The following is a 71679-nucleotide window of genomic DNA, read 5'->3' as shown; positions in this document are numbered from 1 at the left end:
TATAACTAAGAGAATGACATGCGTAATGAAAAATGGACGCCTGCAGAATGATCTAAGTGCGGAAGTTATCATCGCACATGCGGAATTTATCATCGCATCACAGAAAGGCAAATAAGTAGCAGACGACCATCGAGTTTAAGTGTTACAACTCAAAGAACCAAATGTATCAAAAGCGAGAGTTGTGAACACTAGGCAAAATATAAAGCAACCGCCCATATGAACCCGCTTGAAGACTATCAAACTCATAGGCTTCTCCCCCTTTTGTCAGTAAGACCCAAAAAGGTTTGAAGACATAGAGCATCTACTCACTTTCATCAGGAGAAGGTGAAGCAGCAGGGTTGTCATTGTTGTTTGGCGGTGCAGACGAACTTGGTGCAGTGTCGATGCGTGCAGAAGTAGGGGGCGGTGAAGTAGCATCGGCTTCATCATCGATCACTCTGGCATTCACAGTTGCCGTGGAGGAAGAATAGTCAGAGTCTTCAAGGGATGGAGTTCGACGTAGGACAGCATTCCGTGGAGGAGTGGAGTCAAACTTGAATCTTTCCGTGAAGCCATCGTCTTGAAGATGTGCTTCAGCACTGAGCAGTGTCAAACTCTTCCATGATCGACGACAGGTCTCGTGAGTGAAAAAAGCATTCTTGGTGGCAAGATTTTGAATGCGATTGACGTCCACCAAGAGGCTTTGCATCTGTCGCTTGAGCCAATAGTGATGCTTATATTGTTTCTGATGCAGTGCCACAAGAAGTTCTCGGTCATTGAGGACACGAGAGCGCTTCCGAGGCCTTTGGGCTATTGTGCTCTCAGTAGTTTCAGTTTGCGCACGGTGAGACATACGAGTGTTGCCAGCCATTGGATAGACACGAGATACTGCTTGGATGCCTTCCGTGGGTTGAGAGAAGCTATGGTGATCTGCATTCTGAAGACAAAGTGGTGTTTTGGCAGGCTCAGGATATATGGCTTCAACTGACATATCAACCTCGGGTAGAAAGATCAGATGATTGCGAGCAGAGGGCTGATAGTTGACAGCAGAGTGTAGCTTGATGAGGCACATGACCCATGGAGCATAGAATTTCAGGCCAAAAAGGTCAGAACCAGATGCAGCCAATTGCTGGATGAAGAATTCTTGTGTATTGAAGCTGATGCCATTGAGGATGTAAAAGACCAATGTCTTCATGGCTCCTTCCAGTTTTGCAGATGACGAATGCCCTTTGATAGGCCATAGAGTTCGCCTGATGATCTGATATATTGTGCGAGGCAGATACTCAAGGTCATCAACAAAGAACTCCGTTGGGTATTCAGCGTCATGTGGCAAAGGCTTCATCATGCTCAACATCTCACTCATGTTGGGCTCTGGCTTATGGAAGATGCTCTCCAGTGCATTGCGGTGGAGTTGACAATTAGGTTCGAATAGCTCTCCGGGAGTGGGTAGGCCTGTAAGCTCAATGACGTCAAGAGCTTTGGCTTCATGATGAACATTTCTGGTCATCCACTCGAGAACCCATGTCTTCGTATCTCTGTAGTAGCCGCGAATGTGGAGGGTATCATAGAATTGAAGCAAAAGTTCCTCATTCCAATGTTCTTTATCTCTCACAAAGCTGAGCAGACCTGCATCACGAAAGCAGTCAAGTGCTTCTTCTAAGCATGGCAGCCCTGCAATGGCTTCAGTGTCGAGGCGCATATGAGGGAAAATGCGCCCTTGATCATACAGAACGCAGGAGTAATAGCTTCGTTGTTGATAGCTCCAGAAACGATCTGATGAGATTATTGGCCTTGAGTAGGGGTTCTTTGCTCTGTCAAAGAAAGTGTTGTGGGCCTTGAAGCCATTTGCATTGAAGGACCCTGGAGAGGTGGCAGTACCTGGGAACCTTGGCAGTCTTGGCTTTGGTTTCTGGACCAGAGGCCTATGCCCAACATGATATTCAAAGTGAGGACCAGAGGCATGAGGCTGAGGGACCAGAACGGGCCATCTGACAGTGACTAACTGACCATAGTTGTAGGCTTGCTCAATTGTGTAGGGCCTTGGTGGCCGAACAGGAGCAGTGGCAACAACAATGGCTTCAGGTTGCACAACAGGGGCTTCAGGAGCAGTTGTATCATTGGCTTCGGGCACATTGGTTGGTGCAGGCTCCACATTGGCTTCAGCCATAACTACGTCATTGGCTTCATTTGTGTTGGTGGTGGCAGCCTCAAGATTTTCAACCTCCACTTGATGAGCTGGAGGGTCGGGCACTGTCACGTTCACTTCAGGAACAGCTTCTTCTGCAATGGGTGGTGTAGGAACACGTTCTTGTACTGGGTTGTCATCGGCTGATGCAGCCGGATTGTCTTCAGCAGCTTTGGCTTCAGACTCGGGGACATTCACAGTTGGAGTGGCTTCTGGAAACACTTGACGTGCAACAGATTGGAGGTGCACTTCTCCTTCTGGAACGCTCGGAAGAGGGACTTGTGGCCTTGGTCCTTTGCGAAGCCTGCGGAATGCTGGCGACGCCTTTGAAGATGGAGTTGGCTGGAGCTCAAGGTCTTCCTCTTATTCTTGGACAGGTGGTGTGACTTGTTGTTGTTGGGGAGTACGCGGGGAGTCTTGTTATTGTGGGTGATCAGCCCATGATGCATCCTGAGCAATTGGCGTCAGAGGACGACCAATGCTGATAAGTTCGCTGTTCGTGGGAACATGCGATGATACCAGGTTGTGTTCGATCTGAGGAAGAACGTCATCATATTCAACATTGTCATGGTGACCAATGTCTTCAGTAGTGATGGGATCAACTGCTGGAATGTCTTCAGCTTCAGGAGCCTCTGTGGAAGCAGGCTCATGAACGATCATTCGTCGTTCTTGGTGTTCAGATGCAGGTCGAACCACTGAGATAGGTTCAACAACTAAGGGCTCTGTGGAAGCAGCCCGATTCTTCTTGGTTTTGCGTTTCTTCTTGGAGGGAGCAGTATCAGAGGCTTCAGGATTTTTCCTTTTTCTGGCTTCAGCCTCGGCAGCCCTCGTCTTCTTCTGTTCATAAGCGGTTGATCTGACCTTTGGCTTCGAGCCAGTCATGCTGCATGGGAAGACTATGCGAGGTTGTTCTTGCCTTGACGGAGCAGCTTGATCAGTTGGTGGCTTCTTCTTCTTTGCAGCCATTCTGGGGTCAATGCCAGGACGGCCAAGAGCCTTGCGCTTCTCAGCCTCATTGTAGGCTAGTATACACTTGTCAGCCAAGCTCTTCATGCGCTCACAAGAGCCTTTAGCTTCATCACGCTTCTTGTGAAAGGCTTCTTTGAGCTCGTGCAGCATGGTCTTGAAGTTCTTGACATCTTGCACGCTGAGCTTTGCCACATGCTTCTTGAACTGAGCCTTCTCATAGTCGATCTTGTGCTTCAGTTCAACGAGACGCTGAGCAAGAGCTAGCTCAGAAGCAATGGCGCCATTGAAGGAGACGCTAAGGCCAATGGGAAGTTGCAGATCTTCAAAGGTGAGATTGGGGTTGTCAAACCACTCATCAATGAAGTGATGGATGATTGCCACATCAAAGAGAGGCAAATCATTGAAGATCTCTGGTTCTTCCTTGCTCTTGATCAGTTGCTCGAGAGCATCATCTGCAAGATCTTCATCGCTGGATAGATCAATGTGCTCTTCTCGCAGAATGGCAGCAGGAGTTAACGTCTGATCAGAATGTCTGAAGATTTTCTTTTTCTTCTCCGTCTTCTTGGAGATGCGTGATTGATCTTCAGACTGCACACTGTCTTCAGGAGGTGCAGTGGCCAGTGGCTTCGCACGTGAAGCTTTTGGAGGGGCAGCTGATCTTGAAGACTTAGCCTTCTTTAGCTTCTGCGGCTTTGGAGTAGGAGCTGGGGCTTCATCAGTGTCAGTGTCATCGTCAGAATGATCCACTTGGGCACCTTGAACCGCGATGTGAGTGATGAGGCCATCAAGGTTGTAGAAGGGACCGATGACATTGGGCTCTGCATCACGGGAACCGTCAGCACGGGGAGCAGAGGGACCAGGGTTGAAGTCTAATCCCAATGACTTCTTGTTTTCCTTGGCCGATGCCTTTGCGTGCTGAAAGTTTCGCTTGAAGAGATTATCGTCACGACACCAGAGCAATGACGTTGGGTCGGCATTTTCAGGCTGAGGTCCACGGACCATACAAGGATAGAAACCTTGTGCAATAGCTTCAGCTCTGTTCTTGGGTGGAAGGCCTCGAAAGAGAATATCACCCCAAGGACTTTTGATAGCATTCTTCTCAACATATTCCTGGGTGACGAACTTGTATTTGAACCATTGTTCAGCCCAATATCGTCGAATCCATTGGATTCGTGTCTTGCGCTGATTGTATGTCTCTTCAGGATCTGTCTTGTAAAGCTCTGCGAGGTCATCAGGTAAATCTTTTGATGTTCCCTCACGACGCTGTCTGCCACCCTTCCTTACTGATTTCTCTGCAGCCATGAACTTCAAACTGAATGGCTTCAATACATTCAAAGGCTTCAAAAGTTTTCACTTGCTGGACAAACAGGAACTGGCGTCGGGAGAGGTAATGTGATGCTGTAAGAATTCTGCAAACGAATGCAGACTATGAGAACCAAGGGATTCTCCCACCGACATGTACCTGTGACAGCATTAGAGATGCGAGGGAAGGGGAAGAGGTCATATGCATTCTCAGAAGATTTTGAAGATAAATCAGTTTGAAGACATTGACCTCATGATGCGAAGACATTCACTTATACGTTGGTTCCAGATTTGTACGAATCCGTGAATAGGTACAAGTGAGGAATCTAACTAGATATGAAGCTTAAGTGAATATACTAGGCAGTATGAGATGCAGACAGAATAGATCTAACAGTGTATAGGCAGAAACCAACTTTGGTAAACAGGATGAATCTTTGAGGATCAAAAAGATGGTAAAAATAGAGTTATATTTACCACAGGAAGAACTGCTAGATGGGATGAGTAGGAGACCGAGCAGTTCAATCCACCGTGCCCTAACTTGGCGATGGAGGACAGCTACGCCGGCGGCGGAGAGGACGAGGTTCGCGGCCGGCGTGAGGACGGCGTCGGAGAAGTTGCGGCAGCTAAGCGCTTCGTCGCCGGCGTCGTCACGAGCTAGCGGTGGCGCTAGGGTTTTGACGAGGTGGAGAGGTGGAAGAAGGTTTTCTTTACCACAGGGGACACGTATTTATAAGGAGGTGTGTGGCTCAGCATAATTACTCAGGTGCCCCTGGCGGTTCACATCTGAGGGGTACGTGGCAAGCATGCAACATACTCGGAGCTGTCCCACGTTCCCACGCCCTCCAGGTTTGTCGGATGGTCGTTCCGGCTTCTCTGGATTTCAAACAATAATAATGAATCATTTAAAACTGACTCAAGGTTTGTCTCTGTGTCTTCTGCTGACAAGGACGCAGAGAAGACATTCGACAGTTTCAATAGAATGCATACGATTTGGACAGATAGAGTTTGAGATAGAAAGCATAGAGAGATTAGGGTCCGATCACATTCACTTAGTTCAAAAGATTCAACTAGGAAGACATAGCTATAAGTGAATGCTGTAGAGGACAGAACACTAGCATATATATATATATCAGAAAGCAATCAAATCTTTGAAGACAAACCAAATGTGAAGACATAGCTAAAATAACGCAATGAGTGAAACACTTCAAACAGAGAAATTTGGTGGTGGCGTTTCCCACCGTATAGGAAGTATTAGACCCAGACACGGCGCACAATTATCGTGGCACTCCGAAGTCAAATTCCATTTAATGTATTCACACTCAGAATGTAAGTCCTCATTGATTGAAGATATACCTTACTTCGTGTGTTGCACATCTAAGTCATCATCATGCATAAGTGTTAGGATGTGTGCCTGATCACAGGACATTTGAGGATTCCAAGATATTTAGCTCACACCGTAACTTGCAAAACCTTTCTCATCCAAGAGCTTTGTGAAGATATCTGCCAGTTTCCCTTCAGTGTTGACGTGAATGATGTCAATATCTTTTTTCATGACATGATCTCTGAGAAAGTGATGACGAATTTCAATGTGCTTTGTCTTCGAGTGTTGGACTGGATTGTTGGCAATCTTGACGGCGCTTTCGTTGTCGCAGAAGAGAGGTACTTGTTTCAGATTGATGCCATAGTCCTTGAGAGTTTGCTTCATCCATAGAAGCTGAGCGCAGCAAGATCCAGCAGCAATGTATTCAGATTCAGCAGTTGAGAGTAATACACAGTTCTGCTTCTTTGAAGACCAACAGACAAGTGATCGTGCCAGAAAGTGACATGTGCCTGATGTAGACTTGCGATCCACCTTGTCACCAACATAATCAGCATCCGAGAATCCAACCAAATCAAATTCGGAGCCCTTTGGATACCATAATCCGAGTGTTGGGGTGTGAGCCAAATATCGAAGAATTCGCTTCACTGCTAAGTGATGCGATTCCTTTGGTGCCGCTTGGAATCGAGCACACATGCAAACACTAAGCATAATATCTGGCCTAGATGCACATAGGTAAAGTAAGGAACTAATCATGGAGCGGTATACCTTTTGATCAAATTCTTTACCATTGTCGTCGGGACCCAGATGGTGTTTGGCTGGCATTGGCGTCATGTAACCTTTGCAATCTTGCATTCCAAACTTCTTCAGACAATCTTTGAGGTATTTTTCTTGCGATATGAAGATGCCATTCCTTTGCTGACGAATTTGAAGACCAAGGAAGAACTTCAGCTCACCCATCATGGACATCTGATACTGCTCTTGCATCATGTATCCAAACTCATCACTGTACTTCTGGTTGGTGCAGCCGAAGATAATGTCATCCACATATATTTGGCACACAAACAGTTCACCATCATATGTCTTCGTGAAGAGCGTTGGATCGAGGGATCCAGGTTTGAAGCCTTTGCTCTTCAGGAAGTCTTTGATCGTATCATACCAGGCGCGAGGAGCTTGTTTGAGGCCATATAGTGCTTTGTTTAGCTTGTACACCATATCAGGATGTTTTGGGTCTTCAAAGCCAGGTGGTTGAGCGACGTATACTTCTTCTTCAATCTTGCCGTTAAGAAATGCACTCTTCACATCCATTTGATATAGCAAGATGTTGTGGTGGTTAGCGTAGGCTAGCAGTATGCGAGTAGCTTCAAGCCTAGCCACAGGAGCAAATGTTTCATCAAAGTCAATTCCTTCAACTTGAGTATACCCTTGAGCCACAAGTCGTGCTTTGTTTCTGACGACTTGACCATGCTCATCTTGCTTGTTTCAATATATCCATTTTGTACCAATAATGTTATGCTTGCGAGGGTCAGGACGCTTGACAAGTTCCCAAACATTGTTCAGCTTGAACTGTTGAAGTTCTTCTTGCATAGCTTGTATCCATTCAGGTTCCATAAAGGCTTCAGCTACTTTCTTGGGTTCTGATATTGACACAAAAGAGAAGTGTCCACAGAAATTTGCTATCTGTGTTGCTCTTGAGCGAGTAAGTGGACCAGGTGCATTGACGCTATCGATTATCTTCTCAATTTGTACTTCATTTGCGACTCGAGGATGAATTGGACGAAGACTTTGCTCTTGCTGCTCATTGTCATCATGGGGAGGATTATCTTCAGACTGAGCATTGTCTTCATGATGGTTAGGTGCAGAAATGATAAGTTCCTCTTCAGGCTGTGCTTCAGAAGGCATGATTTCTCTAGTTCCCATCAGCTTGATAGATTCGCTGGGCGGAGCTTCATCTAGTGTACTTGGCAGGATCTCTCTTTGTGAACCATTGGTCTCATCAAATCGCACGTCCACAGTTTCGACGATTTTGTAGAGATAGAGATTGAAGACTCTGTAAGAGTGTGAGTCCTTTCCGTAACCGAGCATGAAGCCTTCATGAGGTTTAGGTGCAAATTTTGACTTGTGATGGGGATCCTTGATCCAGCACCTAGCTCCAAATACTCTGAAGTAGCTGACATTTGGCTTCTTGCCAGTAAGGAGCTCATAGGATGTTTTATTCAGAAGCTTATGGATGTAAACACGGTTGATGACGTGACATGCTGTATCAATAGCTTCAGGCCAGAACTTTCTTGGTGTCTTGTACTCGTCGAGCATTGTACGAGACATCTCAATGAGGGTTCTGTTCTTGCGTTCTACGATGCCATTTTGTTGAGGTGTGTATGGAGCAGAAAACTCATGAGTGATTCCCATTGTATCCAGATAAAGATCAAGTCCGGTGTTCTTGAACTCAGTGCCGTTGTCACTTCTGATATGCTTGATCTTGATGCCATAATTGGTCATGGCTCGATTGGCGAAACGTCTGAAGACATCTTGTACTTCAGTCTTATAGAGAATTATGTGCACCCACGTATATCTTGAGTAGTCATCAACAATGGCGAAGCCATAGAGACAAGCAGTCGTTGTGAGGGTAGAGTTGTGAGTAGGGCCAAATAAGTCCATGTGTAACAGCTCGAAGGGTTGAGATGTCGTCATGATTGTCTTCGACGGGTGCTTTGCCCTAGTCATCTTTCCAGCTTTGCAGGCACCACACAGATGATCCTTCTTGAACTTGACACCTTCGATGCCAATGACATGCTTCTTCTTGGCGAGTGTGTGTAAGTTCCTCATGCCAGCATGCCCCAGCCTTCGATGCCAGAGCCAGCATTCTGAAGCTTTTGCCAGAAGACATACGGCAAGCTGCGGACCTGCTGAGAAATCTACCATGTATAGATCATCTTTCCGATACCCTTCAAAGACTAGAGACTTGTCAGATTCCATTAGTACAAGGCAACGATATTTTCCGAATAGCACAATCATGTTCAAGTCACAAAGCATTGAGACAGACATTAAGTTGAAACCAAGGGATTCAATAATCATCACTTTATCCATGTGTTGATCCTTTGAGATTGCAACTCTACCTAGACCCAATACCTTTCTTTTACCAGTGTCAGCAAATGTGATGTGACTCTTGTCTGATGGACGTAAGGTTGAGTCCATGAGAAGACTTCGATCACCAGTCATGTGATTGGTGCATCCGCTGTCCATAATCCATTCTGAAGCATGAGGTGTCATACCCTACAGTACAGTTAGGGGGATAGGCTTCACCAAGAGCATTGTGAAGCATAAACATTTGACGGGCAAGTGGATTATTGAAGCTCAAATCAAGATTAGGACTGATAGGATGAATGTCAAACAATTCAGGAACAAAATACATAATGAGACCATTTGGGCATTTAATCTTGCGCCCTACAAGTTGTTTTAGGTCCCCAGCAATATCATCAGACGCCTTTGATTTTTCGGCTGGAGACCCTTTCCTGCAAAAGAAAGTTAATTCTTCTTAACCACCCACATTTTCAGGGGTGGCTTAGAAGCAATGAGTCTAAGTGCAGCATCTGAGAACTTCGGCTTTGAAGCCCTAGCAAATAGCCTTGCAGGAGATGAACGATACTCATATGAATAAGCAGAAAAGTTCTTAGTTTTATGAACATAGCGGTTTGAAGACACACACTCATATTCATAAATTGGAGTATGATTTCCCTGCAAAACATTGGCGTTAGGGTGACTCAGGTGAGTCCTCTGTCTGTTTGAAGCCTTTGGACCATATGACGCCTTAGGTCTGGGGTTTGTCTTCATCCCAGGAGGTGTCATGATCACATTCACTGGAAGATTCTCAAGACAACTTTTGGGAACCCAGATCTTCTTCATAGGTGGTGCATTCCTGCAGTTAGTACCAATATACCTGGCAAACACTTCACCATTCTGATTTTTGAACAGTTTATAGTTTGCATCAAAGGATTCATTAATGACAATAGGATTAGCACAAGTAAAGCCAGATAAGGTGGATGGATCCACTGAAGGTCCCTTTGCAGCAACCCATGTGGTTTTGGGATACTGCTCAGGCTTCCAGTAGGAACCATCAACATTCATTTTCCTCTCGAACCCAACACCCTCTTTCCTAGGGTTTCGGTTCAGAATCTGCTTTTTGAGGACATCGCAAAGTGTCTGGTGTCCTTTTCATACTTTTATACATCCCTGTTTCAAGCAATGTCTTCAACCTAGCATTTTCATCAGCAATAGCAGTGGTGTCCTCCGCAAAGGGGTTAGTTACCACATCAGTAGTTGAAGACAATGCAACAGTAACAGCATTTGAACATTCAGCAACAGAGGTAGCGATATCACGCTCAAGGCATTTTAGACATGGTGGTTCAAATCCATCCTGAGCGGAACTGATCTGTTGAGCGTGAAGTGACTCATTCTCTTTTTGAAGATCTTCATGAGCCGCTCTCAATTTCTCAAGCTCTTGCTTCCTTTGAAGATAATCATAGGAGAAATTTTCGTGAGTGGTTGAGAGCGAATCATGACGACTTTCAAGTTCTTGGTACTTAGCATGAAGATTTTTTATGTCTTCAACTAAGGACTGTGAACATGTCATTTCCGCGTCCAACAGGTCATCGCTTTTGTCTAACAGTTTTTGAGTATGTTCCATAGCTTTTTGTTGTTCAGTTGCAATTTTAGCAAGTGTTTTGTAGCTGGGCTTGCATTCGCAATCAGAGTCATCTTCACTTGATGTTTGAAAGTAATCATCACGTGATTTTACCTTGGCACCACGTGCCATGAAGCAGTAGGTGTGAGCAGGGTCGTCCATGTCATCAGCTTCAGCGTTGGTGTGGAAGTCATTGTCTTCAGTGTTGAAGATGGACTTGGCAACATAGGCTGTGGCTAGAGCCAGACTTGCAACGCCAGGGTCGGACTCCTCTCCAGACTCCACTTCCGCCTCCTCAGAAGCAGACTCCTTCTCTGAATCCATTTCCTTACCAACAAAAGCACGAGCCTTGCCAGATGAGCTCTTCTTATGAGATGAAGACTTTGATGAGGACTTGGAAGAAGACTTTGAAGATTTCTTCTTCTTCTTGTCATCAGGATCATATTCCTTGTTCTTCTTCTTCTTCTTCTTCTTCTCATTATCCCACTGTGGACACTCAGATATATAGTGTCCAGGTTTCTTGCACTTGTGACAAGTTCTCTTCTTGTGGTCATGAGTGGAAGCTTCATCATTTCTTGAGCTAGATCGTGAAGACTTTCTGAAGCCTTTCTTCTTAGTGAACTTCTGAAACTTCTTCACAAGCAACGCAAGTTCCTTTCCAATGTCTTCAGGATCATCAGAACTGCAGTCAGATTCTTCTTCAGATGAGGAAACAACTTTTGCCTTCAAAGCGCGAGTTCGTCCATAGTTGGGACCATATATATCTCTTTTCTCAGAAAGCTGGAAGTCATGTGTGTTGAGCCTCTCAAGTATATCAGACGGATCGAGTGTCTTGAAGTCAGGGCGTTCTTGTATCATGAGGGCAAGGGTGTCAAAGGAGCTGTCAAGTGATCTCAGTAGTGTCTTGACGATTTCATGCTTGGTAATCTCAGTGGCGCCGAGAGCACGAAGCTCATTTGTGATGTCGGTGAGAGGATCAAACGTGAGCTGGACATTTTCATTGTCGTTTGTGTTGAAGCGATTGAAGAGGTTGCGAAGAACACTGATCCTTTAATCTCTCTGGGTTGAGACGCCTTCGTTGACCTTGGATAGCCAGTCCCAGACTAGCTTCGACGTTTTCAGAGCACTCACATGGCCATATTGTCCTTTGGTCAGATGACCACAGATAATGTTCTTGGCAGTTGAGTCCAGTTGAATGAACTTCTTGACATCAGCAGGGGTGACACCTTCACCAGTTTTGGGAACGCCGTTCTTGACGACATACCAGAGGTCGACATCAATGGCTTCAAGATGCATGCGCATCTTATTCTTCCGGTAGGGATATTCAGTTCCATCGAACATGGGGCAAGCAGCGGAGACTTTGATTATCCCTGCAGTCGACATAGTTAAAACTCCAGGTGGTTAAACCGAATCACACAGAACAAGGGAGTACCTTGCTCTGATACCAATTGAAAGTGCTAGTTATCGACTAGAGGAGGGGTGAATAGGCGATTTTTATGAAAGTCTTCTAAACGTGGAAGTTTCGAAGACAAACAATAGAAATGACCTAATTGATATGCATCGGAAGATAAACTACAACAAGCAAACCATAGTCAAGTATGCAGTAATGTGAAAGTACAAAGACTAATAGCAGCTTAGTAGTAAGGATCAGGATGGAAGATAGTATGAAGCCAAACAACTATAGTAGTCAAGCAAGAAGTCAAACAGGTATGATAAACGGGTAATGACTTCATGAAGACAAACTCTAAGTAAAGGAAGGGAGAGGATAGAACCAGTCACTTGTTGAAGACATAGGATTTGTTGGACCAGTTCCAGTTGTTGTGACAACTGTACGTCTGGTTAGGGAGGCTGAGATTCAACTCAGAAGACCGCGTCTTCACCTTATTCCCCTTGAGCTAAGGACACACAGTCCTCGCCCAATCACTCTGGTAAGTCTTCAAGGTAGACTCCCAAACCTTCACAGACTTCGTTCACCGGCGATCTACAATGACTCTTGGATGCTCAGAACGCGACGCCTAACCGACTGGAGGATTCACAGTCCTCAAGTGTAATAAGTCTTCAGGTCACGCAGACAGAAAGACTTCAGTGATGCCTAACACTCTTTGGCTCTGGGTGTTTGGGCTTTGTCCTCGCAAGGATTTCCCTCTCTCAAAGGCTTCGAGGTGGGTTGCTCTCAAACGACAAAAGCCGTGCACTAACTCTGAGCAGCCACCAATTTATGGTGTAGAGGGTGGGCTATTTATAGCCACTAGGCAACCCAACCTGATATGTCCGAAATGACCCTGGGTCACTAAGGAACTGACACGTGTTCCAACGGTCAGATTTCAAACACACACGACAACATTACTTGGGCTACAAGAAAAGCTGACTCATCCAGCTATGGATAAGATTTGCTCTCATTGTCTTCGCTCGAAGACATAGGATTTGGGTTGAGCATCACTTCAGTCATTCTGACTTTGTTCTCTTGGACCCCACTTAACAGTACGGTGGTTCCTATGACTCAACACAGAAGAAACAGGAAACAACGAAACGACATAGTCTTCGCGCTCCATAGTCTTCACTCAATGTCTTCTCTTGTCATAGTCTTCAATGTGAATACCTTCATATACCACCATTATCTTCAATGTCTTCATACATTTTTAGGGGTCGTCTCCGGTAGGTAAACCGAATCAATGAGGGACACTACCTGTGTTATCCTGCAATTCTCACAAACACATTAGTCCCTCAACCAAATCTGTCGTCAATACTCCAAAACCAACTAGGGGTGGCACTAGATGCACTTACACTCGGCCATCAAATCAATGTCAATCCAACGAACTAGACTGCTTCAATGTCGAGCGCTCAACACGTTTAGCGTGCGGTTAATTTCATGTCAAAAATAGTGCTAATCACATAATAACACGCAAATAATATCCTACTTAATATTCGCATGCACTTAATATACTTCCAAATTAACGTGCATTGCACGTACACATTGACTAATCAAATAAGAGCAAGATCGTTTACATAAGAATGAAGAATAAAGTCCGGCACAACATCCCAAGTTTCAAACTTGCTAAGACTAAAGCATAGCTATGCTTTGCTAAGCCATCCACTACCATATTAGCTTTTCTGCTGCAATGGGTAAAAAATGGACAGCGCGGTCCTGTTCATGCACTGTGCCCGAGCTGCCGTGGGAGCTCGGGTTCGAGACGCTCGTCAGCATCGCAAATCCACACCTGCGGACACCCGCGGACATTCCCCGCAGACATTGACCGGACACGTCTTATACACTAAGAAAGAAGATCTGTTGCTGCCGGCGCCGCCTTGCTCGAGCAACGACCGCCTCAACGCAATGCGAAGGGTGACTTCCCACATTGATGTTCGAGCCGTCGGGTTCTCCACCAAAGATACCGTCCCCTCCGTCACCGGCCATCAAATCGGATCGGAGGGGATCGGAAGTGGAGTGGACAGGGAGGGAGTGAAATGGAGTTCGGATTAACCAGTGTCTAGGTTTTTCGGATGAGGATATTTGTGGGACACGGATGGGCCAGGCTGGACGCGCCCGGACCGCCTCATATCCGCCTCATATTTGTGTTGGATACGAGAGGAATCAGACAGCTTGGGCGTTTGAGGACGGTGTAATACGCCTGTTTGAATCGGTTTTTCACGACCAGTCTGTGACCGGGCCGTCTGTCCGGCCATTTGGGATGTCCGGCTGTGCATGTTCTCAGTGGACTCAGATAATTACGCCTCCAGTCTCCTGACTCGTACTCTCGGCATGTAACACGATGGTCCTCAAAGTTGTAGACTAGTACTCTCGAGCATGTAACATCGAACCCACGGAGTGCTCCAGTACGGTCCTTGAATGCGACAATATGGTCCTGACTACGTCTCTCACTACTTCCTGTAATACCGTAGAAGTGTGGGAGACGATTGGCTGCTGCACATGATAATCATGTTAATCTGGAGAGTATGGAGTCTTAAGAATGGTCTTGTTCATGGTAAGGAGATCCCTCCTCCTGAAGTTACAAAGACGTTTTTGTGCGGTAATTGCCTTTGGCTCCTACGTGCATATGCACCCATTGTTGAAATACACATTCCAAAAAGTTGAAAAATTCGGAACAAAAATCCTGCATGTATATCCGGACATTTTATGTGCGTTATCTTTTTTACACAAGCCACAAAAAACGTCGTTTTTCACCGAAACCTTGTAAACGCACATAAAATGTCCGGATATACACGTGAGATTTTTGTTCTGAATTTTTTAACTTTTCGGAATGTGTATTTCAACAATGGCTGCATATGCACCTAGGAGCCAAAACGCCACTCTCGTTTTTGTGCAGCTATTTAAATTCAGTACACGATGTCCATCACCTCTATGAGGACCAGATCATTAAAGGCAAAACCCTGATTGTCGACCTTGGCATGGGACAACCGGTCAAGAGTCTAGCGCCGGCGCCTCCACGGTCCTTGCCACCGACGGGTTGGCTGGCCCATGCGGTAGATGGTTCGTTTTTTTTTTTCAGATGGGTCAGCAGGTGCAGGCATGATCTTGAGAGATGAAATTTTTGCATCTTGCCAGGTTCTATTTTACTGCAACAATAATGCACTGGAGGCTGAAATACAAGCAATTAAGATAGGAATGTCACTAGTCATTCAGTGGTCTAGTTCCCCTGTCATAGTACAATCAGACTCCTTGGGCGCCCTCTCGTCAATGGCAGATGATTCACTCACCAAATCAGCTGTTGGTAACTTAGTCAAGGAAATCAAACATTTTATGGAAGAACGGGAGTTCAATCAGAGTAAGATTGCTAGGTCGTAAAATAGGGTAGCTCATTGTCTTGCGAATTATTCAGCTGTTGGTAACTTAGTCAAGGAAATCAAACATTTTATGGAAGAACGGGAGTTCAAACAGAGTAAGATTGCTAGGTCGTAAAATAGGGTAGCTCATTGTCTTGCGAATTATTCAGGACAGCTTGAAGGACTGGTTGCATAGAGTTCCAGATTTTGTTCAAGATCTTGTTATAGCTGATTGTAACCCTATCGAACTAAAATAAAAATCCTTATCCCTCGCAAAATAATATTGACAATTGATGAATAGATCGAAAGTTTTCTTGAAAAAAAAATTGCACGTTTTTTTTCCTGTTTAACTTTTCCCATTAAAAAATAAATGCTAGAAAAAGTAAAATAATTATTACTACATAATTTATGTATATTAGTAATTGTTTTTGTCAAGTAAAAAGGAAAAATAAAAACGAATTGTTTTTTATAGGAAACATGAAATTGGTAAATAAATAAAAAGGAAACCGGTAAAATACGCAAGAGAGGTACGTTACGCTACTGGGCCGGCCCAACTATATGTGCTGCTTGTCTGTAAAGGTTTATGGATGTATACTACTTGTCTGTATAGTTTTATAGTGAAATACATTATTATGCGAGGTACATAAAACAAAATCACGTACTTTTAGCACATGTACTATATTTACTATAAAGTACATTAATTTGTAAGCATATTCCATAATAAATTTTACAAACGTGTAGTATACATCACTTGTATACATATTTTTAGATTTTCTGTGAAATTTTAAGAAATGAATTTTGAATATTTGAAAAATTCTGGCCTCCATGGAGCCTGAGAGCCAAAAAGACTCATTCCTTTAGAAGGCACTTTCTTCTTCCTTCTTTTAAGTAAGGCCTGATTATTGTAAAATCAGACTCCTCGGAGGCATTGTCGGCTTTGATGGGGAATGACTTGTCAAAATCGGCATATGGGCATTTAGTAGCGGAGATCAAGTTTCTTATGGAAGGTAGAGAGTTTTTTCCCTTGAAAATTAACGTGAGCAAAATAGGGTGACAGATCAGTTGGCGTCGTATAGTAGTACGGAGAGTACCACTGCTGTGTGGCTATATAGAGGACCATCATGTATTGAGGAACTTCTGCCTCTCGATTGCAACCCTATTATAATGAAAAAAAATCCTTTTCACTCGCAAAAAAAGTAAATTTTGGTCTGTTTTTTAGCCTTTTTTAAGTTTTTTTTATTTAGAATATGGTATTTTTTTCCCTTGAGAAGATGGTCTATGGTGTAGTGAGCCGATCGCGCTGTAAGTTCTTCGTTGTAGGAAGGCCCATTTGGTTTTATACGAAGCCGGACTACTTGGTGGACTTCAGCCTGGCCTAGGGATGTAAGTGGCAAATAAATGGCATCCACAATCCCGTTTAGTTAGTTTTTGCTAGCTTGATGGTTCATTTTTCTCAAACAAACAAAACACCTTTTTGAACTATCATATCACTAGTAAGCTTGCACGTGCAATGCACGTCTTATTCGAGTTTAAAATTTGAATATGAACACGTTTAAATTTTAATCCACATATAGCTACTTTAAATTCCTTGCATATACTATGCCAGTTTAAATCAAGGTAGGATCCAGTACTTCGCAAATTGCGAACTTGCCTAAAGCTTAACTATATTGAGATTAAACCCATTGACGTAAATTTCTCTCCTGATGAGTCAATGCATACCTATTTAATTTCATACGCTTATAGGTGGATACAAGATCAGCATCAAAGGCAATCTACCCCTTACTGGTCTTACGCACACATATGAGCTCTCAAAATTCTGGATTTCGCTGTCATCTATCATATCACTACAATCTAAACACCATGAAGAAAGAGATAATGCCAAGGCAACAATTATTCATATCTTGCATGGCTTGGGTCCTTACAAGGCTACTTCCTTTCAGCTCGAGCCCATGGGTGCTAAGCCAACCAATTCATCAAGCAAAACCTGCATTTTCATGTGCTTCCACAAAATGCAATGCAAACTTAGCGGTGATCATTAAGGGCAACCCAAAAAGGAAAAGATAAAAATTCAAAGTATATATGCATTGAAAATATAAGGAAGCGAGCCCTTGCTCTACAACCAGGGGAGGGGGGGGGGGTACTCAGAGCATTAGCAATATTTTCGTTACAGGAATAAAAAACTTCAAGATATGAAATCAACATCAATTATGCCCTGATCTGTAAAGCTTTTGATATGCTAGTAAGCGTGCACGTGAAATTCACGTGTGTCTAGATAAAATATCCTTTTATTTTGCGGGGAGTATAGATAGAATATCCAATTGTAAAAGTCAAAAATATTACCAACGAATGTGCATTTGAGGTTTCAGAAAAGCTATAATTAAAATTTATACTTTGTAGTACTGCCAAAGTTTATTTCGTTCATTTCCTGACTGATGACAATACGAGTCATCCATTCTCTGCCAAAGTTGTATTTGCGCGACTCTCAAAAAAAAAGTTTCTGCAGTTTTGGCATGCGGTACCCTGAATTCATTGCATACATGCAGCTCTCCAGTTATGCCTACTGCATAGTATATCCATTTTACCACTGTTCGCCAAAATTTAGTTTTAGTAACTCCACTGTTAAATGTGAAGTTAACCAGCATGGATTTTTTTTTACATAAGAGAGATTCTGCATCTAGCTTCAGCCTTCGGCTCAATTACATATTAATAACAGTACCAACCACATGTATGCATAGAGGATGTGCAGGCCATTTAAGGACACTGTGTTTAGAAACGTGTTCCTACACTACAGAATGAATTTGCCAAAGCTGCGTGATAAAACAGAGAAACCCAAATGCACACATGAACGATGAGTAAGTTTCCGCATTAGTGGCACGATGATAGAACAGGCAACAGTTCAGACCACTTTTACCAGGTCCGAATTCAGAATTCAATTCAGTGCATACATGCAGCTCTATGCAAGTATATACAGTTGCAATCAAGAGAATTCCTAATGACATTGGAAAGCAAACAGTGTAATAAGGTACAAATGCACAAAAGACTATGCTAACCAAGAACAACATGGGCAGCTAAGCTCTTCGGAATTCACAAGGCACAGCCAATAAATTCATGCACTCCAAATGATGATCGATCAATACATTGGATAATTATAGTCAAGCATGATTTTGGTTTTATTTCAGAAAATAAGCTAATCAAGCACAGCAAAGCCTGCTGTTCACAATTCTGAAAACAAGATAATCCAACAGCACGACAGACCAACTAAGCTGATGATGACAACTGACAATGCATGGATCTAGTCGTACACGACGAGCTTCTAGTACTCTTCGCCGGCGATGGCCTCAGGGTTCACCACCCCGTCGTTCTTCAGAAAGATCTTGAGGAAGTTCTTGAAGAAGCCGCTCACCATGGCCACCCCCGGCTGGGTCGACGTCACCAGCGTCGACTGCGAGTCACGCAGGTTCCAGAAGATGATCCGGGGCACCACGTCGCCGTAGCCAGCGTCCCTGAACTATTTGCAGATCACCTCGTAGTCAGTCTCCCACACGGAACAGACTCCCGCCGGCTGTAGTAGTAGTAGGCGTAGGCGCTCCCAGACGCCATATTGAACTCCATGTCGCTGTACACGAAGTCACGAACACGGTCCTGATCATCTTCTCCGGCGCCAGACTCGCGTACTCGCCTCCACCGCCGTGCGGAGGATCTGGTCGAACACCCCCTGGAAGTTGGTGAGAGATAGACAAATTTTTAGGAACGGAGGGAGTAGAAGATAACTATTGTGAGAGATAGACATGAGAATTTGTAGGAAAAGAAGTAATGGCTGGGCGGGGGGGGGGGGGGGGGTGGTGTTATTTTTACAGACACTGCAACTTCATCTACTCACACACAAACACATGGTTCGATCGAGAGGAACGTTAAGTAAACCCAAATTTTCAATGAGCCACCTGGAGAGAACAGTACTCGAACGCGCAGTTAATTTTCAACATGACATCAAACACAAACAGATGGATCCTCGGTTATCTTTTTGACTATTGTGTATTTAATGGATTAAAGCTCCGTACAACAGTTGCTTTATATAGGCCGGCAAGCAATATGAGAGAAAATCGAAAAGCGACTCTTCATCCAATCAAGTCATCTCTTGGTGCTCAAGGTTCAAAACGTATGATATGCTATGATGTCATTTTGAATATTACTTTTGGACAACCACTTATAGATGACAGTTTGAAATTAATATCCTGAAGACCTTGTTGATCTTTAGGACGACATGTCTACATCTGCATATTCATGCCTCTGCTGAGTAAAGTTGTAGAGTAGTTAGGTAGGATAACTATTGTTGCGAAAAAGTATAAAGTGGGATATATGGGCTGAGCACGTCCAATCCATCCCTGTAACTTAACCTTTCTTTATACGCATAGCACAGGTAGATATATGGAGTACAGGTTTAAAAGTTGCAGCCACAGTCAAGGTACCAATCAGAGATATTGCATACACATAGGCATTACTCATAGGTTGCACTTTACGCTAACGGAGTAGCATTAGGTACACCTGATTAATAGCCAATGGACACACGCCTACCGTTGATTGGCTAGCCGTGGCTATAAACACCAAGCTGCGAAGTGTCCGTCGAAGTAATCAGCTGGCCATCCATCTCCCACTGCATACCATCACGATAGTCGCGAGACATGGCGATGCGTTGCCACTCTTCCTGTAGCCTCATATGCATCGTCTTCCTCCTCGTTTTTGTTGCTGTGGCAGCGGAGGGTGCAGGATACGTGCAGGCGCGGCAGCGGAAATTACAGCAGGTGCCAGCACCACCGCCAGTGCCGCTGCCAAACCCTAACCCGCAGCCTGACCCAAACCCACAACCTTTGCCTATGCCAGACCCAAATCCGCAGCCATTACCGCAGCCTTTACCGCAACCACTGCCGGGCCCAAACCCGCAGCCACAACCTCTGCCACAACCGTTGCCTGACGCAAACCCACAGCCACCGCCATTACCACAACCTCTGCCACAACCACTACCGGGCCCAAACGCACAGCCTCTGCCACAACCAGACGTCCAAGGCTCGTATCCGCAGGTACAACCATTGCCAGATTCAAACACGTCAGGGCGACAAAATAACGCACTACAGGGACCGCAACCACTTGGTGCAGCTTCAACGTTATATTCATGTGGTGCTACATACAAAAACATATTTTTCATGGGTTTATTGTTGTACTATTTTGTGTAGATAAAGCGATGCTTTTTCATGTAAATAAATCTACCATTTTGTAGACTTTGTATCTAAAGTGATGTATCGGTCTGGCATGATCTCTCTGTATTTACATTCATACTACTAATGTACTATATGCAATAAATTTTTATATGATTCTACAAGTAGTTTGTGTACTTCGAAAAAATAGAACCATTTGTGTACATATTGTGATGTCTTTTGTTATACTTATCGGACTGAGTTGCGTATGGTAAGCATACCTTATCAAATATTGTTTGTTTAGAGTAAGGTGTGCCTGCATTTGGAAATTTGGTTTTGGTCTTGTTTTCCTTAAATATAAAAGGATTACATGATACCAAATTGTTATCATTGGATCTGTGTGAGTCTTGACTTTTCAGAACAAAGATGGTCCATGACAAATTAATTTGGTTGATGACCCTCCCTTAGTGGATGACCAAGAACAAGTAGAAGAATTTTAATTTCAACAACACAATCTCATGTTCAAAAAGGTAATGATGATTCTCCTGTTTTGGTGGTAGAAAGGGAATCAGGTGTGCGGTGCAAAATTTGGGATTATCCTCCTAATGATCAAGAAAAAGCTCGAATGTCATATATGAAGCAGGCGCCATATCATTTTCGCATGGACAAGTATCTTCACAATGAGTTTCTCTATCTTCTATTGTCTATATTTTCCTTTTGTGTGATGCGCAATTCAAATATTGTATATCTTTTTGCTGTTGATGGTGAATGGTGGTATAATCAATGATATTTTTCTATTACGTCTGTTACGTTATTTTTTTCGGAATTTTTTGTACAAAAGTGTTGTCCTCTTTAGTGACCACCTATAATACAATTTTCATGGCTCCGCCACTGCCGATGGGCTTATTGGGTGAGCTCCCACAAAATGCATCCCTAACAGTTGTTCTCAACCATGGAAGACCTCCCAAAGGAGAACAGACATCCCCCGGGTGCTGCTCACAAGCATTAGAGTGAACCTCCAACAAAATGGCATAACGCCAGATGTCGGGCGCCCTAGAGGCAAACCCAAACCTAGACCTAGCTCTAGACCTACTATATACATAGATGAGCCAACCTTCTAACCCATCCCTACTTCGACCAATGAGGCCACCCGAGGAGAGAAAGAAGAGAAGTGGGGGAACCTCTAGTGGCTCTTGAAGAGACGGAAGGAGAGAGAAATGAAGGGGAGAAATAATGCACCGGTAGCATAGCCCGCGTGTTAGGCAATCAACTATAAGATGTGCATATCTATTGTACTCTTTGTATATGCCACTAACAATTGTATAGTTGGATCAATGTCGTAAGAGGAAATTCATTGTTTCTATAAACCGGCGATCTTGAAAATTGATTCTTGATATAAAGGTCTGTCGAGCAATTGCATATCTTAAAATTATATGTGTAAATTTTGGTTTATTGATATATAGTTTGTCAGCTGCACATTTGTTGAATGAGAAATAATAGTTTCTTAAGTTGCCGAGGAATAGCAAGTCTTTCTTTAATTGTAGACCTGTTTGAAAGACAGGAAAAATGTAAGAGTTTTGCAGGATATAATTCATATAATTTTCTTCTTCTTTTTTGTACCCTTTGGAACAAAGGACTGGTCACTCCCGATTTATCTGGGCTTCCTACGGACTAAAGAAATTATAGAAGAAAATCAGATATAATGTGCCACCTCCTGTTTTTATTTATTTTTGCATCGTTCTAGATTAATTTTGTCTAGAATTCCTATTTTCCATACATGACTTCCAAGCGATAGTTTTCAAGTTTTCATATTTTCACATGATCTTTCCTCCTATGGTGGATCTCTTCGACTATGAGCTCTCAGTTTCCACCTTGTTGGAGATGTTGTGTATGGGGAAAAGGCAAGGTTGACCTGGTGCGGAGTGTACCACATCTCGATGACATCTGTGCAATAGAGAGTTGTTGTAAGAACATGTTGTGCATCTCCACATATCTTGACCAATATCTCTTGGCACCAACGCAAAGGTGCCAGGCATTGCTCCCTCGACAATGGGATGCTGACAATGGAAGTCTCTTAGCAAATCTCATCGCCAGAGTGTTCGATCAATTGGCGAGCAGTGCTGAGAGAGTACTGGACTTGATACGGGAAGACATAGCAGTATGGCGCTCAGCAGGCTGCATAGCGGACCTTGGTCCATAGCGAGTCTTTGGCATTTGTACCTTGTTGTAATCGTCATATTGTGGGGTTCATGGGACTCTGGTTTTCAGTTCTAGTTCGCCTAGACTGCTAACCGCGTTGTATTTTTTCTTTCCTTCTAATAAAGATCGGCCAAGGGCCCTTCGAGAAATAGGAGAAACATAACATTTTGAGCCGACGTGCTAAGTGAGCCATAGGGTACAAATGTTCGCATCATGACATTTAGATCTTTGATCTTGACAATTGCACAAGTAGGTCCTTAAGCTTGCATAAAGGCATAGGGTCAATCCGTGTTACACTTAAGTAGATAAGACAAAATTGAACCAACCCTAATAGATCAGTATTTTTCCCCTGATACTACTACTGTGGAATTCCACTCAGGGTCCGAATCCTGCTCCAATGAAACATTTGCTTTGTAATCATTTTGGTAAATTTGCCCCAAGTAGAAGCTTGGCATGATCAAAAGCAAATGCAAGCAGTGCGCTAAACCTGACAATAATGTCGCAATCAGAGGCAAAAATATCGGTACAACATAATTCTTAGCCTATCTAAATATATCGTGGTGTTAAACTCTGTAACCATGTTTGTTCTAGAGTTTGGGCTCCATGGAGCCCTTTTATGAAAAACTCAAAAATCATGTTTCAAGTTTCAGCAAATTCAAAAATAAAACCCACATGTACCTTCGAATGTGTATACACTTTCATAATGATATATTTTTACATCTGAGCTGCAAAAAAGAACAAAAAGGTATTTTTTAGCACATATACTGTTCACCATTAGAATCCACAATTTGTTTTCTAACATTTTTTTGAAACTTCAAACATTATTTTTGATCTTTTTGTTAAAAAAAAGGATCCACGGAGTCTGATCTCCAAAACGACTCTGTTCTATCCCCTTCGTCTGGGTTTAGAAGGCGCGGTTAAAAATATCTTCTGGACAAAATAATATACACTAATGTAAGGCTTGTCTCATATTCCCATATCTTGACAGAATGGTGAGCCACCGCATGTAGCCTTTTTTTTGCGGGTAAAACTTTCAATATATTCATCTTCAATCATGCCAGTACAACGAACACCAGAAATAATAAAAATTACATCCAGATCCGTAAACCACCTACCGACGACTACAAGTATTGAAGCGAGCCGAAGGCGCGCCGCTGTCATCGCCCCTCCCTCGCCGGTGCCGGACAAACCTTGTTGTAGTAGACAGTCGAGAAGTTGTCATGCTAAGGCCCCATAGAACCAATGCACCAGAACAGCAACCGCCGCCGATGGAGGGTGTAGATCAGAAGGATCCAACCTGAAGACACAGAAACATAGATGAACGACGAACAAACCTGAGCAAATCCACCAAAGACAGATCCGCCGGAGACACACCTTCACACGCCCACCGACGATGCTAGACGGATCACCGGAACAGGGGCTAGGCGGGGAGACTTTTATTCCATCTTCAGGGAGTCACCGCTGTCTCGCCTTCATAAGTAGGACACAAACCCTAACAAAACTCGAAAAAGATATAAAAACGAAGCCCTCCCACCGACAAGGGCCGAGATCCACTCCGCCTCCATGACACTAAGGCCACCGAAGACGGGGCGGACCGCCGGCGGCGCCGGCGGGAGGCAAGAGGAACCCTAGCTTTTTGAAAGCCGGCGGCTGGCTAGGTCGTCTCGGGTACAACCGAAGAGTTTCAACGCATGTAGCCTTTGCTGCAATCAAAATAGTAAATGGCCATCACATCACAAAATAGTAAATGGCCATCACATCTTAGCGATCTACCGGGCTTTCTTTTCCATTGTGAATTGAACGGAAGTATTGCACTAACGTGTACACGGTCGCTCGTGGTTTCTAGATGATGGCTGATCACATAGATGTGTGAGCAGTGGACAGCACAACTAACATAATTTTCTGAATGCGGGGGACAACTAACAGAGTTAAAATATTGTTACCCTTCTGCTATCATCGCATGGAGACACACACGCAAAGTCCAGCTGTGCTTATTAACACCCTGTAGGTACGCACATTGGTTCCTTCATTTGTAATTAACCAATATAACTTCATTGCCATGTTACACAATACTTGTCACTCCAGCTAGCTAGATGCAATGTTAATTGATGCAGCCTCCAGATCTGCTTTGTTTCGCCCACCCTATAAAACCACACAATATGTATCTCCAGTTCTCCACACAACACACACAAAGCACATCAGGTGCAACACTAGCCGCAAGCACAAGAAATAGGCAGCAATGGCGAGGCATGGCCTCCTCGCCGTGCTCCTCATCGGGGTAGTGGCAGCATCCACTTTCCACCAAGCATCCGCTGCTGGCCGAGGCCTTGCTGCCGTCAAGAAGTTTGCAGAGCCAAAGCCAAAGCCAGAACACAAACCAGAGCCAATGCCAAAACCTATGCCACTCTCAGAGCCGGAGCCTTGCAAACCTGAACCGATGCCCAAACCCAAACCAAAGCCTAGACCCAAGCCTGAACTTGGACCCAAGCCCGAGCAGATGCCAAAACTGAAGCCAAAGCCCAAGCCCAAGCCCTGCTCCAAACCAAAGCCAAAGCCTAAGCCCGAGCCCATGCCGAAACCTGAACCAAAGTCGGAGCCCAAGCCTAAACCTGAACCGAAACCGAAGCCGCCTCCAAAGTGCAAACCACCGACCAATCACAGTTGATCGATGGGATACTGATATATGCCAGTTACTGGAGGAGACCCCGTATGAAGCCACAGTGTGTTATTTCTAGAATAAGTGGTGTTGTATTCCCTGTATTCATTTATAGTTCCATGCACGTGTGATAAGTATTAGTACTCTGTAATTATTATTTGCATGTTGGTATATGTTAAATCTACTTTGTATGTGACTCGGCACATTCTTTTGAGTATCTACGCATGATCGCATCCATTTATATGAATGAGCTATTCTGTCCAGTCTATGTTGTTTTCTCTATAGGGTGCAGTCCCATTTTTTTTTTCTTTTGAGAACCTATAGGGTGCAGTCTCATGAACATGTATGCTTTTTTTTTCCAGAATTTTTTGAAACTTCAAACTATGATTTTTGACTTTTTTAAAATAACCACCATTTTGTGGGCTCACTTCCCCTATTGCATATACTGTCTTATTCTTTTTTTTTCTTATCGTTTATAATCACACGTGGCCATTAATTTCTGGAGATGGTGGTCGCGTGCGTGGAACGGTAATTCAAGACCGAGAGGGCACATATGACAGTGTTCTTCAAGGCGTTATAGGCGTTCATGTTCCAGGAGATCAGCCTACCAAGATCGAGAGCCGGCCACACTAGCACCTTGTCTCCTTCCGTAACCCTCGTCTGTCACGGTCATAGTCGCTCACTCACGAGGAGGCCTGATGAGGATGATGCTATTGTGTTACCTTGTCTATTATGGTTGCAGGGGTAACGTGGGTTGCCACCTCGATGCTTCCGCTGCTCTGTCGTGCTCCTGCAGTCCTGCTCTTCTACTTGGTTTGTATAGTTCGACCAGCATGTAGTTCTCTTTTATTTTCTTGATTCGCTCCGCTTGCGAGCTGTAACACTTTTAAAACTTTGTGGTATTTCGTGGATTGTTTAATAAGATGGCTGCATGCATCATCATGATGCAGAGGCCGGGGGCACGCCTCCATTTCTAAAAAAAAGGTTGGTTCGACCAGCAGCCTTCAGAGGGAGTCTAAGCCTACTCGATTTAAATCGAATGTTTACCAGCTTAACAATTCGTTCCAAAAAGCAGGATTGTATGGTCTAGGTAGTTTGTTCTTTCTAGCTGTTCGGTTGGAGATTTGGTAATGAGAAAAGAATACCAGTTCGTTAACTTATTGAGATGCAATACAAATTAACTCTGTACGACAAGAAAAAAAACGCAGTGCACATATATGCATGCCTACTCGACGTGCATGGTATTTAATTCTGTAAACTTGGTTACCCCTTAAAAAAATTCATTAAACTTGACATGCATTATTATTATAAGTATAGCAATACATATTGATGATTGAGAAGGGAAATCCCTAGTCAATGCTCATACATCCACACTGAAAACTCAATATAACCTTAACAACACAATGGATGGTATCACACACAAGCAATCCTATTGCAATATTATACGTGTAGATAAAACAAACTCTCAAACCAAGTGCCTGGCAACTTAAGTAGCATGCAGCTGGTCGCCGTTATTCTTGCCCCCTTTCTAAATTCCCTGATATAGAAGATAAGATGCGTGGTGTCATGCATTAATTCATGGACGATGGTGGCTGCCATTCGGTGCTTGAAGGAGGGGCCTTCTCGACATCCTTGTCCACATGCCCAGCGGCCGCGCCGGCAACGTTGCCGTCCTCGCCGGAGATCTCTTCGAGCGATCGGCCCATCGTCTCGGGGACGAGGAAGGTGAAGAAGAAGCCGAACATGTTGGTGACAGAGAGGAGAATGAGCGCCTGCTTCATGTGCTTGGGGTCGCCCTTGAGGGTGAGGGTCTGCACCCCGAAGGCGGCGACGATGGCGCCTGCCTTGCCCGACGCGGCGCTGATGGCGTGGCATGTAGAGCGGACACGCGTGGGGAATAGCTCGGCCGGCAGCACGAAGGTGGTGCTGTTGGGCCCGAAGTTTGCGAAGAAGAATGTGAGCGCGTACAGGATGGCGAATAGGGCGTGGCCCTTGTCCTTGAGGTATTCGTATTTGATGCCCATCACTAGCATGAACAAGGACATCATGAAGAAACCAAGGAGCTGGATCAAGTACCTGCAGTAATTCATGGATGCTCAAATTAATGTGTAGGTGTAACAAAACTAACCAATTCGGTCTCGCATGAGCCATGCATGCATATAGGTACGTACTCCCTCCTGCCCTTTTTACCCCGCATACTAGATTTTTGTCCAGTCAAACTTCGTACCAAATTTATGTTAAAAAAAATATCAATATCTATAATAAATAAATATATACACTATAAAACTTCATTTCAAAATGAACATAAAAATATTTATTTGGCTTTGTGAATGTTGATAATTTTTTTTCTGTAAGTTCGATGAAAGTAGAGATACTTTGATATCAGACAAAAACTTATATGCTGACTAAAAAGGACCGGAGGGAGTACATACCTTCCCATCTTGTCGATGAGGGCCACGGTGACCCAGTAGCCTGGGAAAGTACCGAAGAGGGCGATGAGGAACATGGCTCGTGATATCACGAACACCTCTTTGAGGGCACTCATGGTGCCCGGGGGACCGGTGAGGTTGATGGCTGGGAAGATGTCCTTTTGTGTGAGGTTCTGGCTGTAGAAGGCGATGTCGAGGAGGAACCACGTGGTGGTGGTGCCGATGAGGTGCAAACCGTGACGCCGCGCGAACTCCATGGACAGCAGAGAGTATTCGTTGGCTGCCCTGAACTTTGAGAGCTTCTCCTGCTCCTCGTCGATGCGGATCTCCAGCACTTTCTGCATGTCGTTGGTAGCCTGCTTGGCGTTACCCTCGATGAGAGCGGTGTACCTGGCGGTCTCGGGCATCTTCATCCGCCAGTAGAAGGTGGCCAACGCGGGGAATGCCCCGAGCATGAGCACGACGCGCCACATGTAGTCCGCCCCGGGCCACTGCTCAATCTGATGATCAACTGTCCAGCCATGGTGCACATTCCACGCCGGTGCAGGGTTGTAGTGGAGGAAAATGGCGGAGACGATCATGGACACGAGGCCGGCGAAGATGATTCCGACCCCCTGCATGGCGAAGACGGCGGCGATGAAGGCGCCGCGGGTCTTCTTGTTGGCGTACTCGGACATGATTGTGGCGGAGAGCGGGTAGTCCCCGCCGATGCCGAAGCCGAGCCAGAAGCGGAAGAAGCAGAGCGTGCCGATGACGGCGCTGGCGGAGCTCCCGAAGGAGAGGCCGGAGCCGATGGCGCAGACGGCCATGAGGACGAGCGTGATCCCGTAGACGCGCTTGCGGCCGAGCTTGTCCCCGAAGTAGCCGAAGACGAGCTGGCCCATGAGGGTGCCGACGAGCGCGACCCCCGTGACCATGTTGTTGATGCGCACGGGCATGGTGCCGGGTTTGCCGATGTCGGCGTTGCTGTCCGGGTAGTAGAGGCGGCCGAGCAGCTTGGAGACGGTGGTGATGCAGAAGAGGTCGTAGGCGTCGGTGAAGAAGCCCATGCCGGCGATGACGATGGCCTTCATGTGGTACATCTGGGTGCGCGCCGAGTCCAGCGCGTCCAGCACCGCGAGGTTCTGCCCCCCTCCGCCGCCGCCCGCCCCATTCTCCGCCATCTCGGTCCTAACTTTTTTCGATAAAGGGCGCTTTTATGAGACCGTGTCTCAACTCTCAACTCAACTCCCGTGGTTGGTGCTTTGCTGCTTGCTCGCCATGGTTCTTATAACTGTGCTCCGGCCGGAGATTATGACGATGAAGCAGAGGACGGCGGTAACGAGGGAAAACTGTCGTCGTCGCTCGTAGCCTCCGTCTGCCTCGTGCTGGTTGGCTGGCAGCATATTCCGCATACGACTCGGATCATACATTTCTCACCCATTGCACACACACGGGCATACTTGTACAAGGTTAATACACCGGGACAAACATACACGACAGAATAATACCCTTGACAAAGACGAAAAATAAAATAAACAAGCAGCCGTTCCCATCTAGAAAATGGCGGGAAGCGAGGCGTGTGCTTATTTTGTCTCGCTCGTGAAATTTACTTGGAAGCTAGTGCTGGGGAACGCACCTCGACATGGCAGGAGCGAAGGTAACTAAGGCACAAATGTGTCTTTTTGGCAGGATATTCCGCAACCAGTCGACCCCCCTTGCTCGTCGGCGATAGGCAGGTATAGGAGTCCCGTAAGAACAAAGGGAGGTCCAGCTGTCAAACTTAGTTTTCCAACGGTTGCAGGCCAACTGTCTGAATCATCGGTCGTGTGTGGTAATAAAAAAGACTGTTTTGCTTAACGTTAGTCGGTCAGCTGAGATTTAGCAGAGTCCCGGTCAAGTTCATGGCCATTCGATCAAATGCGTTGAGATTGTGTGAGGCTTGATGCCGTGATGGCTGATGTATTTCTGTATCGCTGTCCATCGTCATGGGATGTGCTCCGTATAAAAAATATTTTGCTCCTGACCTGGGCGCGCCATGTCATCTACCCGCGTGCGGTGCCACGTCATCGATCCGTGGGATTGTACGTCCGTGTGCGCACCTATGCCGACGGCCCTGCCGTGGGCATACATTTTATTTTATTATGTTTTTCTTTTACTTTATTTTATTTTTTATTTTTTATTTTTCCACAAGATAAATGTGCCTTATCTAAACAGAAAACATACCCCGATGGTATATCGATTGCCCCCCTCACGGACGTCGCTCCCGCCGTGTCACGGAAAGGGGAAACGATCGACACAGAGGGAATCTGGTTAGTGGAGGGGATTCGGGGTGTAGCTATGCCACTGAAACATCGCACGGGTCCTGATGCATGTGTGAAAGTGTTTAGGCATGCGTAGACGCCCATCTTGGGGCTCCGCGGTGTGGCCCCCCTCCACGCAAGGCAGTGCCCCCGTCACTTGGAGGGGGGCCACAACCTGAAGGCGCGTGCCGCCTCTTCGGACATACCACCACACCACCCCGCATGTGTGAGGGCCCGGTGCGACGCTCCGATGTCATTGCTACCGCCCCCAGGCCCCCGTCCCGCCTAACCTTGTAGCGTTTGACCACGAGATCTAGCCCTTTGTCTTTACACGGACGGGCTTTGACCAGTGGAACTCTCCCCCCAGTTGTGTTAGGTCAGCCCATAAGAACACTTTGGAGCAACATCCCGGCCAAACCCATAGCAAGGTCCCTTCCGTGTAGACCCGACGCGTCCGTTTCGCCCCTCCAGGTACCGGCGGCGTCGCCGTCCGTGAGGGGGGCCACACCCCGGAGACGCGTGCCGCCTCTTCAGACATGCCACCACACCACCCAGCATATATGAGGGGCCAGTGCAACGCTCCGGTGGCATTGCTACCCCTCCAGGGCCCCGTCCCGCCTAACCCTGTAGCGTTTGACCACGAGATCTAGCCCTTTGACTTAACACAGACGGGCTTTGACCAGTGGAACTCCCCCCCGGTTGTGTTAGGTCAGCCCATAGGAACTCTCCCCGTCGGCATAGAGGTGCCACGTGTCGCGCAGCTGTTGGTTGATACGTCTCCAACGTATCTACTTTGCCAAACACTTTTGCCCTTGTTTTGGACTCTAACTTGCATGATTTGAATGAAACTAACCCGGACTGACGCTGTTTTCAGCAGAACTGCCATGATGTTGTTTTATGTGTAAGAAACAAAAGTTCTCGGAATGACCTGAAAATCCTCGGAGATAAGTTTCAGAAAATATAAAAAATACTGGCAAAAGATGAAGGCCAGGGGGCCCACACCCTGTCCACGAGGGTGGGGGGCGCGCCCACCCCCTCTGGGCGCGCCCCTCTGTCTCGTGGGCCCCTTGGAGCTCCGCCGACCTCAACTCCAACTCCATATATTCCGTTTCGCAGAGAAAAAAATCAGAGAGGAAGTTTCATCGCGTTTTTCGATACGGAGCCGCCGCCAAGCCCTAATCTCTTTCGGGAGGGCTGATCTGGAGTCCGTCCGGGTCTCCGGAGAGGGGGATTCGTCGCCGTCGTCATCATCAACCATCCTCACTACAAGGATACGCCCTATAAAGCAACACTAATTCTACAATGTTTTGACTATATGTTGTAAAATTCACGATAGATACGCATACAAGCGATGTAGTATATGCGTTGCAGAGTTGCAGCTCATACCCTATTGTGGTACATATATGAAAAGAAAAAAAAACAGGAGAAAGGAGACAGAGACGCACGGGAAACAAATCCCCCGGCTAGTCCTTGTGCCGCTCTACTACTAGCCTCGACATGAAAAAGATGGGCGTCTCTCCTGGCGACCTTGTGGGCGGCTCCGCCGCGCCCTTCCCCTCGCCGCCGGCACCCTGCCTCGCCCCTCCCTCCTCCGCGGCCCCGCTGCCGCCCTCTCCGGCGGCCACCCCCTCCGCCGCCGCGTCGCCGGACCGGTTTTGCTGGGCTGATTGCGCTGAGGATCCCCCGTCCCCCCCCCTCGTCATCCCCTGCCCCGGCTCCTCCCTCCTCCGGGCTCCGGACATCTCCTCCCTGCCGGCCTGGGGACTCAGCCCCCCACGTGAGGGGTTCGGCCCCCGGCAGGCGGGCGCCCCCCTCCCCCCACCCCTCGGCTCCCCTGAGCCCTCCTCGGGCTGTCGCCGCCCATGCCGGGAATTTGGCCGGTCGGGCTTCGCGCCGCCGGCGCGGGCGTACCTAGGGCGTGGCTGGGCGCTCCGAGAGGGGCGCCGCCCGCTCCTCCTGGCGCCGCCCGGTGGTGGTGGCTCGGCCGCCAGGTCCCCCGCCCCCTCCTCCTCGCCGGCTCTCTCCCTCCCTCCCTCCTTCTCGCTCAAGGCGCGCCGCTCCGCCCCATACCGGCCGTTTATTGCGCATTTCGAGACGTCCGGTCTCCGGGTGCGGGCTGTCCGGGGTGCCGTGGCCCCTCCTCCCTCCCGGGCTGGTACCGCGCCGGCGGCGGCGCTGGTGGCTGGCTCCGGTAGGGTTCCATCCCTCTCCCCTGAACCCTCTCTGAGCGTGGGCCGCTCCGCGCGGGCGGATGGGCTGCTGGGCCCTGGCCCGCCCCGGCTGCTGGACCCCCTGCGCCGGCTGCTGGGCCCCCCGCGGCTCGCTTCGGGCCGGCCCGCCTCGATGCTCCCCATCCGGCCCAGCCTGGACCGGCCAGCTCCTTGCCCTAGGCCCAGATCGGGGGAAACCCCCTTGATCTGGCTCCCGTGTGGATTTCCCCTGCCTCCTCCCTCCTGCGCCGCCCCACTCCCCTCCCGCCTCGCAACACCCGACTCCCTCTCCCCCTCGGTGATCCCCACCGCGCCCCCTCCCCTCCGGCCGCCGGACCTGCTCCTCGCCTCCAGGCTGCCTCCCCCCCGCCCTTCCCCCCGCCCTCGCCCCCTCCCACCTCGCTGCTGTGCCCCATGACGAGGGAGTGGGATGACCCCGCCCCCCGGGACAAGCGCAAGGCCGTCGAGCTCCACCGGGAGCCCGCGCGCCCCTCTCCCGACGGTATTCGGCGTGAGGAGGAGCTCCGGAGGGAGCTCCGCGAGCTCCGCGACCGCCGCCGGTCCCCCCTCCCGCCGCGAGGACCGTGGTCGGTCCAGCTCGCCTCGGGCTTCCTCGGGCGATTGGCGCGCCCGCCGACGCTCCCCGTCGCCGCCCCCCCGTCGGGGCCGATCGCCCTCCCCTCCCGTGCAGCTCGGCTCAGCCCCCCCCCCCGCCCTCGGGATGGGATCCTCCCCACCCCGGAGCCTCGCCGCTATGTGCCGCCCCATGCCTCGGCCTCCGGGGGTGTGGCCCCGGCTCCGGCTCCCGGTGGAGGCCCCGCCCGCGGTCGGCCCGGTCCGGCCAAGAAGAAGAAGCGGCGCGGCGTGCGCGTCGTGCCGCCCGTCCCCCCGCCCGCGGGCCAAGGCTCCGCCTCCGCTCCGGGTCCCGTCTCCGGTCTCCCTCGCCCCCCTGTTTCAACTGTGGGGTGAGGGGACACTCGCAAGTCACCTGCGTCAACCCCCAGTGCTGCTACCTCTGCAAGGACCCCGGCCACCCCGCCCTCCTATGTCCGGATAGACCGGTGGTCTCGGAGCTCATGATGTATGGGCATGGGATCGAGGGGTTGGGCTTCTTCCACCTCGAGGTCCCTGATGCTCCTCCGCCGTCTCCTTCCCTTCAGGCGATTGTCACTGTCGTCGATGGTGTGGCATCCCCGGAGATGATTGAGGCGGAGCTCAACCATCTCTACCGTCACCAGTGGGACTGGGTGGTCACCCCCACCGCTGGCCACATCTTCTCTGTCGTCTTCCCCGACTCTGTCAGCTACGGCTACGCGACGCGTAGTGGCCGGATCACTCTCGCCCTCAACCAGCTGGTGGTCGAGATCTCCGAGCCGGTTCTCGACGCTCAGGCCGCGGCCGTCCTCGACACCGCCTGGATCCTCATCTCCGGCATTCCCGATATTGCGCGGTCCGAGCTCGTCATCCGCCAGATGTCCCGTCTTTTGGGCAAGGTGGTGGTGGTTGATGAGCTCTCTCTACGCAAGGAGGAGGAGGTCCGGGTCAAGGTCAAGTGACTCGACTCCTCCAAGCTTCGCACCTCAGTCCGCGTCTTCTTCAACGACCAGGGCTTCGACCTCAGGATCGCCCCCGAGCCTCCCAACCACGTTGGGCGCCCCCGCTCCTTCGACGCTGGCCTCCCCGGTGGCAACCCCGGGGCTGGTGGGGACTACCACGGCCGACACCGTTCCCACCGCTCGGATGAGGAGGGGGCTTCCGAGGACTCCCGCTCCCCTTCACCCTTGCCCCCCCACCTGCCGGGGGGGGGGGGGCAAGGGCCGCCAGGCCGCCCCTCTCCCTCGGCTGGATGACTCTTCTCTCGCTGCGTCATCTTCCTCCGAGGGGAGCGACATATCCAGTGTGGGCTTGGTGGTCTGCGCGGCCTCCTCCCCGCGCTCCCCCACCTCGTCCCCTCCCGTTGAGCCGGACTCGGTGGACCTGCCCCTCGGCGCCCCTCCGGTGGAGCCGGCGGAGCCCGCGGAGGGGCTGGCACCGCGGGCGGGTGCCCCCCCTCCCCGGCCACCTGCTCCCTCACTGCCCCGTCTCCTCCTCGGCTGGAGGATGCCCAGCCCGCCCCCCTACTGCCGGACGCCCCGGCCCCGGTCCCGGCGACCCTCCCCGCGCTCCTTCCTCCGCCACCCCCTCCGCCGGCTGGGCCGCCCCCTCCTGCACCTCTCCTCATCGGATGCGCCGGGCCGGCTCAGCTGGCCCCTCCGTCGCCGCCTGTGCCGGGGGAGGGTGCGACTCGCGTGCTCACTCTGATGGCGGCTCAGCCCCCTCCCCCCCGCTCAGCTGCGTACTCCCGTCGTGGTAGGTCGACCTCCTCCCCGGTGGTGGCCTCCCGCCGGAGTGCGCGGCTGGATGCTGCCCACCCGGAGGGCTGCCCGGCTCTGCCCATCCCCGAGCGGGCGGAGCTACGCGCTGCCGCCCGTAACCTGGAACCGGGTACTCCTCCTGTTCCCCCCTCTGCTTCGTCTTGTTCCTTTTCTGCGCTTGAGTCTATTCCTTTGGGCAACCTCGCCGTGGCCTCCGACTCAGCTATCATTTTCAGGGGGGAGGCTGGCCCCCCTTTAGTTCAAATCGCAGCCATCTGGGCTCGTGAGATCCTCCATGGGAAGCTCGCGGAGGCACGGGCTGCCCTCCTTTCCCCCCCCCCCCGGACGCCTCCGCGGACGGGATATCTCCCACCCCGTCCGGGCCGCGGCTACCGGCTCCCCCACCCCCGGGGGAGATCCGTGGCCGTACCCGCTCCCGCACTGTGGCTCTTCGCGCGCAAAGCGCTTCTCGTGTCCTGGGGTCAAGCAGCCCCCCGATGGCTCCTTAATGCGAGCCCTCTTCTGGAACATCCGCGGCTTCGGCCATGATGGTCGTCGCCGCCAACTTGTGGAGTACATGCGAGATGAGCACATCGACATCGTTGCTGTCTAGGAGACCATGCGTCGCGATTTCTCACTCCCCGAGCTCGACCGTTTGAGCTCCCACCTCTTTGCGTGGCACTGGCTCCCTTCTAGTGGGAGCTCAGGCCACTCGGGTGGCATCCTTTTAGGAGTGAAGGATGCCACCTTCGAGGTGGGGAGCATGGAACGGGGGGAATTCTTCGTCAGCATGGAATTATTCGAGAGATCTCTCAACTTCAAGTGGGAGATCATCATTGTATACGGGCCTGCTGACCATAGTCGGTCGGCCGCCTTCCTCGAGGAGCTTCACCGAAAGATCTCGGCGGCCTCCCTCCCCGTGGTTGTGGGTGGCGACTTTAACTTGCTGCGCGTGGCGGAAGACAAGAGCAACGACAATGTTTGCTTTGCCCGGATGCAGATGTTTAATGACTTCATCGCTAACCTCGCCCTTCGGGAGATTGACAGGATTGGTGCCCGGTTCACCTGGACCAATCGGCAAGCCGCCCCGACCCAGTCCGTCTTGGACAGGGTCCTAGTGTCCCCGGATTGGGACCTCCGTTGCCCCCTTGCATCTCTCCGCGCCATCACTAGGATTGGCTCGGATCATGTCCCCCTTCTTCTCTCCTCCGCGGACGAGCGTCCGCCGATCCCTCCTCGCTTCCGCTTTGAGACCTTCTGGCTCTCCCAGGCGGGATTCACCGACGCAGTCTGCGCACGGTGGATCGAGGCTCGGGAGCACCCCCACCCTCGGCCCCCCTCGGCTATTGACACGTGGCACTTCTGTGCGAAACGTAGCAGACAGTTTATGAAGGGGTGGGGGGCCAACCTTGGTCGCGATGCCAGAGAGCGCAAGAAGGCGCTGCTTTCCGCGATCCAGGCCCTTGACCTTCGGGCCGACATGGTGGGTCTGTCTCCGGACGAGTGGCTGGCCCTCTATGACCTCGAAGACCAACTCTCCGTGATCTACTCTGATGAGGAGGCATATTGGCGCCTTCGGGGCGCTCAGAAGTGGGTCCTGAAGGGTGATGCGAATACTGGATACTTCCAGGCTATCGCCAACGGCCGCCGTAGACGCAACACCATCCCCCTCCTCTGGGATGGGGAGACCCTTCTTCAGGACCCTCGCGACATCCGGACTCATGTCGACGGCTTCTATAGGTCCCTTTTCTCTGCCGCTCCTCGGAGCGGCATCTCCCTCGCCCCTGATTGTTGGGCCGGCATTCAGTTAGTCTCCGACGCGGAGAACGCGGCCCTGACGGCCCCCTTCTCTGAGCAGGAGGTCTGGGAGGCTATCAAGGGTATGAATGCCTCTTCTGCGCCGGGCCCAGATGGCCTCCCGGTCATTTTCTTCCAGACCTTCTGGAACGTGATTAAACTGGAGGTCATGGCCATCTTCGAAGAATTCTTTGTTGGATCTATTGACCTGGGGTGCCTCAACTACGGGATCATCTCTCTCATTCCCAAGGTCCCTGGGGCGTCCGACATCCGCCAGTTCCGGCCGATCCCGGTCATTAATGTGATCTTCCGGATTCTGGCCAAAGGGTACGCCAATAGGGTGACCCTGCTTGCTGACCGGATTACCCACCCTAACCAGTCGGCCTTCATTAAAGGCCGATATATCCTTGATGGAGTCCTGGTCCTCCACGAGGTCCTTCACGAGGTCCGGACCAAGCACCTTAGGGCGGTCTTTCTGAAGATCGATTTCCACAAAGCCTACGACTCTGTTAGCTGGACCTTCCTCAGGGAAGTCCTTCTTCGGAAGGGCTTCGATGACCAATGGATCACTAGAGTCATGCAAATGGTCTCTTGCGGTCGCACGACGGTCAACATCAACGGCGAGATTGGTCCTTTCTTCCCTATCCTTTGTGGGGTTCGCCAAGGCGACCCCTTCTCCCCGTTCCTCTTCAATATGGTTGTGGATGCTCTGGCCTCCATCCTTGATAAGGCCAAAGGCGCTGGCCACATCCGTGGGATTACCCCACACCTTTCTGGGGCCTCGGGGATCTCCATCCTTCAGTATGCTGACGACACGATCATCATGGTCGAAGGCTCGGAGGGGGACATCGCCAACCTCAAGTTCCTCCTGCTCTGCTTTCAACAGATGTCGGGCCTCAAGCTCAACTTTGATAAGAGTGATGTCATGGTGATGGGATATTCCCCCTCTGAGTCTATAGCCATCGCCAACAGACTTAATTGCCGCCTGGGCTCTTTCCCCACCTCCTACCCGGGGACCCCCATTAGTGACTCGCGTCTCTCTGCCGCGGACCTGAGGCCCGCAGTTACTAAGCTCCAGTCCCGTTGCGAGCCCTGGCAGGGGAGATGGCTATCTAAGGCGGCCCGGACTATTCTCATCAACTCTTCCCTCTCTAGTCTACTGCTGTTCCTTATGAGCTTCTATAGCCTCCATGAGTCTCTCCACAAGGAGATCGCCAAGATCCAGTCCCGCTTCTACTGGGCTGGCGAGCATGATAAGCAGAAGTACCACATGGTCAGTTGGCCTGACATCTGCAAGCCCAGGGAGCAAGGTGGCCTGGGCATCATGTGCTCCAAGAGGATGAATATAGCCCTTCTCTCCCGCTGGCTCTGGCGCATCGCCCAGGGTCATGGCGGCCTCTGGCTCGACATTATCCGGAATAAATACCTGCGGGGCCAGCCACTTGCCTTCTGCCAGATCTCGGGCGGCTCCCAGTTCTGGCAGTCTATTGTTCAGCTTCTCCCGGTGCTTCGCATTGGGACCTCCATCTCGGTGGGGTCCGGCCTCTCGACGCTCTTCTGGTTTGATCGTTGGGCCGGAGACTCCCCCTTTGCGGCCCGCTTCCCCGCCCTCTTCTCTATCTCCGTCGACCCCATGATTTCGGTCAATAGGGCTCTTCTTGACCTGGGGCGCCTTGCTTTCCGTCGCCCTTTTGGGCTGGCGGAATCCGCTGCCTGGCGTGAGTTGCTTGATTGCGTCGCGTTGCACGAGCCGTTGGTGGATGGAAGGTCGGACCGTGTCCGGTGGCGGCTGGAGCCGTCGGGCCTGTTCTCCACCAAGTCGCTTTACTCGGCCATTGCCCCTTCCTCCGCCCCCTCCCCTTATCGATGGTTTGGTCCGTCCGCGTACCACTGAAGATTCGCATCTTCATGTGGCAGTGGATTCGCGGTCGGGTCCCGTCTGGAGTGGAGGTCTGCAAGCGCAATGGACTGGGCACCGGTATCTGCCCGCTCTGTGGAGTCCCTGAGGACTCAAACCACATCTTCTTCTCCTGCGTTTCCGTCCAATTTCTCTTGAACTGCTTTCGTGAGGTGGTCGGCGGTAGTTGGTGCCACACCAACTTCCCGGACCTATTTGCTGAAATCCAGTCGTCCCCCGCGTCCTCTCGCCACATTAGGTGGCTTGAGGTTGGGGTTCTCGCCTGGACGCTGTGGACCGTTCGCAATAAGCTTGTGATCCAGCACGCTCCCCTTCGTCGCGCTACTGACGCTCTCTACAAATTCGTGGGTTTCTTGCAGCTTTGGCGGCCGCTTAGCCGCCCCCCGGACCGTGACGCCATCTCCGCCTTCATCGCCGACATCCGATCGATGGCCGTCCGCCTGTCGCCGCCGCCTCCGCCGGAGCCTGATTAGGCGCCTTGTGTGATGATGATGATGTTGTTTTTTCTTTCCTTCTGGGCTTGTTGAGCTATGCCCTCAGCAGAACCTATGTACTTTGTCGTGAGACTTGGGTGTGTGTGTGGACTTGTGTGGGTTTGTATGCTCTCTGGCGGTTTGCTTTATTTATAAAGCGGGGCGAAAGCCTTTTTCGATAACAAATCCCCCATCCCCTTATCTCTCCCAAATCGCCGCCACCACCGAGCCGTCTCCCTCCTCCGAACCACCTCACCACCGGCCCTCCCCCTCCCCTCCTGCCACCTCGCAGCTCCGGAGGCAGCCGGATCCATAGCATCCCCCACCAACCTATCCATCTCGCGTCCAATCTCTGTCTTTCTTCACGCGGTTCCTCGCTGCGCCACCTGTGGCGGCTAATTGAGGCGGCGAAGCACAGCCAGAGGTACCCTCGGACCGCGGCGCCCTCCCATCCGGCTAGATCCGGCGCTCGAGGCCACCAAAGCCCACCCGCGACCCTCCCCCCATTGCTAGGGTTTCGGGCATAGTCTCCGGCGCTGGTGGCCATGTTGTCCTCATACAGTGAGTGCACCCCTCCCCTGGCATCGTCCTCTCTCTCTCCCCCTTCTCTAACCTCTGCTCTTCTCCTGTAGACATTGTAGACGTGCAGGGAGGAAAGGCATACAGGTTCGTTTTGTTCGATTTTGATCGCCTGATGCTTTTGCTGCCTCTATCCTGATGATGCCTGGACGCACGTTCTCCTGTCTCCACTTCCTAACATAATTACATGAATTAGTCTGTGAGAAGTGCAGGTTGATGCAGCGCTATGAGGCTCCGATGCAGTCCTGGATGCATAAAACGCACATGATGTTCGCAAGCATAGTGGCAGTAAGGCGCGGATGGATCTAACTAATGCTACCAAGTAATATACTGATCAGTTCTATGTTAATTTGTATGATGGATATCCCTAATTTGATTGCAAATAATTTCCTGAGCTTTGTGACTAATTTGTTTTCTCACATACGCAAGTAATTGATCTGTTGAAATTAGATTTGTGCCTTAGATTGCACATAGATCTGTCGATCAGTTCCCAATGAGTTCACAAACAGAGAAGCGCCATGGTGTGCCGTGGCTTGAGGAGATGCATATGTCGGCATTTTTTAGTGTATTGCTGGAACATGGTTCATATCGCTACATTCTAAGGTCATTTGCCTTTTCCCCTGTAATTTAATGTAATGCACGATTCCTTCCTTTCTAATGTCGGTTGGTAATGTATGAGCCTAACCTGAAATTTGCACACATCAGCATCAGCATAAAATCATACATGCAACGTTAATTGAAAAAAGTATTCAATCAGAAGGTATAAAGAATCTGAGTATCAGCCTGCTAGGCTCCCTCCCTCTGTTTCCCATCGTTTGTTGTGACGATATAATCGAGACGCCCTTCATTGACCAAACTAATACTACTGCAGTTACTAATCCTTTGTTTCTTGCTACATGTAGTGTATACTGTGAAGGTGGACAGATCAGCATATAATTACTAATGGAATTTGATACCTTCCAAAGAGACGGTAGGTACTTTATGGTTTCTTCCTAACATATTTTCTAGAATTTAGTTTGAGCTTGATACTGTATTTGTGCAATATATATTTTACAATAGGTGGTAACTATTCATTCCTTTGACTACCTCGACAATTTACTAATTAAGATGTTATGCCCATTAAGATATGCGTGCTTGGAGATTGCTTGCAGATTTAAAATAGATTTCCTCGCAGATATCTTCTATGTGAACATGTAACTCAGAAAATCTAAATCATATATCGTCAAGCTAATGATCTGATCATGTTGAATATTAATTATGTGTGTTTATTTTGTATTCAGTGCAAATTATTTGCTAAGACTTCCATGTGTTGTTCATATAGTACAATTCCTGATTATTAAGTTTTGCTAACACCCTGGATATATATCTGGACGGTCCTCCATTTTGAATTTCATTCGGATGATAAAACTTTTCCATGACATCTCAGTATAGAAACTGAATAAAATATTCTTATACAGTTGCAATGGACGATTCCAGAAAATACTAATAATGTAATCCACACCTTTAGAAAATAGCCACTCGAAGGTTTAAATAATAATGGTTTTCTAGATTCATATTTATTTTGCAAATTATGATGAATGACATGTAACTTCTAGCATCTGTGCGGAGGTGCCATACTTTCTCATTTACACAAGTGTAGCTCCCACTATCAAACCTCCTTTCTGAACTGTTATGTTCAAGCTAATAGGCTAAACAACAAGACATCTAAGTAGGCAGTCTATAGACACTTTGCAGCTACATAGAGACAACATGACCTAACTGTTATTATTCTTGGTGTTTGTTTCCCGTATCAATTATGCCCTTTGTATATTTTTAGCTGCACCTTTTAATCTATGTTTTGCCTTTTCAAGCTATTGTGCTACCTAGGTAGCAATTTCCTAGGTACAAGAATTCTTGTTGATATCTTGGTTAAGATACACAAGTCAATTTCTATTTTGTGAAGACACTACATTATGAGCATATGTATCACATTGACTATTTAGATAGAATACACATGTCGGTAAATTCCTTCCTTTGAAAGAGATAGATAGAATGCACATGTCACCAAATTCCTTCTTTTGAAAGAGAGAAGGTCTCACTTCTTCTATGTTTTCTTTGTGTAAATAAGTCTTGTGGTACCAATCAACCAAAGCAGTTTACCTTAGGTAAGCCCTTTGCAAAACAAAAAAATATTGCATGGCCTTCAACCTTTGTACTCCCTCTGTAAATAAATATAAGAGCGTTTAGATCACTAGATCACTATTTTTAGTTATCTAAATGCTCTTAAATGAGATTTGCATTCCTGTACAATCAGCACCAACGTATAGAAGTGTTGTAGAAGTCAGTTTTATGTGTTGTACTCTTGCAACGGTCCCTTTTACCAACGACAGCATAAGCGTTGCATTATGCACTAGCAACACTGGATAAGGCTACGCATCCAAAACCGTTGGTAAAGACACTAGCAACGCATATATGGACTTTTAGATACGGAAAAAAGCGTTGTTGTATGTGGGGTCCTGTTGTAGTGCCTCCATCACCAATTTCATGATGCTCACCGCCGTGCGTGAGTAGTTCCATCGTAGGCTTGCTGGACGGTGATGGGTTGGATGAGATTTACCATGTAATTAAGTTAGTTTTGTTAGGGTTTGATCCCTAGTATCCACTATGTTCTGAGATTGATGTTGCTATGACTTTACTATGCTTATTGCTTGTCACTAGGGCCCGCGTGCCATGATTTCAGATCTGAACCTATTATATTTTCATGAATATATGTGTGTTCTTGATCCTATCTTGCAAGTTTATAGTCACCTATTATTTGTTATGATCCGACAACCCCGAAGTGACAATAATCGGGATACTTCTCGGCGATGACCGTAGTTTGAGGAGTTCATGTATTCACTATGTGTTAATGCTTTGGTCCGGTTCTCTATTAAAAGGAGGCCTTAATATGCCTTAGTTTCCGCTAGGACCCCGCTGCCACGGAAGGGTAGGAAAAAAGATGTCATGCAAGTTCTTTTTCATAAGCACGTATGACTATATTCGGAATACATGCCTACATTACATTGATGAACTGGAGCTAGTTCTGTGTCACCCTATGTTATAGCTATTACATGAGGAATCGCATCCGACATAATTATCCATCACTGATCCAATGCCTATGAGCTTTTCACATCTTGTGCTTCGCTTATTTACTTTTTTGTTGCTATTGTTACAATCACTACAAACCCAAAAATATTACTTTTGGGTTTACAATCACTACAAACTCATATATTGTTCTTCACTTATTTACTTTTCCGTTGCTACTGTTACAACTACTACAAAAACCCAAAAACAATTATCTTTACTTTTGCCACCGTTACCTTTATTATCATACTATTTGCTACTAAATACTTTGTTGCAGATACTAAGTTATCCAGGTGTGGTTGAATTGACAACTCAACTGCTAATACTTAAGAATATTCTTTGGCTCCCCTTGTGTCGAATCAATAAATTTGGGTTGAATAATCTACCCTCGATAGCTGTTGCGATCCCCTACACTTATGGGTTATCAAGACTAATTTATGGCGCCGTTTCCGGGGAGCATAGCTCTATTCTGTGAGTCACTTGGGATTTATATCTGCTGATCACTATGAAGAACTTGAAAGATCAATCCCTCAACTACGAGGGGAGGTAAGGAACTGCCATCTAGTTGTGCACTAGATTCCCCTTCTGTTATGAATAAGCTTGCGACACCTAAACCTGCTACTGCTATGAATTATGATATGCCGCATGTTATTGATGATGCCACTTCTGCTATACATAATACTTGTGATGAAACTACTTCTATGCTTGATACTACTGTGCCATTAGGTGAATTTCTCAATGAACAACTTACTAAGGCTAGGGAGAATGAAATTATTGAAAATGAAATTATTGATGAAAGTGATGATGAAGGTTCTCCTCCTAATTATGAATTGCCTGTTGTTCCTGAGGGTTATTGTGACGCCCCTGATTCAATCGTACACTAATCATGCACGCAAATGTGTACGGTCAAGATCAGGGACTCACGGGAAGATATGACAACACAACTCTAAAACATAAATAAGTCATACAAGCATCATAATACAAGCCAGGGGCCTCGAGGGCTCGAATACAAGTGCTCAATCATAGACGAGTCAGCGGAAGCAACAATATCTGAGTACAGACATAAGTTAAACAAGTTTGCCTTAAGAAGGCTAATACAAACTGGGATACAAATCGAAAGAGGCGCATGCCTCCTGCCTGGGATCCTCCTAACTACTCCTGGTCGTCGTCAGCGGGCTGCACGTAGTAGTAGGCACCACCGGTGTAGTAGGAGTCGTCGTCGACGGTGGCGTCTGGCTCCTGGGCTCCATCGTCTGGTTGTAGCAATCGGGTAAAGAAAGGGGGAACAAGGCAACCGTGAGTACTCATCCAAAGTACTCGCAAGCAAGGAGCTACACTACATATGCATGGGTATATGTGTAAAGGGCCATATCAGTGGACTGAACTGCAGAATGCTAGAATAAGAGGGGGATAGCTAATCCTGTCGAAGACTACGCTTCTGGCAGCCTCTGTCTTGCAGCATGTAGAAGAGAGTAGACTGAAGTCCTCCAAGTAGCATCGCATAGCATAATCCTACCCGGCGATCCCCTCCTCGTAGCCCTGTTAGAGAGCGATCACCGGGTTATATCTGGCACTTGGAAGGGTGTGTTTTATTAAGTATCCAGTTCTAGTTGTCATAAGGTCAAGGTACAACTCCAAGTCGTCCTGTTACCGAAGATCACGGCTATTCGAATAGATTAACTTCCCTACAGGGGTGCACCACATTACCCGACACGCCCGATCCCATTTGGCCGGACACACTTTTCTGGGTCATGCCCGGCCGTGGAAGATCAACACGTCGCAGCCCCACCTAGGCACAACAGAGAGGTCAGCGCTCCGGTCTAAACCTAAGCGCACAGGGGTCTGGGCCCATCGCCCTTAGCACACCTGCACGTTGCGTACACGGCCGGAAGCAGACCTAGCCTAGCAGGCGTTCCAGTCCAATCCGGCGCGCGCCGCTCAGTCGCTGACGTCACGAAGTGCTTCGGCTAATACCACGACACCGGTTGCCCATATCTTGTCCCACGTGGCCGTTAGTGCGTATAAGGTCAACGACTCAACTCAGATCAAATACCAAGATCTCGTTAAGCGTGTTAAGTATCCGCGAACGCCAAACAGGGCCAGGCCCACCTCTCACCCAGGTAGTCTCAACCTGCCCTGACGCTCCGCCACAAAGATCCACACAGAGGGCCGTTGGGACAAAGGTCCTTTCAGCCCCCAATCCGTGAATCACTCGCGGGTGCTCCACTAGCCGACCCGACTTTAGTCACCACATGTGTCATGTATAAAGTATATAGTATATACCTGTGATCACCTCCCGAAGTGATCACGGCCCAGTAGTATAGCATGGCAGACGGACAAGAGTGTAGGGCCACAGATGAAACACTAGCATCCTATACTAAGCAGTAGGATAGCAGATAAGGGGAACAACTGTAGCAACAATGACAGGCTATGCATCAGAATAGGATTAACGTAAGCAGTAACATGCTACACTACTCTAATGCAAGCAGTATAGAGAAGAGTAGGCGATATCTGGTGATCAAAGCGGGGGCTTGCCTGGTTTCTCTGGCAAGAGAGAGGGGTCGTCAACATCGTAGTCGTACTGGGTAGCAGCGGCGTCGGTCTCGGTGTCTAGCGGAAGAAGAGGGGGAAGAAAAAATGAATACAATGCAAACAGATGCATAACGATGCATGACAAAGCAAGGTGTGATGCTAGGCGTGCCCTAACGCAGTAGTAGGTGATATCGATGAAGGGGGGAAACATCCGGAAAAGTATTCCCGGTGTTTCGCGTTTTTAGACAGAAGAACCGGAGGGGAAAGTTGCGTGTTTGCCATGCCAGGGGTGTGTGGCGGACGAATGGGCTGCATATCCGGATTCGCCTCGTCGTTCTGAGCAACTTTCATGTACAAAGTTTTTTCATCCGAGCTACGGTTTATTTATTATGATTTTAAAAGATTTAAATCATTTTAGAATTAATTTAGTTAATTTAATTTATCATTATTCAAAATAGTGCACGCTGACGTCAGTATGACGTCAGCAGTCAATAGAGGCGTTGACTGGTCAACTGACGTGTGGGTCCAGTGGGACCCACCTCTCATACTCTGTTTAGGTTAATTAGTGTTTAGTTAAACTAATTACTGTTTAATTAAACTAATAAGTTAATCAGATTAATTAAATAGGATTAATTAACTTAATTAATCCACTAATTAATTAATTAATTATTAATTTAACTAGTTAATTAATTAATTTTATTTTTAAACGTTCTCAGGGGCATGGGCCCCGGCTGTCATTGGGACAGGGGCCTTAACGGGCGCCGGGTGCTGGGTCACGGGCGTCGCCCGAGTGGGGGGGTGAGCCCGACCAGGGGGGAGCGGGGCGAGGCCACCGGGCGCCACCGGCGGACGGCCGCGGTGCGGCAGCCATCGAGGGGCCCAGCGGAGGCGGCCAGCAGGCAGTGGCAGGCACGGCAGCCCGAGGCGGGCCGGCGGAGGGAGCCAGGACACGGACGGTGCCAGGGTCGGTTGTGCGCGGGGGCGCCTGCGAGAGCGAGGCTCTGGGCGCAGCGGTGGCGAGCGTGGCCGAGGGCCATGGCGAGCGACTTAGCGGGCGCAGGGGAGGTGCAAGGCGACGGGTGCGCACGGCGGGGCGAGTCTACGACAAGCGGGCCGGGGAGCGGGCGCGACCGTGGGCGCACAAGAGCGCGGCCACGCATGCGCTGGGCGCGACGGGGGAACGACGCCGGCGACAAAGAGGGGAAGGGAGGAAGCTCACGGCGGTGCGTAGGGACTAGGCAGCGAGTGTCGAGGAGGAGGACGGGGACGAGGCGACGACGGAGAGGATGCAGGGCGGCGGGGTGGCCCCGGCGTCGTGGCCTCCGGCGAGGTCCTCGGGTAGCGGCGCATCCAGCTCGGGGAAGAGGGGAAGGCGAGGCGGTCCGGCGATGGGCGGTTGAGGACGAGGCGGCAAGGTCCAGGGCGACGGCGTCGGAGCGATGGGGTCGGAGCCGGGCCGCATCGGGCAGCGGCGGAATCGGGAGTGCGCCCCCCGATCCAGATCGAGGAGGAGAGGGGAGAGATGAGGGGGGGGGTCGTGGGGGGGGGGCAGTGGGGCGACGGGTTAGGGTTTGGTGTCACGGGGGGTTATGGAGGTGTGGGGGTGGGCCGGCCTAGTCGGCCTGGTGGCCAGCTGGGCCAGTTGGCCCAATGGGGGGGGGGGGTTCTCCTTTTCTCTTTTCCTTTTTAGCTTTGTTTTCTGTTTTCTTTTCTTTATCTATTTTCTTTTCTATTTTATTTAGTTTAAAGCACTTAGACACTTTGTAAAATTATGCTTTCTTCGATATAATTACTTTAGCAATATTTGTCACACACCGAACATTTTTGTTTAATATTTTAAAACTTTTGTCGTTTAACTTGAATTTGAATTTTGAATCCGAACGGGGTTGAATCATCAGAGATTAACAACGGTAATCATGGTGATGTGGCATCGATAGCAGAGATTACTGTAGCTTAAATATCCGGGCGTCACGGTTATGTTATGGATGAAAAAACTGCTAGTGATTTTCTTTCTTGCAATGATAGATCAAATCTTAAGAAATCGTTAGCTAAGCTGAAACAAAAGACTCTAAATGCTAGAATGAAACATGACCCTGCTTTTGCCACTTCACCTATCTTTATTACTGATAAGGATTATGAATTCTCTGTTGATCCTGAGATTATTACTTTAGTCGAATCCGATCCTTTCTATGGCACTGAATCTAAAACTGTTGTGGCACATGTCACCAAGTTAAATGATATAGCCATCTTGTTTACTAATGATGAGAAGTCTCGCTATTATTATATCTTTAAGATATTTCCGTTCTCATTAAAGGGTGATTCTAAGACTTGGTTTAATTCTCTTGATCCTGGTTGTGTGCGTAGTCCCCAGGATATGATTTATTACTTCTCTGCTAAATATTTTCCTGCTCATAAGAAACAAGCTGCCTTGCGGGAAATATATAACTTTGTGCAAATCGAAGAAGAGAGTCTCCCACAAGCTTGGGGAGGCTTCTCCGATGACTTAATGCCTTGTCTGATCATCCTCTTAAGAAAAATGAAATACTTGATATCTTCTATAATGGACTAACCGATGCTTCTAAGGACTACTTGGATAGTTGTGCTGGTTGTGTTTTCAGGGAAAGAACAGTCGACCAAGCTGAATTATTATTGAACAATATGTTGACTAATGAAAATAATTGGACTCTTCCTGAGCCAATTCCTGAACCAATTGAGCCAACTCCTGAGCCTATTCCTAAACCCACTCCGAAGAAGAGAGGTGTTCTATTTCTCAGTCCTGAAGATATGCAAGAAGCGAAGAAATCAATGAAAGAAAAAGGTATAAAAGCTGAAGATGTTAAGAATTTACCACCTATTAAAGAAATACATGGTCTTAATATACCACCTGTCGAAGAACCACATTGTCTTGATAACCCGACACAGGTAGTAAAGGTAAATTCTCTCTATAGATATGATAAAGTTGAAATTCCCTCTACTAAATTTCATAGCCCATGCTTAGATGAATTTGATGAATTTATGGCTAGACAAGAAAGTTTTAATGCTTATGTTGGTAGAGAATTAAAGAATAATTCTTTCGAGATAGGATGCTTGAGTGATTATATGGCTGGAGTTAAAGGTGAACTTAAACTCATTAGCAAATATGCTTCTATGGTTACCACTCAACCTGAACAAGTACTTAAGGCTCAGAATGAATTGCTAGATGAACTAAATAATAAACATGACTTTGCTGTTAGAGTGGTACTAGAACTGGTAAAATGAGTCAGAAACCTTTGTATCCTGAAGGCCACCCTAAGAGGATTGAACAAGATTCTCAGAATAATAATCTAGATGCTCCTAGTTCTTCTAAGAAGAAGAAAAGGAAAAATGATAGGACTTTGCGTGCTTCTAGTGAACCTAATGTAGAAACACCTGAGAATCCTAATGATACTTCTATCTCTGATGCTGAAACACAATCCGAAGATGAACATGAACCTGATGATAATGCTAATAATGATGTTCATGTTGATGCTCAACCTAGTAATAACAATGATATAGAAATTGAACCTGCTGTTGGTCTTGATAACCCACAATCAAGAAACCAACGTTATGATAAGAGAGATTTTGTTGCTAGGAAGCATGGTAGAGAAAGAGAACCATGGGTTCAGAAACCCATGCCTTTTCCTCCTAAACCATCCAAGACAAAGGATGATGAGGACTTTGAGCGTTTTGCTGAAATGATTAGACCTATTTTCTTACGCATGTGCTTAACTGATATGCTTAAAACAAACCCTTATGCTAAATATATGAAAGATATCATCACTAATAAGAGGAAAATACCTGAAGTTGAGATTTCCACCATGCTCGCTAACTATACCTTTAAGGATGGAATACCTAAGAAAATTGATGATCCCGGAGTACCCACCATGTTTCATAAAAATAAATTATGTTAAAACTCTTTATGTGATTTAGGAGCCGGTGTTAGTGTTATGCCTCTTTCCTTGTACCGTAGACTTGAATTAAGTAAGTTGACACCCACTGAGATATCTTTGCAAATGGCTGATAAATCAACTGCTATACTTGTCGGCATTTGTGGGGACGTGCCTGTTGTTGTTGCGAATGTTACTATCTTAACAGACTTCGTCATTCTTGATATTCCTAAGGACGACAGTATGTCGATCATCCAGGGTAGACCCTTTTTAAATACTGCAGGTGCTGTTATTGATTGCAACAAAGGCAATGCCACCTTTCATGTTAATGGAAATGAGCATACGGTACATTTTCCGAGGAAACAACCTCAAGTTCACAGCATAAATTCTATTGAGAAAATTACATCAATCATTATTGGAGATTTTGAATTTCCTCTCCCTATTGTCAAGAAAAAGTATGATATTCTTATTGTTGGGGATGTTCATATCCCCGTTGAGGTAACTTAGTGTTATTCGAAATTTCTCCGGTTCCGTGTTATTCGGAATGAGTTTGTTAACAAGACTTGATCAACCTTGTTAGTGGATTTATTTTGATGATCATGAGATGGATGAAACTAGAAGGCACAACCTTCTGTACCCTCTTTTTACTTTCTGTTATTTAAAATAAATAAAGCAAAAATAGTATTATCTGTCTGTTTTCTGAATTATCCATGCAATGAAAAATATCCCGAAAATAAAAGTGCTCCAAATGCCCTGCAAATTTAGTATGATTTTTTATGGAATATTTGAGGATTTTAGGCACTGAAATCACTCCAGGAGGGGCAAGCACCAGGCCACGAGAGTGGAGGGCGCGCCCACACCCCCTAGGCGCGCCCCCTGTCTCGTGGGCCCCTGGTGGACCCCCTCCACTTATGCCAGCACCCACACACTCCATCTTCTTCCCAAAAAAAATCCCCATCCAGCTCAAGCACGAGTTCTAGCTCATTTTGCTGCGATTTTCGATCTCCTTGCTCAAGGCCCCATCTTTGGAGGTGTCTATGCTGCACGTCTTGCTAAACATTTTGAGATACCCATTAGGCACCATGAGAAAGAGGAGACAATATTGCCTCCTTACATTTTAGATTATAGGAGCATGGTAGCACATGCGTTTATTGTTCATAATGATGATAAGATGCTCCTGTATAACTTGAGATTTAATAAGAAACACAATGAGACTATTATTCTGCCTGCACCTCTGTTGTTTGATTTGACTGCAGATAATTATCCTGTCACACCGGAAGCGGTGTACGCTCATCGAGGCCAAGCATCCACTCCCAAACCTAAGCCCGAGCCGGAACCTTCACTGGACCCTTATCGTGCATCATCCTACCAGTGGGATCCGGAAGAGACGGCCAGCCAGTGGTATCCTGATTACACCCCTCAGTACACCGGGGAGAGTAGCTGCGATCCGTGCCATTAGACCAACTTAGGCCAAAAGCCTAAGCTTGGGGGAGTACGTATTTCTCACCGACTTTACATTCATGTTCACACACTATTCTAGTCGTCGGTGCTCATACTCTTTCATTGTATTATCCATTCTAGTTTAATTTTCTTTTTCTAGTTTTCTTCTTGTGTGTGTTTGATAAACCTTAAGAAAAAACCAAAAAAATTAGTTAGTTTAATTTCCATGCTTGTAGTAGAAATTAAAATGAAAACCCAAAAAGATTTCTCGTTCTTCTTTTACTTGTTGGGAGCTTTCCCGTGTAAATAGTTTTATTTTCTTTTTCTTTCCTTTGGGGGTTGAGAGTAGAAGACCATATTGAAAATGTTTAGTGGCTCTCATATGCATGATTGTTTATTTAATTTAGAGCCCATATTACTTTGTTTTCTCTCTTGAGTTGAATGCTTGCAGATTCCAGCTTAGTCCAATGCACGTGCACTATTATTATTATACACATCGTTCGGTCGTGTAAGTGAAAAGTCAATAATGACGATATATGATGGACTGATTGAGATGAGAAAAGCTGGTATGAACTCAACCTCTCTTGTTTTTGTAAATATGATGAGTTCATCGTTCCTGATTCAGCTTATTATGAAGTAAACGTATGTACAATGACATTTAGAGATTATAGTTGCTTGTGCCATGCTTGATTAGCTATGAGTTATAATGGTTTATCTTGCGTGCCAACATGCTATTAAAATGATTATGATGTGGTATGATGGGATGATATCCTCCTTTGAATGAATCGAGCGACTCGACTTAGCACATGTTCACGCATGTAGTTGAAACAAATCAACATAGCCTTCACAATATTTATGTTCATGGTGGATTATATCCTACTCATGGTTGTACTCGGTGTGAATTATTGGTCAGCACTTGACGGCGGCGGCCGTTAGGCGGGGACATTGCCGACGGCCGAGGCCGTCGGCATAGATGTACGGACACCGTCGGGATAGGATCTATACCGACGGCCTCCCGGGCTACGCCGACGGATATGTTGCCGACGGCCCTATGCTGATGGGGGCCGGCGACATAGGCCTGTCCCGACGGGAATCAGGGCTATGCCGGCGGCTAGGGCCGTCGGCATAGGGGGCGATTCTGGTAGTGGGAGCATGTTATGGTCAATAAAAAGAAGGTTAATTTTATTTGGTCTAAGGACATGGTATTAGTAATGGACTCCTAGGTCTGGTTTCAGTCTTTAGAATTCAAATATTTAATAGAATATTGATGTTCAGTTCCAAATAACAGCGCTAAGGCAAAGTTTAAAGTAAGTTGACTCTTTACATAGAGTGCTTACTTACTAAGTCCAGAAAGCTAACTTCTAGCCATTAAATAATAATGAAATTACATATCATTATAACTGTGAAATCAATGTTTTATTCATACAAAGATCATTGAGAAACACATTACCATAGCAAACTCAACATGAAATAATAAAGAAATGACAAAAAAATGGGCATGCTTGGTAGGCATAAATCATGAACTGTTTCATGTGTTTGTATTGTCTTCCAATTATGTCTTGTCTTCTAATCTTATTTACTGTTTGTGCTTGATGTGTTTTGCAAGATGGACGCAGCTTGCAATGACAACATGACATGTGGGGATGAGGATCAATCAAGGAATTGATAAAAGAGACACCAAATGGGGCAGTACGTATTCTCTATTATGATCTCTTTCTCATTGATTTTCTGTCTTAACTCTATATTACATGGCATAGTTTTATTTAATTCATATTTTATATACACTCACCGTATCCCTGAATTGCTGTTTCTGGAAAATGTTGTATCCCCCGTATCCCTGTCTTTCTGTCCCTGTGTCCATGCTTTATAGTTAAGCATCTCCCAATGCCATACAGACAGTCTCTCGAATTGTTGCTTGAAAGCTCCTCGTATTGTCCCTGTGTGATGATCTAATAATCACCAAAATAATTGCCACGGGGATTATCACTACTATAGTGTAGCAAAACTACTGACGTGGAAAGCAAATAAAACTCGGCATTGGAATCAAATTAATTCTCAGTATAGGGACCTGCAGCTACCATTAGGTACTACTATTCCTCAACCCAGATTGTAGGAATTCTCAATATAGGGACTTGCAAGGAACAAAAAAGTAATTCTCGGTATATGGACTTGCAGCTACCATTAGGTACTACTATTCCTCAACCCAGATTGTAGTAATTCTCAATATAGGGACTTGCAAGGAACAAAAAAGTAATTCTCAGTATATGGACTTGCAGCTACCATTAGGTACTATGCTCTTCAATCTATACCCAAAAGGAAGTTAAAATAATTATCACTACTATAGCTGCAAGGAATAAAACTTGGCACTAGAATCAAACTACAATCTGGGTTATCAACTGGGCTACTATAGCTGCCAGTCAACTTATGTTATTGGCATATGTACCATAAGTGTTGGTCACTGGTAATGGAGGAAGCCAGGAGTGAAGGAACAAGCAAGGAGGATATATAGAATTTTAAAACTCAAACTATCATGATTAATGGAGTGATTGGTGATGTGAAATAAACAAAACTAATTGCTTATAAAAAAGTTTAAATAAATAATATAATTAGAAGTGTGGTCATAATAAGTCATGGGCACAAAATATGACCCTACAGAAACCGACCATACTTTCAGAAGTGTGTATATTCTTGAAAAGCTGGCAAAATGCTGATGTAGATATATACTTTTGTCATGTCTGGAGGTTATCTGCACCATGTAAAGAAAGGTTATGTGCAATTGCAATTGTGCATGAATTACGATGGTCCGCATTGGTTTTAAATGTTCTTTAAATAAAAAAAATGTTCACGAATTTAAACATTGTTCCACAAATTTCCAAAAAATGTACGTCGGTTCTAGAAATGTTCGCCGATTCTAGAAAATTGTTTAGAAAATGTTCACAATTTTAAAAAATGTCTGGAAATAGTATAAAATGTTCGTGATTCAAAAAAATGTTCTTCATTTTGGAAAATGTTTGAATATTTGTAGAAGTGTTCACAAATTTGAAAAATGTTCCCAATTTGAAATATGTGCATGAGTTTAAAAAAATGTTCATGATTTCACAAAATTAGGAGTGAAAGTTTATCTCGGTGATGTAGCAAAATGTGGTCATGACCGTTGAAGATTATGATTTTTTTCTCCTGTTGCAATGCACGGGTCCTTTTGCTAGGAAGACAAAAGGCAAGATTCCGGCAATACATGAAAAAATACACTTATGGTATGATAGTCAGTAAATAATCCCACCAGCTTACTTTGGAAACAAAATAAGAACAGTTGAAGGGTTTCAGCCTTCCAGCAGTATAGGCATGATGATGCGATGGAGGGGGGAGGTGGAGGGAGACCTTGTGGCGTGAAACTCAAATAGATCTACTCTGTCGGGCCGGGATCAAAACTTTAGCATCGAATAGCGCCGCGATGTGGAGAGGAGCAGTATGTCGCGAGCTTGGGGAGGGGATCAGGATCCCATGGTGTAGATGAATGGGGATTATCCACGGGGGCTGGGGGCGGTGGAGGCCGCCAACATCGTCGACCATCCGCGTCAATTGTCACTACGCCCCCCCCCCCCACTCCTCTCTCTCCCTCTCTCTCTCTCAGCCACGGGTCCACTCCACTCTCGCCTAAAGCTTGTGGACCATAGTCGGTTAGCCCTCTGGGCGACGAGAAAAGGCCCAATGAACGGGAGTACTCAGATTTTTCCTCCAGAGCAGCATCCCTTTAGGACATTTGGCCCAACAAACAGAGCGTGTGGTAGAAGCCGGAACAGACACCAGATTTGATGGCTGAGATCTCCCAAATCATGCAAATGGATGGCTAGAAATGCCTAAGTCATGAGAGGGCTGGGATTTGGCTCAGTTATATTGTCCTAAATAAATAAATAGACCCAATGCTCCATATATCATACGGATAGCTCCACCGGTTCCTTAACAAGACCAGGGAAAGTCAGCTCTAGTACTTGACATAACAAACAAAAGAATGTGCACTAATATCCAGTCATGTCAGTATTCATGCCCAAAATAAGCTCATGAGCGTGGTCGTTCCTAGTAGAGACAATGTAGGTATGATAATTAGGCAACAGAAAGGTAGAAGAGGAAAAAGCGCGCAGAACAAAAAAAATATAGAATCATATAATAGGAAAGAAAAGCAAGTACAAAACACAAACGAGGTTTGCAAAGGTATTGTCACCACATACATGCGACATATTCCAAAAGTTGCACTCCAAGCTTGAGGACTAGGTCGATTGGAAATGGGCGGTAGGCAGTTTTCTGCAGAAACTCATACAAGCTTGGGCCAAGCTTCTCACAAACCTATCGAGTCATAGAACTTTATTGAATAACAGGACCATATGTCTAACAGACAAGTGAGGGAATTCTATGAATCAGCCATATACTTAAAATACAAATATGGTTATGACAATCAAACCAATTCCATATTTGCACAGCTGCAAAAACACTAAGGAGTATGTGACTTATTTCTTTGGCACCATGATTTGAAAAAAAAAGGGTTTTGAGTTTGGGAAGTTTCCTGAAACCAGCAACATAAAACATTGATGTGATAATAGCATGAAAATTTCAAATAATTATAAATACATTTAGGATATATCAACCCACCATTTGCAAAGATATTTCTGGCTATTAGTTTGTCCAATTCCAGCATTTTTATAAAAAAAACATGGTGGATATTTTTCTTAGTAGGTATCTTTATTTTATTGGTAATAATGTTTTTCATATACTTAGAATAAGGTGGATATTTAGTAGCAGAAGTCGAAGGAATTTGCAACTCAACCGTTGTAAGCATTTAAAGGAATTTTGCAAATCATTTTCATGGCCTTGACAGCTGAGAATAGACCAGAAGTTCGTCCCAACCCCCCTTTCGCTTCTATTTTTCCCTTTTTACGAAGGAATTCTTGTATATTACTCAACAGTCCCAAGATTTATGGTCATCACACAATAGTACGCCGTTGAGATCCACGAAAGTTTGCCATAAAGTGACTAGAGTTATTTTGGCATCGGCAAATATAAATAATACAAGAATTACTTTCTTTCAAACTTTTCTTGATTTAATTGTCCACAAAAGCATACCCGGATTTGTTGCCATCTCCACTCTTGATCATAATGACCGCCTCAAGGCAATCAACATCAATAGGCTGGGTACTCCATTGAAGCGCCAAACCCAAATCTTCATGGAGAGCTAGAAGCATTTAGTTTAACGCGTCCGGCACACATGACACGACCACGGCATAAGGACTTGTTGACCTCCGTTATTGCATGCTGGATTCACATGTGGAGTAGTAGTGACTGTCTCCCTTCTATTGTAATTATGTAATTCCCTCTGTTTAGATTGTATATTGAGGTTTTTCCTCTCTTAATGAATGAAAGCACCATCGCTGATAAGAAAAAGGGTTTCCCCCCGCTTTTATATTATAAAGCAACGAACCAAGCATCCAACAAGTCAGTACATAGTGCAATTAAGTCATAAAGTTGCTGATGACTAGGTGCACCATCGCTGATGACTGGGTGCATTAGTCGATGCAGCAGCCATGGTTTTCACCTCGTTCAGAATAAAAAAAAAGGCAGAGCTGCTCAATTTTGGTCAAATTTAGCTGAACTATAGGCATATGCATGCTGGGGTCCAATCGCCAACAACACCGTCTAAAAAAAATTGGGGTGTTCCGAGAATCGAACTCGGGACCTCTCGCACCCGAAGCGAGAATCATACCACTAGACCAAACACCCTGTCTTGTTAGCCTACAATCACCAAGTTATTAATTCAGTTCTGGAGTATTATTTTTCCATCTTTCCACGTCGATGAGCTACGAAGAAGATAGTGAAGCGCTAGTTGTTGAGCAGATGGAAATCCAAGTAAAACGGGCATGCCGGGTTGACACGAGCTCAGCAAAAAGAAAAGCGTGCGCCAGATGTACTTACGGCCCTCCAACCATGCTAATTAATCACTCTATAATCATGTCACGTTTACAGAATTAAATAACCATGTCAAATATGTACTGTTTTTGTGTGTGTGTGTGTGTGCGGGACAGAGATAAGTTGTATTGCATCTCTATAAGTTAACGAATGGGTATTTTTCTCATTACCAAATCCCCAACCGAACATCTAGAAAGAACAAACTACATAGACCATGAATACAATCCTGCTTTTCGGAACGAACAATTAAGCTGGTAAACATTCGATTTAAATCTCGAGTAGGAGCACGGCAGAGCAGCAGAAGCATCAAGGTGGCAACCCCCGTTGCCCCTGCAACCGCCTTCTGCCTTCGAGCGATCATAATAGACAAGGTAACACAATAGCATCATCCTCATGGGTTTCAGTTCTCCCACCAGTTCGTCCAAGGGGGTCTGAATAGGACATGTGGACCCAACGGGCGACTCCGCGGGTGACCGGGGCGCTGCCCTCGGCTTCTGCGCCTCGCCCGGGTGTTGGCGGCCGTTTCTGGGCGCTTGCCGGATCGGCGGACGAGGATGCGGACGAGGACGGTGAAGATCCGGTGGTCTCGCCGCCGACGCCGACCCCGTCCGACTTGGTTTGTGATTTTTTCAGTGCGGGTTACGACGAGGACGACGTTGCCACGACGGTGGACTCGATCCTGCCGGGGGACGATCCGGCCAGGGTTGGGCTCCACGCGGGAGAGAGGAAGGAGATGGTCCGTCGAGTTGTTCATCGGAGAACGGCGGCGACGGCAATCAGGCCATGGAAGGGTCCGCTCCCGAAAGTTAGTCTTTCAAATCTTACGCTATTTGATTTGATTAAGCTAGATTCATGGATTACGGTTCAAAGGAAAAAGAGACCGGGGCACCGAGCGAGTGGTTCCCGGACGCCGGCGGCGGCCGTGGCGGCGCAGCCGGCTGGACAGCCGATCGGGATCGCGATCGCTCGGGCGCATCGTTTGAATTCCTTATTGGGCCGCGAGCTGGGTTCGCCAGGGGGTGGGCCGGTTCTGAGTGAGCCGGGCCCGCGTGTAGGTGGGCCGGGAGCGACTGGGTATGAGGCCAAGTCCATCCCGAGCACTACGTCGCCTCCTCCTTTCGACCCATGCACGATCGATTTTCCAGAGCGTCTGCAGAAGCTGTGGTCTAGGGTTTCTCGTCGAAGACGGCCTGGCTTCTGCGATCGTGGTGCTGGGCGGGCAAAGCGCATCCCCCCGCTGCGGGACATGGCTGGCAGAGGAGCTGCACCGCCTCCGGGCAAGAATGCAGCCGCAGGTGCCGCTGGCCGCGGAAGTCAGGCGCCGCCGCGGGGTGCCGGCAGGGGCGGAAACGGCCCGCCGCCGGGTGCCGGGCGAGGGAACGGCCCTTCGTCGAGAACAGGTCGCGGTGGAGGTACTCCGGCGCCGGGTGCTGGTGCAGGCAGGGCAGCTTCTGAGGTGATCGGACCCCGGCCGAATGCGGCTGGCGGGGCGACCGGAATTGGTGCGGCTGGTCGGGGCTATGGTCTCCCAGGCGCTAGACCCACGATGCCGGTGGTGGGGCCGCAGTCGGCGACGGGCCGTGGTGGTGTGAATCCGCGACCCCCGGTGCCGAACCCGGCTTTGTCGGCTGCTGTAGGCAAGGGAGCGCTTGGTCCGAGGCCGCCGCCCCCTGCGGCAGGTCTGCAGCCACCACTTTGTTGACCGGCGACACCTCAGACTGGCGCGAGACCGCCGCACTTTGTCGCCGGCAGTCGCAAAATAGAGCCGCGCCGGTGTTGACGCAGGCGCCGCCGCCGCAAACCTCGGCGGGTGGAGCTGATACGGCTGCACCTCGTGTCAATGGGGTGATGACGGGTTTAATGCTTATGAAGATGGTCAGCATCGGGGATCCTCGTTCACGGGTGGTGGTCGGGGGTATGCCGGGCAGAGTGATGGTTCGGTTGAGAGGCCTTTCATGGGTCCGACGGGAGGCTTTGTTGAGGGGGCGTCCGGTCCGGGAAATCGACACCGCGGTGGTTTCCGCGGTCATCGTGGTGGCCGAGGCGGTCGAGGTGGCCGTTATCGTCCACGGCAGCCTCATCCGCCTGTAGTGGTCGAGCAGACGGCCGCTGGTGGGGCTGACAAGGAGTCTGGGTTGTCTGCCCAGGCTATGGAGGTGGTGACGGCACTCGCTGATGTCGAGGTTCCTAGGAATGTAGGCTCGGGGTCTGTCTCTCTGGAGGCGTCGGACAGGGCTGATTCGGACAGGGCGTCCAAGTGGGCGCGCAAGAAGGAAAGAATGTTGTGTTATCGTTGTGGCGAGAAGGGCCATTTTATTGCGGAGTGTTTGGCGGTTTTGTGCGATACTTGTGGCAAACCAGCCCATGACTCGGGGGAGTGTCCGCTTTTGAGGGATCAGGCACCGTCACTTATCATGTATGGATTGTACTATGCTGAGCTCATGTTCTTTGAGTCTCCGAATGAGAGGGAGGCTCCTGATGAGGTTCAGAGTACGACTACTGGGATTGTCAAAGTGACTAGAGGAGAGGTCTCTGAGACACAGATTGTGCAGCGACTCCGGGAGCTCGCTCCAGGGGACTTCCATTGGGAGCTCGTCAGTCTTGAGGCAAACATGTTTAGAGTTGACTTCCCGTCGGTGGAAGATTTGCAGAGGCTGCTAAGTTTTGGGATGTGCAAAGTGCCAGGTACTGATGGCATCCTCGAGTTCCATGAGTGGAAGTTGGTAGAGCCTAAGGGTAAGCCTCTTACCCAAGCATGGCTGCGTTTCTCCGGGGCTCCTTCGAAGCCTATGCAGGATGCTAGGGTCGTTGCTAGCTTGGGCATCATGGTTGGAAAGACCGAGCGAGTGGACATGGCCTTCACTAGAGCTCATGGGGTAGCTCGGTTATTGATTAGTATTTTGGACATTGAGTTTGTACCTGATGTGGTTAAGTGGTCATATCGGGGTCAGATATACTACCTTGGGATTGAGTTTGAGGATGATAGCCTCTTCGCCGAGGCTGATGCCGCGACTGATGTTGATATGCACGAGGGTGATGATGGTGCGGGAGCAAAGGAGTCTCCGGTCACTGATCCTAGACGAGAGTTGTCCAAGGAACAGGGGTCTATTGCTCAGACTACTGGGGACGGGACGGCTCCACCCTCCTCGGTGCCTATGACCACTCTGAGATTTGGGTCTCTCGAGCCGGCTTCTGCACCTCCGAGATTGTGGAGTGAGCGAGTCGAGTCTTTCGAGGCTTTTGAGCACATGTTACCCGCTTTGGGTTTTGAGGATGCTTCGAGTCCTGTCCTTGGGACTTCGCCGATCTCGGTCAGGGGAGAGGAGGAGGCTCCTACCCACGTTGGGGTTCCTTCTCAGACTGAGGGTCCGGCCGTGCAGGTGTTCCCCTTGCGAGGGGGTCCGGGGCTGGTGTACTCGGCTCCCTGTCCTCCTGGTGCGATGACAGAGCTGCAGGTGGCAGTTCCAGTCGCTGGAGGGGGCCCGGGGCAGGTGGCCTCGGGGTTGTCCTCTCCTATCGCGCCGGCCGAGATGTCGGTGATGGAGGTTTTAGCTTCGGGAGGGGGTCCGGGGCAGGTGGCCTCGACACCCTCTTCTCTTATCGCTTGGACGGAGCTGCTGGCGGCAGTTCCGGTCCCTTGAGGGGGCCTGGGGCAGGTGGCCTTGGGGTTCGCTCCTCCTGCGGCGTCTGGGGTGGCCGGCCCTCCGTTTGCGCCGGCGCGCCCATCTGCTGGCAAGCTGGGTTGGGTGGGAAGCTAGGGCAGGCGGCCGATGTTACCCCATCAACCGGCTTGGTGCCGTCTCCTTACCATGGGGACCGGCTAGGTGTTCGGGGTGGGGCAGGAGGCCCCACACCGGGCAGCTTCACTCGGGAGGAGGTGATAGCGTTTGACGGGATTTCAGATCCAGTCTCCGAGGGGATACGGTTGAGTGCCGTCTTCAGGACCATCCGGAGGTGGACGATATTCAGCAGCGGTGCGCCATGAGGGCGGCCAAGCTTCATGACATTGAGGTCACTTCTGGTATGTCAATTAATACTTCTAATTCCATCTTGCATTTTTCAAACGATGAGATTGTTGATAATGCAAACGAATTAGGAATTTCACTAGGTAGTAATGATGGTGAAATTTCAAATTCTGCTAATGACTTACTGGATTTAGAAGCCGAGAGGGCCTTAGAAATGATTCGTAACTTAGCAGCGGTCAAACCCATGAATGATTCCGATATTGATGCTTTGGGGGTCCGGGTGCTGGATAATTTTTGTGCGGATCTTGCTAATCCCTTATCTGAGCCTGAGGAGGAAGATGAGAGTGTTGAGAATGCTCTAGTAAGACCTCCTGAGCCTGGTTGTGAGGACCGGCTGGAGAGTGAGACCTGCCCTAAACGCAAATGGAAGCAGAAATTTACCCGACGTCCGCAGTGCGTAGGAGTGCTAGGATCCGCACGGCTAAAAAATTCCATGACGAGATATGAAAGGAATCTTTTGGAATAGCAGAGGTCTCAAAAACTTGGCTAAAAGAAGGTTTCTTGCAGAAGCGTCTATCGAGCATAGGTTGGACTTTATTGCTTTGTCGGAAACTGGTCGAGCTAATTTCTCGCCACAATTTCTCAGTACTTTATCGGGTGGTATTGATTTCGACTAGCACTGTGTGCCGCCGCGAGGAAGATCGGGTGGGATCTTACTCGGTGTTAGATGCGACTCTCTCAAAGTCCGAAGTGTGGTCATAGGAGATTTTGCTGTTAAGTTTAGGGTGCGCTCGAAGGATGATGAGTTTGATTGGGCTTTGGTGGCGGTATACGGTGCCGCACAGCCAGAATTCAAACCGGATTTCTTGGCTGATCTGGTTAGAGTGTGCGGCTCTGAGCAGCTTCCAATCCTGGTGGGGGGGGGGGATTTTAACATCATTAGGAGGCGTGATGAGAAGAATAATGACAATTTTGAGGGTAGATGGTCGTTCATGTTTAACTCTATCATTGAAAGCTTGGATCTGAGAAGACTGAGCTTTCGGGTAGGAAGTTCACTTGGGCTAACGCGATGCCAAATACTATGTTTGAAAAGCTGGACCGTGTTCTGGCAAGTGTCGAATGGGAACAGAAGTTTCCCTTTGTTATAGTTCAGGCACTCTCTCGTGGTATTTCTGACCACACGCCTCTATTTCTTGACTCTGGTGAGGCCTCCCACCTGGGCAACAAAAATGTGTTCTCGTTCGAGCTTGCTTGGTTTGAAAGAGAAGGCTTCCTTGATCTCGTAGCCAGAGAGTGGGCTAAGGATGCTGGAGGTCGGACTGCTCTTGAGCGCTGGCAGAATAAGATTAGGCACCTGAGAAGTTTTCTACGTGGTTGGGCTAAGCATCTTAGCGGGATTTATAAGGTTGAAAAGGAACGGCTCCTTACCCTTATTCAGTCCTTAGATGTAAAAGCAGAAACCACGATTCTGCCAGCCGCTGAACTTCATGCCAAGCTCGACGCAGAGATGAGGTTGAAAGAACTTCTTCGTGAGGAAGAATTAAAGTGGGCGTTGCGGGCCAAGGTCCGAAGAGTTGTCCAGGGGGACGCGAACACTCAATTCTTCCACATGATTGCCAATGGCAAACACAGGAAGAAGAGGATCTTTCAGCTTGAGCAAGATGAAGGAACGATTATCGGTCAGGAGAACTTAAAGTTATACATTACTGAGTATTACAAGCAGTTGTTTGGACCCCCAGAGGATAACTGTGTGTCTCTGGATGAGTCTAGGGTTGAGGATGTGCCTCAACTTACTACCGTTGAGAATGATATCTTGGCAGCTCCGTTTTCTGAAAAGGAGGTATTTGAAGCCATCTCGCAGATGAAAAATAATAAAGCTCCCGGTCCGGATGGATTCCCGGAGTGTTTTATAAGAAGTGCTGGCATTAAAGGGGACCTGTTGCCGATGTTCCATGATTTGTTCTCGGGGCAGCTTCAGCTCTTCCAGCTAGATTTTGGTACGATAACCCTCCTTCCTAAGAAAACGGAGGCTGTGAGAATCGAGCAATTCAGGCCCATCTGTCTTCTCAATGTTAGCTTCAAAATTTTTACAAAGGTCGGAACGATTAGGCTCACACAGATTGCGCATGCTGTAGTGCAGCCTACTCAAACTGCTTTCATGCCGGATAGGAACATCCTTGAAGGGGTTGTGGTCCTTCATGAAACGCTTCATGAGATACACACGAAAAAACTCGATGGAGTTATTTTCAAGGTGGATTTCAAGAAGTCGTATGATAAAGTCAAATGGCCGTTCCTTCAACAGGCCTTACGCATGAAGGGTTTTGATGAAGCTTGGTGACGCCAGGTAGAATCTTTCACGCAAAAAATGGAGTGTTGGAATTAAAGTGAATGACGATATAGGTCATTATTTCCAGACACACAAGGGCCTGAGACAAGGGGATCCCATGTCTCCTATCTTGTTCAATATTGTCGTTGATATGTTGGCGATCCTGATAGGGAGGGCAAATGAGGCCGGTCAGGTGGGTGGCTTGATGCCTCATCCAGTTGATGGTGGTGTGTCCATCCTACAGTACGCTGATGATACAATCATCTTCATGGAGCACGACTTGGCAAAAGCGAGAAATATGAAGTTGGTGTTATGCTTATTTGAACAATTGTCAGGATTGAAGATTAATTTTCATAAAAGGGAGTTGTTCTGCTTTGGTAGAGCCAAGGACGAACAAGAGGCTTATAGGCAATTGTTTGGATGTGAATTGGGGGCTTTACCTTTTACGTACCTAGGTATACCGATTCACCATCGTAAGCTAACAAACAGAGAGTGGAAGTGTATCGAGGATCGGTTTGAGAAGAAACTGAGTTGCTGGAAAGGAAAACTCATGTCATATGAAGGCCGATTGATTCTTATTAATTCGGTGCTCACGAGTATGCCTATGTTTCTCTTATCCTTCTTTGAAGTACCAGTTGGGGTTAGGAAAAGGCTGGACTTCTATCGATCTCGATTCTTCTGGCAGAGTGACGAGCTTAAGAGAAAATACTGACTCGCCAAATGGGATATCATCTGTCGACCAAAGGACCAGTGCGACCTTGGTATCGAGAATCTTGATGTCAAGAACAGATGTGTTCTCAGTAAGTGGTTGTACAAGCTGTCAGTTGAGACTGACGCAACTTGGGCGCAGATTCTCCGTAGTAAGTATCTGCAGTCCAAGACTTTGTCCCCGGTGACAGTCAGACCAACTGACTCACTGTTTTGGAAGGGGCTTATGAGAGTCAACGCTGCCTTCTTTAATAGAACAAAGTTTATTGTCGGTAATGGCACCACCACTCGCTTCTGGGAGGATACCTGGCTTGGTGATACACCGTTGGCGCTCCAGTATCCGTCCCTTTATCGTATTGTTCAGCGTCGTGATTCTCTTGTTGCAACGATTATGCAGTCCAGTCCCCTCAATATTCAGTTTCGGAGAGTGCTTGTTGGTGACCGGTGAAAAGCTTGGCTTCATTTGGTGAGTGGACTGATGGAGGTTCAGCTAGCTCATCAGCCCGACCAGTTGTGTTGGAAGCTTACTAGGTCTGGAGAGTTTACAGTCAAGTCGATGTATATCGATCTCATTAACTCTAGAATTATTCCTAGTTCCAAACATGTTTGGAAAGTCAAAGTTCCTTTGAAGATCAAAGTGTTTATGTGGTTTGTGCATAAACAAGTAATTTTGACAAAGGACAATTCGGTAAAGCGCAACTAGACAGGATCTACTAGGTGTAGTTTTTGTGATCGGGATGAGACTATCAAACACCTCTTCTTTAATTGCCCGTTGGCAAGAGTTTTGTGGCGCTCCGTGCAAATTGCCTTTAACATTACTCCTCCGAATTCGGTCAGTACGTTATTTGGAACGTGGCTTGCTGGGATAGAATCCGAAAAAGCTAGACACATTCGTGTAGGAGTTTGTGCGTTGTTATGGGCAATTTGGAATTGCCGAAATGATTTGGTTTTTAACAGATCAACAACTATTTATTTTTTGCAGGTATTATTCCGGGCTACCGCGCTGATCCGTACGTGGTCCTTACTCACTCCGACGGAGGCCAGGGAGCGTTTGGTTACTGGATCTGTCTGGTGGGAGATGGTAGCGCGGGATATCTTCAACCGATTTGGATGACGGTCATGTAATAGGATAGGCGATTAGTTTACCTATCTTTTATTATGCCAGCCGGTTGTGGCTTTTGAGCCTTCAGTTCTTGGCTTTGTGGCTCTGTGTGAGCCTGCCATTTTTTCTTTTTTGCAAGACATTAAGACCTTGTTGAACCTTTTTTATCTATAAATGTGGCTATATGCATCATTCTGATGTAGAGGCCGGGGAGTCCCCTTTTCGAAAAAAAAAGCATCATCCTCATCAGGGCCTTCTCTCGATCTTGGTAGGCTGATGTCCGAGAACGTGAACGCTCATAACACCTTGAATAACACGGTCGGGTACATGCCCTCCCGGTCTTGAATGACCGTTCCACACACGGGATGATGGGCTCCAGCGCCAGCTAGCATCACTAGGAAACCAGACCCCATCTCTAGAAATTAATGTCCACGTGTGATTATAAAGGATAAAAAAGAATAATACACTATGATATAGGGAAAGGTGAGCCATACTTTGAAATCTCAAAAGGGCCACCCCTACAGTAATCTGTCACCAAAAGTAACAAGTCATCACAATGCAGCTCTTTGTGTTTTTCTCGTACTTAATTCGTCGCCGCGTTGCGGTTCGACTTTAAGCCTTTCCCACTCGCATATTAGTAGGAGGGATGAGACCAGTGATGAAAAATGGACACGTCCTTTTATGAAATCTTGTGAACCGAAAAACCTTTAGCTTCCTAATGCATTTCGTTTTGTATAATTCTATATGTGTGGCATTTCATCTAGTCACACTTGTTTGGGAAAGCACATGCCATTTCAGTTAAACCAACCGACTATCTTTGTAGTACGAACGAATTCATGTCAAGCTTTGCAACCATAAAATTTTGATATTTCACAACACTGCAACATTATGGAAGAGATATGTTTCTCGTCGCGACGTTACCTCTCTTTTTTCCCCAAAATCAAGCAACATCTTTGTGAAATGCCATACCTATTATCTCCTAAGACTTACACATTTACTAGAATAAGTTTGGTACTATATTATTTTCTTTTAATAAGTGGTGTTGGGAGGATGCTGCTTTCTGATCCAGTTTGGCTTTATTTAATCTAGTTTATTTCAGTGCATGTCACCATGCGACACGTGCATTATGCAATCGAAACATATCAAATAAAGTTCAGTACATGTCCAGAAGGGGAGCCTTGTCACAGTGATAAAGTTATTGCTTTGTGACCATGAAGTCGCGGACTCGTTTCCTCTGAAAATAGTCTCTTACAGAAATGCAGGGAAAGGATGCACAGACCCAAATTGGTCGGGCCTTTCGTCAAACCCTGTGCAAGCGGGAGCTACGTGCACCGTGCTGCCTTTTAGTTCAGTACATGTCCAACCACACCGAGCGTATTTAACCAAAAACTACCACAATTTTCCCCGCAAAAAAAAACTACCACAATTTAGGCAGCCTTCCCCTGAACTACCACTTTACAAGTCTTGACAAAAACAGGCCTATTTCACTCTAATTTGTTTTTGATAAAACTACCACTTCTCGTTGACGGTCGATTGAGCTTAAACTAAGGATGATCTTTTTTATGCTGGATTTTGAAAGTTAACTTGCAAAAGAAATGCAACCGGCGAAAATAAAAAGAAAATAACAAACCAAATAAAAAGCAATGTGTTGGAACAAACCAACACGAGTGTTTGAAGCTCAGCAAGCTGAAATGCAGTCTCACTACAACTTATTTGAACGAATGTCACCACATCTTGATGCAGACGTGGAACTCTTGATTTAAGTGTTGTATTTATATACTTGTTTTAGTTATGTTTATCTTTGAAATATGCATTTTTCAGAACTGCGCGAATATTCTCTTGGCACAGATGAACATTTTGCATGCAAGGTGGAACAAATTGCAATAACATATATGTAACATTTTTTGCAACAGGCCAGACTATTTTAAGGTGCATGCACATTACTTAAAATGCAACGACATTTTACGTACAAAAGGAATAAAATGCCGGAACAATTATCTTGAGTTAGATTAACATCTATTTTACTTACATGAGCATTGTTCATACTTGAATGAAGAATTTTCAATGAAGTTTGGTTCATTTCAACAAGCTAGGCAACTTTTTTTTTGTCATACCCGAACAATTTGTGGATAGTTGGAATTGTTGTGGTGTATATAGACATTTATCATGAGTCACACATTAGCACTAAATCATTCTTTAGTGTATTTTCTTTTGCGGGAAAATCCGATCAATTAATCAACTGCTATGGTAGTACAAAGAACACCAAAAGTAACAGAAAGTACATTCAGGTCCGTACACCGTATAGAGACAACTACAAGTACTCAAGCGGTTTTTAAGTTTATTTGAGACAAAAACATGTGGTAGCTCTTGTAATTTTATTGTACATGTACAAGAGTGACATATGTTCGAAAGGTCGAGCTAGTCGAAGTGGATTCTGACGCCAAAACGTAATACTGCCTTTGACGTTGCACTTGGAAGTTATGATTTTCTAAAAATCAAGCTTTGAGAAATGAACACATAGCTGCACGCTGTAGCTTTTTTTTTAGAGAAAGAGAGGGCATATATAGCTGCAGTTCTTAAGTATACGTATATCTGCAGCTGAGATCATGTCTCATATGCCGCATCTCAAGCACAGGTGGTGCTGTCGTGGTACCATGACTGCTGAGTACTTTTTCGGTAGAGATCAGAATATCCACCCTAAACCCTACACTATTTATGGGTGTGATATGGTGATGTACCAAGAAGAATGTGATTAATCTGACAATTTCGCATGTACTGGAAGTAACAGACTGCTAGGCATCAGTACAAATAACCTTACAATCTTCACATAAAAATTATGCTTTGAGATATGCCGAGATGCTACTTGCATTGTAGCCCCGGGCTAAACCAAGAGTCCTCTCGGCACGAAACTCGACCGCTTGTGTGACAGTCTTGGTCTCCATGTCACCAGCAAGCACCCAAGCTGCGTGTTCGCTTTGGCAGTAGTCAATCTTGGCTAGGAAGTGAACAATGGCATCACTCTGCAGGCTGAGGGTGGGCAGGCCAACGTGGAGAGTCGACAAGGTTGGAAGGGTACCCGCGGTACCAGAATCAACCTTTATATGGGTGGAATCGAGCTTGCATTCTGTATGCCAATCCTTGGGCCAGGAGTGACGGGCCTTCTTGATGCCCCCGCTGCGACCTCCCAACGATGGGAAGGGGGCTTAGAGGAGCTTCTGTCGGGGTGAGGCAGCAGCTCGACATACTTGATGGTGTTGCCAAGGACCGCAATGTTGCGAAGAGACATTGGATCACCAACCCCCACGTCGGGGCCGGGCCAGATGCGTTTGGTTTAGTTCCACATTGGTTATGGGGGGAGACATAACACGACTTGTAAGGGCGACATGTCAGCCACGTCGGCGCGGGAGACGCGCGTGCGGTTGCCGGCGAGGACGGCGACAAGGGAGCGCTGCTCCAGGGCCTCTTCGGCCGCGCGGACCTCCACAGAGCGAGGGAGGAAGCATAGCGCACTCGGCGGGCGCAGAGCGGGGTGGCCGGACATGGGGACGGCGAGCTGCGGGGTGGAGCTCGGGGAGCGCGACCGTGAGGAGGCGGTGGGGCGCGGCGGGGAGGAGCCGGAGGGGGGTGGCGGGGAGGGAGTGGCCAGCGAGGCGGAGGTCGTGGCGGTGGCGTCGCTGGGGACGGGAGAGTCGCCGCCGCGCGGCGGAGAAGGGCGCGCCAGGCCCCGGCTATCCCCGCTGGAGGTCGCAGGGGAGACGGGCCGAGGAGGGGCGGGCGGAGCACGCCGGCGCTTGGCCGGGGGGTCCGCAGGCTGGTGGCGCATCCAAGTATAGAACTTGGCGACATGCCCATAGTGCCTGCAACGGCGACAGCAGATGTCGCGCCGGCACTCGTTATGGGGGTGGCCCGAGCAGAGGCCGTGGGGGCAGGCGTCGGCGGGGATGGGGGGGAGCCTGGGGAGGCGGCGCGAGGATCCGACCGGGGGGTGCCGGGGGCGGGGGCTGCGAGGCCGCTTGCCCTGCACCAGCACCCAAGGCTCCGGGGAGGCGACGCGCGCGACCGGCTCGTCGCAGGCACGGTGGATCTCGGAACGAGGGGCGGCGCGGGGGGCGAGCGCCGGCGAGTCGGGTAGCGGGGAACCAGCCTCGGAGGACACGAGGGGGTCGCCGCAGAGCGCCTGGCGGTAGGAGCCGTGCAGAGGGGGCCGGCGGGAGGAGTCCGCGGAGGACGGGCTGTCGTCGAGCCAGCGGCGCACGCGGTCGCGGCCGCCGGTGGCGGGAGGAGTGGACTCCATGTGGTGGACAGCGAGGCCGGAGCGGCCGGCGCTGGAGCGAGGGCGGGTGGCCGCCGGGGCCGGAGCGGCCGTCGGCGGGGCTCGGGCTCGGGCTAAGTTCGGGCTCTCGAACGCCGACCTCTCCGTCCATAGCCGCCTGCCTGGAGAGTTCCTCCTCCGCTTCACTCGGCCGGAGACGCGCGCTCGGGTCGGCCTCGCTAACGTGCGCTCTCCACGTTTTCGCGTGCTCCTCCACCCCTGGAGTCGTGCAGCCGGCGCCGAGCCCGTCGCCCTCCGGTTCAGAGTGGACCTGGAGATCACCGGGATCCCCGAGCACGCATGGTTCCGTTCCTCCGTCGACACCCTGCTTGCGCCGTTTTGCGAGATTGATGAGCTCGCGCCCGAGACGCGCTCCGGCGCGGACATGTCGGCGTTCCGTCTCTCCGCTTGGGCGCCCAACCCCGATGCCATCCCCCGCGAGGCTGACCTGTTCCTCCCCGAGCCGGACGCGGTGCTCCCCGACGCCAACCCCGACCCCGCCGAGCGGCTCGCGCTCCACACCTACCTCCACCCCGTCCGCATCTTCGTGACCCACTGCGCGGATTTCCGTCGCCCCTCTCCGCCGGCCGACCCTGCCGGCGACTTCGGCACCGACGCCGGCGACTTCGGCACCGACGCCGGCGACGCTTCGGGCCCCCTCCCGGGCCCTTGGCCTCATCACCATAGCTTCCCGCGCCGCTCCGGGAGCGCTGATGGTGGGCCTGGCCGCGGTCCTTCCTCGCGCGACGGCTCTCGCCGGCGGCATGGTGCTCCCCCGCCTGCGCGTGTCTGGCATGGCGTCCTCGGGGCGCACCCTCCTGCGGGCCCGGCGGTCGCTACCCGACAGCGCACGGCCCACCAGCGTGTCAGCCAGCCTGAGGCCGTGGACGTCAGCGGGGCCCGCTCGTTTTCGGCTTTAATTCGAACTCCCGTGCGCCCTCCTCTCCGGTTTCCCCGCCCCGCCAATCGGCGGCCCCGTCCCCACCCGGGCCCCTTCTCCTGTGCACGGTGACCGGTCGCACCAGCCAGGTGGCGCCGGAACCTTCGTCGAATATCCCCCTCGGATCCCCTGCCCGTTCGACTGACAGCTGCCAGCCCGCCTCCCCTCGCTTGGACCCCTTGGTGTCCCCACCACCCCGCGACCAATTCCCGCTCGCTGCGCCATCCTCCTCTGAGCCTTCTGCCACGCCAATCCCGGAGCCCCTGACGGCCCCATCCCTCGCGCGTGCCATCGTGTCGGTGCCCCGTGGGGCCGGCCCCTCCTCGCCACAACGCGCCAGCTCCACGCTGGCCCCCGATGCGACAGCCCCATGCAGCGCCCCCTCGGCTTCCCTGGCTACCTTCTCCTCCCTAATCCAGGTGCCCACAGCTCCTCTTCTGCCTGCCCCTGCTCCGCGTCGCCGGAACGTGGTGTCGGCGAACTTCACCCCCCGGCGCAGCAACCGGTTGGCACACGCTGACCGAGGCCTCGACTCCGAGTCCAAGGCACGACGTGTCCTTCTTCGCCGCCTTGGTCTCCTCCGCGACGACGAGCCTCTCTCCTCGGACATCTTGGCCAAGTATTCCAGATTATTTGAGGAACCTCTCGCGGCCCAGACCGTGCAGGCACTCGCTGATTTCTACGGCTGGAATGTACCGTCCTGTTTCTCGCTCGGGCCTGTGACGCCGGTCACCTCGCCTAGCCGGCTCATTGCCGCCTAGTCGCGTCGTGTCGTTGTACTATGTCATGTTGTCATTCTTATGGATTGTAGCCTTCGTATCATTTTCTGGAACACCCGTGGTCTCAACTGTCCTGCGAAGCGCAGCGCTGTCCGCTCGGTTGTGTGTGCTGCTCGCCCTGCCATGGTCTGCCTGCAAGAAACGAAGCTCGCAGACGTCACCCCCTTCCTGGTTGCCGACTCTCTGGGGAGCGAGTTCTCTAGTTTCTTTCACCTCGCCGCGGACGGCACACGTGGTGGCATCATCCTCGCTTGGCGCCCTTCCGAGATCTCCCTGTCTAATCCGTTCATCGGGGCTCACTTCGTCGCGGCCTGTGCCACCACCCCGGGTTCCGACTCCCACTGGTGGATCACGGGCGTCTACGGCCCCCAGGACGAGGCGGGCAAAACCTCCATGCTCGCAGACCTCTCAGACTTCCGTGCCGCCCGGATTGGCCCTTGGATCATGGGCGGCGACTTCAACATGATCACTTCCGCGGCTGACAAGAACAATGACCGGCTCAACCAGCGCTCCATGCGGCGTTTCCGTCGCTTCATGGCCGACACTGAGATCCGCGATCTCTACCTGCATGGCAGGCGATACACCTGGTCTAGCGAGCGGGACCCTCCTACCCTCGTGCGCATCGATCGCGTTCTTTGCTCGCCGAGTTGGGAAGTGGCCCATCCCCACTGCCTCCTCCGATGCCTTTCCTCCGCCACCTCGGATCACGCGCCACTCCTCGTCGACTACTCCTCCCTCCTCCCTGGCCACAAGCGGTTTCACTTCGAGCGGTTCTGGCCCAAGCTCGAGGGTTTCCACCAGACGGTCGCCGCCGCTTGGCATGAGCCGAAGCGTGATCCGGACCCGTTCCACCGCATCTTCGCCAGCCTCAAATGCACCGCGCGTCGCCTACAAAGCTGGAGCGCTCGGAGGATAGGCCACGTGGCGCTTTAGCTGTCCATCTCCCGCGAGCTCATCGCGCGTCTCGACGCGGCCCAAGACTTTCGGCCCCTCTCGCAGGCGGAGTCTTGGCTCCGCCACCAGTTAAAGAGAACATACCTTGGCCTCGCCTCCCTGGACAGGTCCATTGCCCGCCAACGGGTCCGTCTCTCCTGGCTTCACGCCGGCGACACTGATATCTCCTTCCTCCGTCTTCGGGCCGCCCACCGCAGACAACGGAACCGCATCCATGAGCTCCGCGTGGGCGACGACGTCGTCTCCGACCCCGCGGCCTTGGCCGAGGCTACCTTCTCCCACTTCTCCGGCCTGCTCGGCACTGCTGACCACCGCGACCATACCATCGCCCTCGATGAGATCGATGATCGACACTTC

General features: G+C 48.6%; 3 protein-coding genes and 1 non-coding gene across 4 annotated transcripts; 2 read left to right on the top strand and 2 right to left on the bottom strand.

The window, feature by feature from the left end:
* The first annotated feature begins 19859 nt into the window (after positions 1-19859).
* On the top strand, positions 19860-20593 carry LOC123094198 (protein TsetseEP). Its single transcript, XM_044516257.1, has one exon. It carries the CDS (start codon positions 19896-19898, stop codon positions 20442-20444), a length of 549 nt encoding a protein of 182 aa, XP_044372192.1. The 5' UTR covers positions 19860-19895; the 3' UTR covers positions 20445-20593.
* A 4199-nt stretch (positions 20594-24792) lies between these two features.
* On the top strand, positions 24793-25523 carry LOC123094197 (protein TsetseEP). The gene has a single exon (XM_044516256.1). It carries the CDS (start codon positions 24844-24846, stop codon positions 25267-25269), a length of 426 nt encoding a protein of 141 aa, XP_044372191.1. The 5' UTR covers positions 24793-24843; the 3' UTR covers positions 25270-25523.
* Positions 25524-26539: 1016 nt separating this feature from the next.
* On the bottom strand, positions 26540-28865 carry LOC123094196 (inorganic phosphate transporter 1-11). The gene is made up of 2 exons (XM_044516255.1): positions 27693-28865; positions 26540-27336 (listed from the first exon to the last, which is right to left on the bottom strand). The coding sequence occupies exons 1-2, from the start codon at positions 28850-28852 to the stop codon at positions 26832-26834; spliced, it is 1665 nt and encodes a 554-aa protein (XP_044372190.1). The 5' UTR covers positions 28853-28865; the 3' UTR covers positions 26540-26831.
* A 27113-nt stretch (positions 28866-55978) lies between these two features.
* TRNAP-CGG (transfer RNA proline (anticodon CGG)) lies at positions 55979-56050 on the bottom strand. Its single transcript has one exon. It is a non-coding gene; the product is annotated as a tRNA-Pro (tRNA).
* Positions 56051-71679: the final 15629 nt, after the last annotated feature.

This window comes from Triticum aestivum, chromosome 4B (genome assembly GCF_018294505.1).
Source record: "Triticum aestivum cultivar Chinese Spring chromosome 4B, IWGSC CS RefSeq v2.1, whole genome shotgun sequence".
Lineage (NCBI taxonomy): Eukaryota > Viridiplantae > Streptophyta > Magnoliopsida > Poales > Poaceae > Triticum > Triticum aestivum.
The sequence above is the reverse complement of the archived record's forward strand: the minus strand, read 5'-3'. Positions and strand labels throughout refer to the sequence as shown.

Coding starts and splice junctions, on each gene's coding strand:
- LOC123094198 (XM_044516257.1), top strand. CDS start 19,896: ATGGCGATGCGTTGCCACTCTTCCTGTAGCCTCATATGCATCGTCTTC.
- LOC123094197 (XM_044516256.1), top strand. CDS start 24,844: ATGGCGAGGCATGGCCTCCTCGCCGTGCTCCTCATCGGGGTAGTGGCA.
- LOC123094196 (XM_044516255.1), bottom strand. CDS start 28,852: ATGGCGGAGAATGGGGCGGGCGGCGGCGGAGGGGGGCAGAACCTCGCG. Junction 27,337..27,692: donor CTCATCGACAAGATGGGAAG/GTATGTACTCCC, acceptor GAATTACTGCAG/GTACTTGATCCAGCTCCTTG.